Source organism: Lactuca sativa, chromosome 1 (genome assembly GCF_002870075.4).
Source record: "Lactuca sativa cultivar Salinas chromosome 1, Lsat_Salinas_v11, whole genome shotgun sequence".
NCBI classification, from domain to species: domain Eukaryota; kingdom Viridiplantae; phylum Streptophyta; class Magnoliopsida; order Asterales; family Asteraceae; genus Lactuca; species Lactuca sativa.
Window position 1 is genome coordinate 109680243 of NC_056623.2, and position 72089 is coordinate 109752331.

The window sequence follows — 72089 nt, forward strand, 5'->3', positions numbered from 1 at the left end:
GATCACCTGCGACAAGTTCTAGGAACCTTACGAGCGGAGAAGCTCTATGAGAAGTTCTCTAAATGTGAATTTTGGATCCGAAGAGTCGAATTCTTAGGACACGTGGTAAGCGAAGATGGAATCCACGTGGACCCATCCAAAATTAAAGCCATTGAGAACTGGTCAGCACCGAAGACGCCTACAGAAATTCATCAATTTGTAGGTCTCGCTGGCTACTACCGCAGGTTCATACAGAACTTCTCCCGAATAGCGAAACCCCTTACAACCTTGACCCAGAAAGGCGTGGCCTTTGACTGGGAAGAGAAACAAGAGAGAGCGTTCCAAACGCTCAAGCGAGCCTTATGCACCGCACCAATACTATCCCTCCCCGAAGGAATAGAAGACTTCGTAGTCTATTGCGATGCATCGAATCAAGGGCTCGGGTGTGTTCTGATGCAGAGAGGTAAGGTCATTGCCTACGCCTCGAGACAGTTGAAGACACACGAAGTTAACTACACGACCCACGATCTTGAACTAGGAGCAGTGGTGTTTGCTCTGAAGATCTGGAGACATTACTTGTACGGAACGAAAAGCACTATCTTTACCGACCACAAGAGTTTACAACACATTTTCGATCAGAAGGAGCTCAACATGAGACAACGACGGTGGGTCGAGCTACTCAGTGACTACGAATGCGATATTTGTTATCATCCGGGTAAAGCCAACATAGTAGCAGACGCCCTAAGTCGGAAGGAATATTCTGGTCACAGAGTCAAGTCATTGTCAATAACCATCCATTCACACTTGTCTAAGCAAATTCAGGCGGCCCAACTGGAAGCCATGAAACCTGAAAATGTGACGAGTGAATCCCTTAGAGGAATGGACAAGAATTTAGAAGCCAAGGGTGACGGAGCCTTATTTTTCATGAACCGGATCTGGACACCGAAACATGGTGGTTTTCGAGACTTGGTCATGACCAAGGCGCACAACACTCGGTATTCCGTCCACCCAGGTTCAGATAAGATGTATTTGGATCTTAAAAAGCTATACTGGTGGCCTAATATGAAAGCAGAGATTGCTACCTTCGTAAGTAAATGCCTTACTTGCGCAAAGGTTAAGGTCGAGTACCAGAAGCCCTCTGGTTTACTGCAACAACCAGAGATTCCAGAATGGAAGTGGGAGCGGATCACTATGGATTTCATAACCAAGTTGCCCAAGACAACGGGTGGACTTGATACCATATGGGTCATCGTCGATAGATTGACCAAGTCTGCACACTTCCTGCCTATCAAAGAAACTGACAAGATGGAGAAACTTACGAGAACATACATTAGGGAAATCGTACGGCTACATGGTGTACCTATGTCCATTATCTCCGATAGAGATAGTAGGTTCACCTCAAGATTCTGGCAATCACTACAACATTCCCTAGGAACAAGGCTGGACATGAGCACAGCCTACCACCCACAGACCGACGGACAGAGTGAGAGGACCATCCAAACACTGGAAGATATTTTGCGAGCCTATGTGATTGACTTTGGAAAGGCATGGGATACTCATTTACCCCTTGTCGAGTTTTTCTATAATAACAGTTATCACACGAGCATCAAGGCTGCTCCATTTGAAGCCCTCTACGGCCGTAAGTACAGATCCCCTCTATGCTGGGATAAGGTGGGTGATACCCATTTAGCCAGGGGGCAAGCTTCCAACAGTACTCTCACCGGTCCGGAGATCATTCGGGAAACGACAGAGAAAATCGTTCAGATTCGTGAACGATTGAAAGCCTCTAAAGACCGACAGAAGAGCTACGTTGACAAGCGAAGAAAACCTTTGGAATTTTAGGTGGGAGACCGAGTCCTTCTCAAAGTCTCACCCTGGAAGGGCTTGATACGCTTCGGAAAGCGTGGGAAGCTTAATCCGAGGTACATAGGGCCTTTCGAGATTCTTGCAAGATTCGGCCCCGTAGCTTACAAACTCGACCTACCCGACACACTTCGTAACGTACATTCTACATTCCACATATCTAGCTTGAAAAAGTGTCTGTCCGACGAGACTCTTGTAATCCCACTCGACGAGATCGAGATCAACGAGAGCCTCAACTTCGTGGAAGAACCGGTAGAGATCATGGACCGTGAGGTCAAGCAGACGAAGCAAAGCCGTATCCCTATCGTGAAGGTTCGCTGGAACGCCAGGCGAGGACTGGAATTCACTTGGGAACGTGAGGATAAGATGAAACTGAAATACCCTTGTCTTTTCGCTTAATTGTTTGTAACTTCTTAATTGCATAAATTCTAATTTCGGGACGAAATTCCTTGTAATGGGGGGATGATGTGACAACCCGAAATTTCCATTTTTGTACGAACATTATCTATTCAATAGAAGCTAGACCAGTTTCAATGAATTTCAGACTTTTCCGAATAAGTTTGTGTACAATAGGGTTTACGTTTAAGGAGATATCAGGAGAGTGGATGCTCATGGATTTGTGAAACTTGAGTATTTCAAAACTTCATAATATTAGATTTCAATTCCGGAATAAAAATATTTTCTGCCAAAAATATTTCTGGACTATAAATAGATTTCTGAACCAAATTCATTCATTATTCACATTTCCAACTAGAGAAAAGCCATTTTCTCTCTCACGGATCTTCGGGTTTTCATCCCAAATCATGAGTACACTTCTATAGTTGTGTTATAATGCTTGTTATATGCTTAATAACATAGATTACATGTCAAATATATATGAGATTCGGGAGTTTACCACCCAAGAACGTTCTTGGGGAGTAAACTCCAAAATGAAGCTTAAAGGCTATCTAGTCCCATTTCCTTGTTAAGTAACTAGCTTAGGATTATATGTATGTATATTTGAGACTATAAAACAATCAAAAACACCTAGCTTAGGGTGTTCACGGCCCAAGAACTTCTTGGACCGTGAACTCCAAATTCAAGGGCTAAAATGTGCCTTAATCACTCCTAAGGCTTTAGACATTAACCCTCATTTACTTCTAGCTAAGGACTTTAAAACATCAAAAGCACCACTTAAAGGGAGTTTACGGCAAAGGAAATACTCTTAGGCCGTAAACACCAAATGAGGGCACCAAAGTGTGCCTAGGGTCCTCATTAACCTTAGACAAATGCCTAGAAATTATCCTACTTGTGCTTGGGACTTGAAAGAATAAAAATACCCATCCCATGAGAGTTTACGGCCGTAAACTCTAAGGGATTTGTCCTTGGGGCCGTAAACTCCTCAAAGGAGTATTTCTATGCCCTAAACTACCCAAAGGATTAAACAACCAAGCAAGGCTTATTCTAGAAATCAAATAGCACTTCAAAACATCAATTACCACCAAGATTGGAGTTCACGGCCGTAAACTCAAGGGTTTACGACCGTAAACTCCTTGTGTGGGGTTTATTGAGGAGTAAACACTTATATAAGGCCCTTTGGTACATTAAACCCCATTAGCCTTGTCCCATAATACAACACTACAGTACTACAATGATTTACCCATTGCATATATTTAGTGATTATTTCACTTAAACATTAATGTACAAACTATATTTTGTTAAATGATAGTTACACTTGGGAAATTACACACTTTTACAACAAACGAGCATACAAAACAGTTAAGCCTTGGTAGAAGGCTACTTTAATAGAAAATATAGGTTTTTTCTGAGAGATTCAAACTTTTACAAACACTTACAAACATTTACTTACATTTTACAAACTTACACTCGAGACATGTTCAAACGTTTTGATAACAAACACTGACACTAAAATACTTATGAACTCACCAGCTTAATGCTGATAAACTCTTTCAAAATAACTTGTATTCTCAGGTCATCAGTAGACAGGTACCGAGGCCAGCTTTTGAGAAGTTGGAGCGCATCCAAGACTCATCTTATTATTTTGATTTACATTATATTTTTGGTGTCTAAAACTGTACAGAACACGCTTGTATTAAAATTATATATTTAATGCAATGGATGATGTTGTTTGCTTATTTACTTTTACTGTGTTGTGATACTTTACATGACGTCCTCCGCCCCAGAACGTTTCCGCCGTTCTTGGTTTTGGGGTGTGACATTAAATGAGTCAGTATGGCTTAAGGGCTGAAGGAAATTGGCGAGTCGCAAGGTTGACTCGGCGATTCGTATGAAGATGGCCTTGAACTCGACGAGTTGGATGAGCAACTCGGCGAGTCCGATGAAGATTGTCATAGACTCGGCGAGTTGTATGAACAACTCGACGAGTCGGATGAGTTTTCTCCAGGATATGTATGCATATGTATCTGTCGAGTTGCAAGAAGGAAACTCAACGGGTGGCTTAAAAGTGTGATCAATAATCGGAGGAACTCGACGAGTTGGATAGTGCTTCAAGGAACTCGGCGAGTAGCCGAGGGTGCTCGGCTAGTTAAGGTCAACATGGACTGTTGACCTTGACGGAGGACTTTAACCTTGGCCAGGGGTTTACTAGTGGGTTATGGAGTACCTTATAAGGTTAAGGACTTATGAGTATATTGTACTATGGTAATAGGTGGTGGAGCTTGTGTCAAGTGACCCGAGAGTTGGAGTTTATCTTCCGAGTCGACATCTGCAAGGTGAGTTATCCTCACTATATCGATAGGGTCTAAGGCACCACGGCCGACCCTTTAGTTGTTATCGTTATGGTATGCTACATGTGGATATGATCCGTTAGATCTGAATCAAGATAGACTATATGTTATGTTCTTATGATCCGTAGGGATTGATATGTTAGTGACCTGCTAGGTCAGTGCTCTAGTTATGAGAGATTGCTGTGTTTGGTAATAAGTGAGATAGATATGTTCGATGTTTTGTATATGCCAGTAAATGTTTGTTATGTACACATGGTTATTTGCTTGTTGCATGGGTTGAGGCGGTTCTGCTTTGTGCTGAAGGCCAACACACCCTAGGAGCGGTCCGGGAAGTCTACAGGCCCACGTGGCGGTCTAGTCATGCCAAAGGCTCGATGTAGATCCAGTTGGACTGTAGGCCCTGTAGGGCAGTCCAGTCAGGCTGATGGCCCAGTATGCATGTTGATTAATTGGTTATTACAGCTATGGTTTATTAGTGTGGTATTGGTATTTTGGGGGTAGCTCACTAAGCCCTCGGGCTTACAGTTTTTAGTTTATTGTTTTAGGTACCTCAAGCGTTCATGGCAAGGAGAAGGCGTGACCGTACTGCTCCTCATCCTTATGATCTGGCTATTGGGACACTCTGATTGAATACCGAATTGAAAACACTTTTGTAAACAATTACTATTTGGTTTTATTTATGCTTGAAAAGTTTAAAATTTGGCGTAAAATTTTCGGATGTTACAAGTTGGTATCAGAGCCTTGGTTTGTGTGAATTGGGGGAAATGCACGTGTGAACCTAGTCTCAAATCAAGGAAAATTTTGAAATAAATTCTAAAATGGTTTTCAAAATAAAGGACGGAGGATGTAGAGGGTACGATCAGCCGGAGCCTGTAAGTGAACCCCAAAATACCATATAGTTATTTGATATTTTGATATGTTAGAACATCATGCTAGTGCTAGGCTAGGGATCTTCAGGAATCGCATGGTAGATTTGACTGATTATATGATGCTTATTATCCTAGGGTTTCTTGTATATGGAATTGACATCATAACTGTAGATGTTTAGTGTATGCATCACGGTTGTGCATAATAAAGACCTTATTGCCTGAGAATGTTGATTCGGCCTTCGGGTAGGATTGGATATTTGAAAGTCTATTGGATCCATCGTTATGTCCAGCTAGCATACACTAGCGCTACAGGGGATGATGAAAGTTTCATGGATGTGTGTGTTGTGAGGAGCTGTAAGATCAGTTGGGGGATGGGCGATGTTTCCCTAGGAGTAAGGGTTGAGCGCATATTATGTTGATAATATTGTTAGGGCGTTGTGGTGATACTCGAGACAAATATGGGTAGGTGTGGAAGGTAGTACGGGCCTGTACTACTGAAAGCATAGGACCCATATGCGTAGCAAGGAAATCACAACCCCTAGGGTTTGTAGGAATTGGTCTCTTGATATTATGATTGTTTATCTGACGTCTTGGGTATATTTTCAGTATGGTGGTGACGAGACGTTTTGCTGTTGGATCCGGGTCGAGATTTGGGTCAGGATCGGGGTCGGGAGACAGAGGGTCGGAGGTGTCGATAGCACCTGAGCCCGTGGTTCAGATTGGGACAGAGGAGTTGGATGCCAGGATTCGGGAGATCCTGCACGATGAGATTGCTGCGGCGTTCTGAGCGCAGCTACCAGAGATGTTTGGGTCGATTAAGACCGTGATGGTTGAGTACTTTGATGAGCGATACACAGCTCTGGCAGAGACAGCGGCCGCTGCAGCCACATCGGCTGTAACGGTTGCAGGGGTTGGAGGAGGAGCCAACAGGGCTTTCTAGTACTAGGACTTCGATAATACGAAGCCCTCGATGTTTGATGGTACACAGGATGCGATCAGGGCTATGAGGTGGTTATCTAACGTGGAGGGTTGTTTCTTCACGTGTTCATGTCCTGCTGACCAGAAGGTCAGGTGTGCCCTGAACCTGCTGAGGCTTGGGGAAAAGGACTAGTGGAGATTAACGATAGGGTCGTACACGGATGATCAGCGAGTTGCTGTTACTTGGTAGCAGTTTCGGGATATGTTCTGCACTCGCTACGTTCCACGTGTTGAGCGGGAGTGGCTTGCTTTGGAGTTTTTGACATTGAGGTAGGATGGGGAGTCAGTGATGGAGATCACTCGTATGTTCACGGAGATGGCTATGTTCTGCCCGGAGTTTGCTTAAGAGCAGTCTCAGAGGACTCGTTATCTGAGTATGCTCAAGACTAATATTCGACAGTTTGTTGCTACGCAATGTTGTGAGACTCTTTTAGATCTTCAGGAAGCCGCGAGTTAGAGATAGTGCTGCAGTTGAAGGAGCAGCGTCAGGTTCCGGCACAGTCTCAGCCGGCACCTAAGCGGTCCAAGACCGTTGATACTCGAACCGGGGGTCAGCAGAGCCGCACTTGTGGAAAGTGTGGCAGGGGTCATTCATGGATTTGTCGAGCAGGAGGTGGGTGCCACAAATGTGGCAAGGAGGGGCACTTTGCCAGGAACTGTCGCTAGTCCTCCCCTCCAGCAGATATGAGGATATGTTATCATTGTCATCAAGTTGGTCATGTGAAGACCAATTGTCCGCAACTCGCCGCCAAGCCGACACAGGGTCCTGCGCCAGCTACTGTGAGGATTGGAGATGGGAGGCTAGTCAAGGTGGAGCCTCCGAAGGCTTAGGGTTGCGCCTTCCAGCTCACGGCCGAGGAGGCCAAGGCAGCATCGTATGTGGTTGCTGGTATGTTTCTGTTCTCTGTCTCAGTTATTGTATTTGTGATATGCTTATTGGTTGTACCTGTGATTAGGTACGTTTTTAGTGAATTCTTTGCCTGCTTTGGTTTTATTTGACTCGGGGGCTAGTCGGTCGTTCGTATCTCAGACTTTCAGTAGAGGGTTTAGTGTGCCGGTAGATGAGCTTGAGTTCCCATTGCGAGTTTCGATCGCCAACGAGCATGGGGTTTCTGCTTCTTCGGTCTACCGGGGATGCGAGTTGCAGATTTTCGGGGTACCCTTCCTGATAGATTTGATTCCTATTACCATAAGGGAAGTGTGTGTGATCGTAGGGATGGATTGGCTCGGTCGATTTGGCGCCAAGATCGACTACGAGGGGCAGCGAGTGGTAGTTCGAACCCCAAGTGGGGGACTGGTGGTATATGGCAAGGGCACCAGGATTGTAACACCCGGATTTCTAGGTATTATTTTTTATTCTTTTATTTTTGGGTGATGTGAGGAGACTCGGCGAGTTGGAGTCTAAACTCGCCGAGTAGGATCGTGGTTTTGCACGCGGGTTCGCGTCTGGACTCGGCGAGTCCAAAAGTGGACTCGGCGAGTCCATGCTGTTTAATGAAACCCTAATTTCCAGGGTTTGAGACGTATTTAAAGGGGCTTATGGCTGTCATTTGCGGCCACCAACCCCAGAGAGAATCCCTAAAGAGATCTTGAGTGTTTTGGGAGATAGAGGAGCCATTGTTAACCTTTGAAGCATTGTCTAGCAAGGCAAAGGAGATTCTAGCTAAGAGGAGGCAAGGGAGGTGGACATCCTTCAAATTTGGAGCTCAGAGCATCACTTTGGAGGTATATTTTGTCTCCCTTTTCTGTTGTTATGATAAACATGGGGGTTTAGTGTTTCTTGACCCCTTTGTTGGTTAGATTTGATGTCCATTTCGTCCCCATTTGTGATGAGGCTTGAAATGGGATCCATAGAGGTCCAGAGGAGCTTTATTCCTTAAGCTTTTTGAGGATTCATGGGAGTTTTGACCAAGGGTTATGAGATATGGGGCTAAAACATCATATAGGAGCAAATAGATGTTGTTTGAGCATCAAGGTTTGGACTTTACGTGATTATCATGCTTGGGGAGACCAGATCTATGATTGTATGGAACAGATCGGAACTCAGAAGTGGGTTTGAGTTTATGCATGGCATGAACTCGCCGAGTCTGAAGAACAGACTCGGCGAGTAGCATGAAGTTTGCCCGTAACCACTCAGTGAGTGGTCTTGTCGAGTTGAGGGAATGACTCAGTGAGTCAGGGTGAGTCGGGGGGACTGAGTCAAGCCGGAACTCGCCAAGTTGTTCTTGAGACTCGGCGAGTTGAGTCGTGGTGGCCCCACGATTCATGCCATGTGGAACTCGTCGAGTCAGAGAAGTACTCGGCGTGTCAAGAGAGGATCCAAGAGAGTCAGTGGACACGTATAGACTCGCCGAGTCCGGTCAAAGTTGACCATTGACCTTGTTGACTTTTAGGGTTGAGTGCAGTGGTATTTATGAGTGTATTACTTTGTGAGATTAGGCAAAGGCTAGATCACATTTATTCCGAGACAGATATTTACCGAGACATCGGGGTGAGTCTTCTCACTATACTTACCTAGAGTGGTATATTGTGTAGACCAGAGGGTCTTATGTGTTATGTATGAGATTATGTGCTATGTGTTATGTGTATGTTGTTATAGACCGGACCGAAGGGTCCAACGATACAGACCGGGCCGGAGGGCCCAACAAGCTATGACCGGACCAGAGGGTCCAACGAGCTACGGGACTGGAGGGTCCCGCTGAGACATATCGACCGAAGGGTCTTATTATAGCCTTGAGTGGCGTATGTGTTGTATGCGGTATATTTGGGGAACTCACTAAGCATTTATGCTTACAGTTGTTGTGTGATGTGTTTCAGGTACCAGTGATGAGCGCGGGAAGGCGCGACATGATCCGTACACACTTGAGGAGTTTTATGTTTTGGATTCTGGGGAGATGTCCTTGTGATAAATACAATTGAAACAATATGTTGATGTTATTTTGTGAAAAATGATTTTTTTGAAAATGAATTTTTTTTTTGAAAATTTACGTTGTTACAAGGATGGGATCAGGGTTTTGTTCGGCCGCCAGGGCTCGATAGTATATACAGCATGGGTGTGATGGTCATTTCGCGTACGTGGTGGATATGCGGGTTAGGGATCATCCCTCAGTTGCGGAGGTCCCTGTAGTTAAAGAGTTTGCTGATGTGTTTCCGGAGGAGTTACCCGGAGTGCCTCCGGAGAGGCAGGTTGAGTTCAGAATTGATCTAGTGCCAGGTGCGGCTCCTATCGCTAGGGCGCTATATTGTCTGGCACCGCTTGAGATGCAGGAGCTATCATATCAGTTGCAAGAGCTGCTGGGGAAGCAGTTTATTCGTCCAAGTGGTTCACCATGGGGAGCACCGATCCTTTTCGTCAGGAAGAAGGACGGTTCGCACAGGTTGTGAATTGACTATAGGGACCTGAACAAGTTAACGGTGAAGAACCGTTATCCACTCCCAAAGATAGATGATCTTTTCGATCAGCTGCAGGGTGCATCTTGGTTTTCCATTTTATCTCTATCAAAAATTTGACCTAATCTTCTTTATATGGTAACATAAACACAATTCAAATTTTACAAATAATTATTTTATCTTATAATATTATAATTATCTTAAAATTTGACCATTATCTTTTAATTAGATTAGGATATCAATTACCATATCATAAAATTGATTTTTGATAAGCGAAACAACTTATGGTAATAATCCAATTCTAATTTGCAGCAAAAATCAGAAATTCTGCTGTCAGACTGTATTCACTTCGTGAACAATACTGTGTTCACTTTGTGAGTCTGGTCAAAAGCGAAATTCTACTGTCAGACTGTATTCACTTCGTGAACAATACTGTGTTCACGTCGTGAGTCTGGTTCAATTCGAAAAAAAAAACAAAATTTTTCAGCTTTGAAAACTTAACTTTTGTATCATATAACAGAAAAACAACCCTAGGCTCTGATACCACTGATGGGTTTTGAGCATAAAATCATACATATGGTGTACATGCAACCCCAATGCTTTGGATCTAGGTTTTCCTCAAGTTAAACATGCAAACAAACTTCCAAAGCATAAACCCTAATCTAACATTTCTAAGAATCAAATTCATATGTAAATAAGGGTTTGGAATCTTACCTTACTTGTTATGTAGCAATAACAGGTCAATCCACGAAGTCCTTGATTCTTGAAAGCTTAGTGCCCCAAGTGTTGCACCTCTAATGGAGTCACAAACACCACTAGCAACAAGGAAGAATAAAGGAGAGAGGAGAGGCTTCAAAAACGTCTAGGACTCTTTTAGAATGACTAGCCATGTTTTTGGGGAGCCTTGGGGTTCCTTTTATAGTTGAGGCTTCTAGGGTTATCAACCTGAAAACCCTAATTCCCTTGTTTAGGCCCTAAGAAACATATGGACTCCTTAATGGGCAAGCCTTGGACGAAATCTTTATGGACTCTCATAGAGATTTCGTCCACCCTATACCAATAAGGTCCATGAGCCCAAACTATAAATATTACTGATTTACATAATCAGTCCCCGTTAATTTAATCAGTCTCTTTTGATCACCAAATTAATTCCAAATTAATTTCTAATCAATACTAATTAAATAACATGATTTCTCAATTAATATATTATACTTATTGATATTTGCATAGTTAGCTATATTTTTATGTTGTATTTTCATCATTTATTGGCTAATTAATTGCATATTATGGACAAAAGATATTTAATATTGTTCAAATTATATTTTCAGTCCAAAAAAGAAGCTCGGAAGCAAAAGGGAGCAGGAGATACGAACGGAAGCTCGGGAACGAAAGAAAGAAGAAAAGGGCTTAATTCTGAAGCTACTCGACAAGTAGGATCGTCTACTCGACGAGTAGATGTGAAGGTTCAATAAGTAACACGTGGAATCCTTGCCGTATACATATTTTAAGTGAAGAACTTGCCGAGTAGGTCACTGGACTCGACGAGTAGCCCTTGTTTTGAGAAAACTATAAATAGAACTCACAAACCCGAATTGAGGACTTTTTCTGGAACCCTAGGAGGCTGCTGAACGATTGGAGGTACTGCTAGGATGTGAGGAGCTGCAGAATCAACCCTATATTCAATTGTGAAGAGAATCAAGACAATTTTGGTTTTTTCTTAATAACCTTTTGATTTGAATCATGTCTACATACTTTGATTTCGTTTTTCAGTTTATGTTTATTGCAATCATGAGCTAAAACTCGTAACTTCTGTTTAGGGTAGATGAATTTGTGAACATGGATTGATTATTTGATTAGGATTAATTTTAATTGGTGATTATGTTTTATTAAGCTTGTTAAAGAACCTTATGTGTTAGCAATAACTATTCTTCTGTTAATAAATCAGTAATTAAGTTGTATGAGCATCTATTAGTTATTAATTTCATATAATTTATTGTGACCACATATTTGTATGTCTAGGAATAGCGAACGTGAAACTAGAATTACCCAGAAGATGGTAAGTTAATGTGTAATCTTGCTTGATGAACGTCAACAAGAGGTTAAATGAAGGGACAATTTAATTAACCATTACAAGTCTTATTTAACCCGAATCAATAACTCGAAAATCAGTTAATTTAGGTAACTGGCCACTGCTTGAGTTAATTTTTTTTCTAAGGATTAGTAATACGAACGTGAACCTAATCATCTAAATCGATAGCCAATAAAGAATTAATCCAATACATTGAAATCATCCATGGGAGCAAATGAGTCGAACCTAAACAAAATTCCTCCTGATTATTGAATTTAGTTGGTAATTTCGTGTTCTAGTTGTTAGTTAGTTAATTTGAGTGTTAGTTATTCTAATTAAGTTTCTAGTCTTGTAAAACTAGGGAAAACCCCTTCGTTTAATACCTGTTTTTAGATAATATTAGTTTTTAGTCTTAATTTTCCATTTTCTGTGTTCGATAGCCTACTTATTTAACCACAACACAATTGATAGGTTCACTGTCTTTGTGTGCCAATTTTATAATTAAAAATAGGATTAAAACTAGTTGAGTTAACACACATCACGTATAATATATTAATAAACCATAATTAATCATCTTTCTCCATAATTCATCCTATTAGTTGCTAAGGTGAAGGAAACCCAAAAGGACTATGCTCATAATCAGGTCAAGTACATACCAGAATAGTTATGGGATTAGACACCTAATCCAACACAAAAATGGGTCGTTGCAAATTCGATAGATATTCATCTTTTGCAACAAAATTTCAGCCTTTTGCAATAGATTTCTTCCCTAGTAATATTGACTTTTTATGGTAGTGATATGATCATGTTTTTATAATTGATAATGTGTTATTAAATAATACATACCTTGATTAAGACATATACAATTTTTACTTGTTTAATCACCTTGGTCAGAAGTTTCATGCTTACATATAACGTGTCATAAATTATGTGTAATTAAGGTAACTTTAAACCAAACTAATCATTGGAGGTGTAACTTAAGGAGTATTTCATTATTTATAATAGAGAGACATAGTGTTATACTACCAACATTACTATTTATAGTCTAAATTTAATGATAACTAGTAAGAAATGCTAACAAATTTATCATACCCCAAATATTGTGTCATTCACAAATTATTTACTATATATATATATATATATATATATATATATATATATATATATATATATATATATATGTATATATATATATATATATAAGTTAAATTGAGAAAAAAAATAAAAGGTTGAGAATGGGGGAATCATTCTCAGCCAATCATTTTTATATATGTAAAACACATTTAAATTAAGTCATGAAGGATATGTTGTTCTTCTAAATCGTTCATCTGTTCCTCATCAAAACCATCTGTTATTCATTCATCTAGATCATTCCTCTCTTCTTCATGAACATCATATGTTCTCCATCAACATCATATGTTCTTCATAACAAAACATCAACGTCGCCTGTTCATCATAAAAAAACATCGACACTTCATAAAAGATCAATTCTTCATAAAAAATCTTCGTTATTTCATCAAAATATTGTGGTTCATCAACAAAAACATTTATTCGTACTATTAAGTGTACTTCGTGATTTAATCTTGTTCGGTTTCATTGATGTCAAGCAATATCATTGAACATAATCCATATCTATCGATGTCACATCATTTAGCGAACACTAGTCATCAAAACTTCATCAATCGAACCTCCACCACTATCAAACATGATATACCAATCGAAAGTGCAACAACAAAACCATATATTTGAAGAATTTTTAAAACATCATTTTTCAGGCTTGAAAACTTCATTTTTTATACGTTTTTTCAAAATATTTGATCTAAACCTACTGATTATTGATCGATTTTGATATGATTTGATTTGTGTTGTAATTATCAGCTTCAATTGTTAATTTTTTTACTATAATTATATAAGTTAATTTATTTGAATGCCAACTATTTAATGAAATGTATAAATTAAATATATCACGTAATATTCACATGTGAATATGTCTTTACACAAGAATCAATGTATGTCTTTTAAAAACATAGAGCAACTATGTAATTCATATGTGAATAACATATAAAAATTATTTTCACATGCGGATACATGTAATATTCACAAATGAATATAGGTAATATTCATAAATGATAACGTATTTTTTTAGAAACTAAAAAAACACGTTGTTTTGAGGTCCTAAGCAACTTTGTAATTCATATGTGAATAACATATAAGAATTATATCCACATGTGAACATATGTAATATACACACATGAATATATATGTAATAATCAAATGTGAATATATATATATATATATATATATATATATATATATATATATATATATATATATATATATATCAGGGGCGGACGCATGATTTTACAGTAGAGGTTGCACGGGAGAGTAATCTTATAAGCATATTTTTTTTATTAATGTTATATTCATTTGTGAATAAATGATAACTTGTTTTTCGAAAATTATAAAAATAGAAAAACGTTATTTTGAGGCCCTAAATAGTTCCAAATAGCCGAAACACACCGTACGTCACAGCGAAACGATGAGTTTTGTAAATTGCATCATTTTACATCAAATATGCGAATGTCGTCCAATTCTGAGACTAAACTTCATTCCGGCAATTTTTTTGATGATGTCACTAAATTTCCATTCCTACTAGTGATGACATCATCATAACAAGTTATTTACTAATATATGAATAATGGGTAGAAATTATTACGACATATTTACTGATGATGTTATTAACTTCAAACTTCAATCCCACAAGTAAAAATAAAATTATAATATGTTATTTTTATTTATGTGAATAATCTGTATATGTTGATTTATTCATTTTGTGCATACAACCTTTGTATATAAAAATAAATAATACACTATAAGAATTGGTTTGTGAATAGTTTTTTGTATACTGTAACAATATTATTTTACATGTAAATTCAATATTATACTAAGTCAAATAACATTATATTGGTTAATAAATATCATTGGCATTTGAATTTAACATGATCAAAATGAAGAATATATTAAATTGTATAACATTTACACATGAATATAAAAATAGGTTGTCTTCATCAATGATTTCTTATCAATTACGCGAACCACTAGGATATAAACGAACAATTGATTGAAATGTTATTCATTTATTGAGTTATAACCATACCTGAAAAAACATGTGAATACACATCAAAAATTGTTAAAAATATATTGTTAGTTCATAATAATAGCGATTTACACAGTATATGCACAAATTAATATTATATAGTATATACACTTGTGAATATGATACAACAATATATTCATATTTATATATTAGACGATGCATAGTATATTCACTTGTGAATATTAGATGGTGTATTCACTTATTAATATTAGATGGTATTACATAATATTACATGGTATATCACATGTGAATATTACATAGTATATTCTCTTGTAAGTATTAGATAATATATTCACCTATGAATATTAGATAGTATATTCATATGTGAATGTTACACAATCTATTGACATATGAATATTACAATATGTATTCACAAATATATATAATTTTTATATGCTATTCAGATATGAATAACATACAGACTTGCATATTTGTTTTGTGTTTTAATAATCATATACTGATTCACGTGCGAAAACATATTCATATGTAAATATAACGTGATAATTCAGTTTATGTATGTCATCAAACAGTTGGAGTGCATACAAGTTAGCTTTTTTAAAAATGCTAAAAACATGATACTTTGACTATTTAAAACTTATAAAATAGTAGATTGATAGAGAATTATATGAAATTTTGCAAAAAAATGATTTGATGTTTTTCTAAAATTAATTTCAAAGTTTCGTCTGATGACCGATGTTGAATGAATGATATGAAGTGGAATTGTTGTTGATTATCGATGATGTTTATCTAAAGATGCTGGAAGTATAATTAATCGTAGATGTTAAAGATATGCTCATATTCAAGCAGAATTGAAGGTTGGATTAAAAGAACCAAAAACGAATTTTTGTTGTCTACTGTTGAATGGTGTTGATAAATGTGTTATTGATGAAGATCGATGATTGATTAATACTGGATGATGTTGATCGAGGATTTAATTGAAGAAATATGGATGATCATTGAAGGTTGGAGAAGAAATTTGGATGATGAACGATCAATTAGTAATAAATTTGAACTGTTATCTAATTATCCATAGTTATTTCTCTATGATTGAAGGATATTATATCATATTTATAAGTTTGTCATCGTGTATTTTATGTTAAGATGCTAACTAAATGATTGGCTGAGAATGATTCCCCCATTATCAACCAATTTTTTTTCTCAATTGAACCCTTATATATATATATATATATATATATATATATATATATATATATATATATATATATATATATATGTGTGTGTGTGTGTGTGTGTGTGTGTGTGTGTGTGTGCGTGTTTCGGTTTCGGGGAGCATTGCGTTGACAATTGTTCAGCACCAATTTCGTCAAGGGCACAAACGTCAAACCCAAATAATTCGCATGCGACCCATGTATGTGGTAATTAATACGAACTCGATGATTTAATCACGTGCGACGAACGTCAATGGAACGTCATTTAAGCGGGTTTTATTATTTATTTTCGTTTATTTTGTTTTTTCCTTTGTAATATTCTTTTTTTTTTTTTTTTTTACTTTTTGTTAAAAGAAATTCAAAAAAAATGTAAACATATATATTCTCGGTTTTAATGTTTTTTTTTTCATTTTTTTATTTTTATTTTTATTAATTATTACTTTTTGTTTTTTTTTCGTTTTTTTAAATATCTTTATTTCATACTTGAAGGTACTAATTTTTTTGAACAAATTACTAGAATCGTCCCTATGGTTTGCACAAATTAGGTGTTTAGTCCCTAACGTTTTTTTTGCACTCAGAGAGTCCCTAAAGTTTTATTTTGTTGCGTTCTTAGTCCATGACCAACGTAAAAAGAATATTTTTGCCCTTTTTGATTTATTTTCACTTAACTTTATTATTAGTTTTATGTTATTAATAATAAAAAGGTCCACATCACACCACCTTCCTCTCTCCTACTGTCACACCCCAAAACCGGAACGGCGGAAACGTTCTGGGGTGGATAACGTCATATCAAGTATCACAACACATGCATTATAGTAATCAGAGTATAACAACCATTGCATTAATAGTAATAGTTTTACATGGTTTACATTACAATACATCAAAGTAATACAAGTAATAGTATAAGTGCAGCTTGGTACTAAGCTATCTTCATCAAAAGCTCCGGGAATGTACCTGTCTGATATTGACCTGAGAATACAAGTTATTTGAAAAGTGAGTATCAGCATTTTTACAAATGCTGGTGAGTTCATAAGTTTTTAGTGTCATTTTATTCAAATAACTTTAATAAAAGTGGTGGTTTTAGAGTATCCATTAAATTAGTATCATTTCCAGAAAATCCTATATTTTCTTTAATAAAAGCAGTCTTCTACCAAGATTGGACGAAGTTATGTGGTAAAAAGTAGTTTTCCCTTAATTGCTATCATTATCAAAATACAGAATTTGATTATTAAAGAAAGCAAGAGAAATCAGGGAAAATAACATATGCCTCAGCAGTGAAGACTGCTGACTGAGGCAAAAGGAATCATAGACTCCAGGAGAGTATCGAACGAACGACACGCCTGGCTCAGTCCAACAAAGGGAGACATAGACACCAGGCGATACCAAATGAAAGGTACATCTGGCAAGGTCCAAACAGAGAATGCAGACCCCAGACAATATCAAATGAAAGATACAGCTAGTAAGGTCTAAAACAGAGAATACAGACCCAGACAGTATCAAATGAAAGATACAGCTTGTAAGGTCTAAAAACAATGTGACTCTGAGAGTGGGTTTCCAGCATATAATGTAAAATGCAGTGTAAAATACCGTTACCATAAGGCCATGCATTATAAGGTAACCCGGGATACTCGTAACCATACTAACCGACACTAGAGTACTTAACGCCCTGCAAGCGTCTATAAAATATGACATTTTTCACCCCTTGGCTTGGTAGGCCGTGGATTGTAGCTAGCAGTCAGGGTGCGGGGGTTTCAATCCCGTATAGATCTATACACACAATGTCCGCTCTCCCTACAGGAGACTCTGGTTACTAACTAGACGACGGAGAAGGCCGTGTCCCGAAGATGCATCCCAAATAGTGGATAGTGGGTTTCCAATATAATTTCTAAACTAGAAGTAGAGACTCATAACTGAACTGACTAATGTAAATCTATATGTCTATGCTTGTATACATAATATATAACTAATGAATCAAACGACCTTCGGACGACCATCCGATCCCACCAGACCACATCTCAATGAAGAAAAGGAAATAGGGCAGACAAACCCTCCTAAGTCCTTCAATCATTATTTATGTGCATCTATACAAGCACATGCATACATCTAACTACGTCTGAGTGTGTAACAAGTGGAAATGTATCGTGTGGTATAACCGAATCGTGATGTATAAGCAAATAGTAAGGTATAACCGAACAATGTGGAGTAACCGGATCGTGATGTATAAACGTACAGTGTGGAATAACCGAATCGTGATGTATAAACGTACAGTGTGGAATAACCGAATCGTGAAGTATAAGCGTTACCAAATATAAGTGTATCACGAAGTAAGAGTGTATCACGAAGTAAAAGTGGATCATGAAGTAGGAGCGTAAACGAGTATAAACGTATCTCGAAGTAGAAACGTTAATAAAGTAATAATATTTAACTAAGTGGAAGCATAACGAAGCGGTAGTATCAAACCAAGTAGAAGTATAAAAACATGGAAGAAAGCTTTGATGAAAACTTTGGAAAACCTTTACACTTAAGAAAATCATGACTTGGTATTCTTTTGTAAAATAAGTTTGAAAACCTTTAGAAATCCTTTAAAAGCTTTTCATAAACTAGTTTTGAATGAAACTTTGACAAAACCGAAATCCTTTGTTTAAAATGCTGCTGTAACTGAATCTGAAGTAAAACATACAGCGGGAGAGTCAATTTGATAAAAGACTTGAACAAGTAAAGACGTTTTGGAGAAACCATTTATAGTATCATACTTGGTAAAACAGTTGACAGTGTAATAAATCCTTGTGCATGCGGGTTAGCAATCACATGTGATTGATATGATAACTGGCATGTTTTACTTGTATTCCCCCCCCCCCCCCCCCCCCGCCCCCCATAAAAGCATGTAAAAACATTTAAAAGGTTAATTCAGGGGTATGAACTCACCTGTAGTGAGTGGTTCTGATGACAATATTGGATCTGTTGCTAAGTATCAAGTGGTGACTTGAGTACACACACGAATCCTATTTAGCACATATTGATACATATATGAATATAATTAGTGTTATGAACAACTAACTATTGAATTGGGACCACTTTAGGGACTAGTAAACACTTATATTGAAGTCTTACAACCATAAATGATTGTACGAAGGGTTAAAAGACTATACAAGAGAGTGTATGGCCTGAATACACACTATATGTGTGTGTGCGGCCATGTGTGCCGCCAAGTGTGCTGCCAGCACGTGTGTGCGGCCATGTGTGCAGCCAGGTGTGCTGCCAGAAAACATGGTGTTCTTGGTGTTCTTGGTGAAAGATGTTACCTTTCCGGATGATACTTGAGAGGATTTTTGAGTCCTAGCTTTTTAAGAGTGTAAGAAATGATCAAAATGACCAAGGATAGTATATATAGGAGGGTCTGGGCGGTTGGAGGTGTCTGTGGTTGGCCTGTGTGCGGCTGGCTGGCCGCACACACCTGGTTTGGTGTGTTTGGCCTGTTTTTCCAATGCTACACCCAAACTAACCCATCCTCCGACACGTATTTCAATTATACTAAGCCTTAAGCACTCTTTTAGAGTCGAGACTTCATTATAAAATAGCAATATGAAGCTAACTTTGATAAAAATAAAGAATGTAAACTAGAAATTTCGGGTTGTCACACCTACTTACGAGATTTCTTTTCTTCTCTTCTTCTCACCATAGAAACCTTAAATACTCTCTACCAACACCTCATCCACCTCTGTCGAACCACCCTTTTCTCCAAAGTTGCCTCGTTAGACCACTACCTTTACATCATCAATTAGTTTCCGCCTTCACCACCATCGATCCACCGGTTTACGAACCAAAATGAAAACGAAAATGAAAATGACAGCATTAAACCCTAGAAATGCAGGAGCAGACGAAATCCACCTAGTGCTGCCATTATAAGTGACCTTAGCGCAAACAGAGGCTCTAAAACCCTAGATCGTGATAGATGAGTCGTTGCAGACGAAGAAGATGAAGATATGGTGGGATATGCAAACTCCAACGACAAAATTAGATTAAGATACATGCTTCCGGCGGCGGCTGTAGACCCAGATTTATGGAAATCAAAACATCCATCTTCTTTTTCTATGTTTTTCAACTGTCGATCTAAAAGGAGATATGAGAGGGAGAGGAGAAGTTGATGATCGCGGATGTAGGGGGCTCACCGGAAAAATAACAAGGAAAGTGGGGTGACGGTTGTGGTAGTTGATTGTTCCATAAATCAATGGTTTTTTTTTGGTGATTTTATGTGCTCGTCGGCGATCCGATGAATGAAAGAGAAGGAGATGGGAAAGGGTGGTGGATGTGGTGTTTGATGGGAGTGGTAGTGGCAGGTTCTGGTTCATCGTTTGGATTTTCTTCTTTTTTGCTTCAAATATGTTTTTTGGTGGCTGGTGGTGGATGTTAGTGACTGGTGGTGGTTCTCAATGACTAGTGGTGGTTATCGATGATGACTGGTGGTGGTTGTCGTTGACTAGTTGTGGTTATCCCATATCTATAAATCATTTACTGGATTTCTTTAATTGATAAATGATAAAAAAAATAATAAAAAATGAAAAAGAAAATACAAATGGAAAAATAGTCTTTTTACTTCGGCTAGAGACAAAAAAACAAAATGAAAACAAACTATAGGGACGACCCGAGTGCAAAACAAAAGATAGGAATCAAACGCGAAATTTTTTGCAAACTATAAGGACGATTTCACTCAGTGATGGAGCTTAAAGTGTTGATTTGGGAGGCCAAAAATAGGATATGTATAAAAATTGAAGAATATGGGGGAGGGGGCAAAGTCAAATTTTTTAGTTTTAGACATAATATATAAATTTTTTTAATAGTTATGGTTAGTTATGGAAAAAAACAAGCAGGGCCACAACCCCTCTTGGCCCTATAGAAGCTCCGTCCCTGATTTCACTTATTTGTTCATGTTATTTATTTATTTATTTATTATTTTTTGATTTTTTAAACTAAATATCATTTTGAGTTATAAAATTTTGAATAAGAAGAGTATTAAGGATTATAATATTTTCCGTTCAAAATTTTTTTGAATCATATTTTTTTTATCATAAAATTTTGAATCAAATTAATTTAAATCATATGATTTTGGATCAATAATATATTCAATAAAATATAGTTTTCGTTCAAAAATTATGGATTGTTATATATATTAAATCATTTAATTTTTGAATCATAAAATATATATATTAAAGATTACAAAATATTTGAGTCTAATTATTTTTAGATCATAACAAATTTAGGATCATAAACAAATTGAATTAAAAGTTTTTTTTTAATCAGAAATATTTTGAATTATTACATTTTGGATCATATTATATTTAACATTTTTTCTAAAATTAATATTTTTTTAAAATTAAAAATAAAAATTTTGAAGACTTATTTTTGAATTCTCTTACAAATTTATTAATATATTGAGCAGAAGTATCTCTTAAGTTTTTATAATTTTTGGAGGAAAAAAAATTCCTGGGTTTTTGAATAAAAAATAAATATAAATTCAAGTTTTCATGATTGTGTTCATTTTGTAAAGAATTAAATTTTAAATAATTTAGTTATTTTAGATTTATTTTTTGAAAGAAAAAAAAACCGAATGAATTTATTATAGAAGGCATATTAAATCCAAGTATTTCATTTGCATCACAAATATCTACAACTTAAATGTTGTTTTTAATTTACTCAAAATGTAAATATGTAAATAAGAGTATAGTTTTCTTCTACAACAATATATATCTTTTAAGTAATCCCATAAATAAGACTATATTTTTCTTCTACAACAATATATTTTTTTTAATGTATAGGAGTTAAATTAATAAAATGTCAACCAAATTACATATAAACGAAAATCCGTCAGCACTTGCCAATTGCCATAAACTATGAACTATGATACCCACCGAAAATAAACAAATACCCGATTAAATTGCTACATATATAGATTAATCATTCATCATCCAAACCATATGGACTCTAAAAGTTGACGTGCTTCTAACACATATATTGGAGCAATAATGGCGTCAGCAGCATCCATGGGAGTGGCGGTGAGGGCGTTGATGATCGTATTGTTGTTTGTGATGGTCGCTGCGTTTGCTAACCTATTTGCTGTTGACGGTTATATTTCATGTTTTGACTTCAGCGCCAGGTAAATTACAAGCGTAATATTATGAACGGATTTCTCTATAACATTGTTTTCAATAATTATCTATCTCAATTAACCTTTTATTTTATTGGTATGAATTTTCAATCATATATACGAAGAGAAATTTAAGACTGAAGTAACGGTTGATGTTTTTGCTTCTTATTCAGTTTCCCGTGTAGTAATGTTTTTGTTAAATTTATTGCAGGTGGGGGGTGAAGATCCTGATGGAGTTTTCCGTATATACTGTTGTTATGGGCGTAAGCATGTTCTATCATTAGTATTGAGTTTTTCAGTCATTAGCTTTTTGCTCTTAAGAGTTGGTATAGAATTAATCAAAGGCAGCAACACAAAGAACACTAATAACCAACTTGATCATTGAAAAATAATTTCCTTTTACACTAAACAACATAAATATTCAAATTTAGTCCAAATATATTCGTTTTGAGACGGATTTGAATTTTTTATGTTTGGTTCTTGTATTTTCATTTTTATTCATATAAAATTTGAAATTACTATTTTATTTTTATCAAATTCTTTAATAAAATTTTGTTTTAAATTATGTTAATATCTATGTATCTATCTATTATAATAGATCTCAAAATATTCTAACCATATTCATTTCAAATTTCTAAAATTTTTAATATTTTCTTTTAGTTAATAAATTAAACTCCATCATTATTCTAATTTTAATGTTAAGTCTTCACTTTCTAACATAAATATTTAATTTATTTATTTAAATTAAATGTAAAATATTATCTTTAAAATGCTACCACGTATTAACTATTAATATAACATATATAATTTGTTAATTAATTAATATATAATGTTAAACTTAAACAATCTACTATCTATGATATATTGTAATACATGACATATTTTTTACTTCATATCCATTTTGGAACCTACATCACTGGTTAGAGGGGATGAAGATATCACTCATTTTGTGCTAAATGATATTCCTATACCACTCATTTTGTCTTGAACCCTCAGCATTTTAGGGGATGAAGATATATTCAACACCTTCCAACTAATTTACTATGGTCAATTTGTTTGTTTTTTTTTTTTTTTTTTTTTATTTTTTTTTATTTTTTTTTATATATATTAAACTCTTTTGTAATTTTAAATTTATGAATAACTCCTCAATTTTCCACCTAAAATATACTTAAATTATTGATTTTTTGCACCATAATGATTTAAAATATACACAACCATTCAACTTCCAAGTAGCTAATCATTATTAATTTGATTTTTAGTATGTTGAACTTATTTTTAATTTTAATTTTAGTATTAACTCTACCATTTAAACATAAAATATTTTTAAAAATTATTGATTTATGTCAAATAAATTTACAAAGGGTCCAAATACCTTTTTCAAATAGTTACAAAAATCAATATATAATTACATGTAAATGTCAAATTGATTAAAAGATTAACCAAAATATAAGAATTCTAAATCGACATCTATATGTTCTATGAATTAACTCGAAAAGAATGGATATATAAACCAAGGAAGTATTAAAACTCACAACCCTTAAAATCAAAAATTTAGACCTAACATGACCATACTAATGTCCTATTTTTCCGTACAAATATGGTGGCTTGTACGTGTGTAATTGAGCCGAGCTACTCGAGATCGACTTGTTAATAGCTCGACTCGAGATCGAATTAAACGAACTTGAGTCGAGCTCGAGCCTAAATATGATGCTCGTTTATTAAACGAACTCGAGCCGAGCTTCAATTAATTGACCCGCGAGCCTGAAAGAGAGCTTAAACGAGCATATATATATATATATATATATATATATATATATATATATATATATATATATATATATATATATATATATATATATATATATATATATATATATATATATATATATATATATATATATATATATATATATATATATATATATATATGCTTATTTAGGCTCGCGAGCACACTAAATTGATCATGATCCGAGTTCGAGCTTCATTTTAAGACTCGAATCGAGCTCGAGCCTGAGATTCCTCGAAATTAAACAAGTCGAGCTCGAGCTTGGTTAGGCTCGGGCTTGGCTCGTTTACAACCTAGTGGCTTGTAAAACACACAAAAGACCTATAAAAGTGTTCTAACATAGTATTTTGCTGGAATTATGTGAACAGTCCACCGACTGAGCTAATAAGTGTACTGTAGACAATCTCCAACCCATTTCCATTTTTTCTCCAAAAATAGAGTTAAAAATGGGGAAAATAGTTTTTCATCTCCAAACAAATTCTATTTTTTACCCCCAAAAAGTATATTCAATCCTTCTAACTTATATAAATTGTCAAACACACACCTTCTATTAATTTGGTTTTAACAAATATATAATCAATATTTTTTTTCATTACAATGATATTAAAGAAATAAGATTATATTTATAACACTTAATTATAAGCTTTTGTAAAATAGTTATCGTGTTTTAAACTTTCAATATGTATTTAAACTTTAATATGAATTTTGATAAACAAAAAAAAACTTTATATTTATAATTAATTAGTATAATTTAATATATAACACAATATTATAAGCATTAAATATCACATTTAAATTATAATTAGTAGATAAAATACCAAAAATGTATAAATATATAAAAATAGTGACTAAAATCGACAACTCAAAGTTCATCATCATTTTGGGGGAAATGAATAGTATAACAACATATTTAGTGTTATACTATTCATTTCCCCTAAAATGTGGGAATAAATGAAGTAGGGTTGGAGAGGAATGGGGGGAGGGGGGGGGGGGGAAATAATTGAAAATAGGAGTAGGTTGGAGATGCTCTTAATCCACTCTTAATGTTTGTTTTCACATTTATTTTGTTGGTTTATGATTTCCTACATCCAATTTGATATATATATATATATATATATATATATATATATATATATATATATATATATATATATATATATATATACACACACACAGAGGTTCTTTTGAGAACCCTAAGATTTGTGAGAACTTTCGAACTTATAATCAACTCATCATTTTTCAACATAAAAAACAACGATCTTCTCAAAAAGGTGCATTTAAGACATATATAAGCTAAAAAAAAGATTTAATGATTTTATTTTATTTTATTTTTTATTTTTTGTACGACTGTTGATGAGCACAATCAGCAATACATATGGCTGCGGATTGTGCTCATCAGTAGTCCGTACAACTGTTGATTGTGCATACATGCAAATTTTGAAAAAAAATTATCAAATATTTTTTTTAACCTGGATATCACTTAGATGCACCATATGGAGAAGATCGGTGCTTTTTGTGTTTAAAACTGATGAGTTGATTACGAGTTCGCAAATTTTTACAAATTTTTTAGTCCGCACAATAACTCTGTCCTATATATATATATATATATATATATATATATATATATATATATATATATATATATATATATATATATATATAGGGTTTGGTTCATGTGAGACAGCCTAATTTTGTGAGACCGTGAGACGCATTTATTTATTTATTTTTAATTTTTTTTAGTTAATTCAAGTTCCGAAAATAATATTTAAAAAAAGAATTTTTTGATTTTTCCATTTATTTTGCATTTTAAAATTATTTTTAGAACATGTACAGTGTAATATTCTATTTAGAATATTTCACGTATTTTTAAAAAAAAAATAGGATTTTTTTTATTTATTTTTATTTTTTTTAGTTAATTCAAGTTCCGAAAATAAAATGTAAAAAAAGAATTTTTAGATTTTTCCATTTATTTTGCATTTTAAAATTATTTTTTTAAAATATGTCAGTGTAATATTCCATTTAGAATATTTCACGTATTTTTCAAAAAAAAAAATGGGATTTTTTTTTTATTTTTTTTAGTTAATTCAAGTTCCGAAAATAATATTTAAAAAAAGAATTTTTGGATTTTTCCATTTAATTTGCATTTTAAAATTATTTTTAGATTTTATCTCACGGTCTCACAAAATTAGAATGGTCTCAAATGAACCCTCACACACACACACACACACACACACACACACATATATATATATATATATATATATATATATATATATATATATATATATATATATATATATATATAGGTGAGGGTTAACTTGATATTAAAAGAAAAGTAGAGATCTTGAGATTCAACTTCAGCCACATATTTCTCATTTGCCGCTCTAATGCTACAGCGTACTGGCAGCAACAACGTATGCCTAATCATAAATGATTATACAGTAGAGAAGTATAATCATATAGTATTATACATATTTATACGTATAAACCTAATCATAAATAATTATACATATATGTCTGTTTACAGATTGAGTAATCATAAATGATTATGACAGTGGTATAGAAGAGGTGGTTGTGGTATAAGTAACGGAAGTGACTATGGTGGGGTTGATTGGTGTTAGAGGTGGTGGTAATGACGGTGGCAGTGACGGTTATGGTGATGGGGATGGTGGCGGAGGACAAAGGAACGGACGGCTCTATATAATCATTTATGATTATACCAGGCTTGTCGTGTCGGTACTCCGGAGGGTTAGAGCGGCAAATGTGAAATACATGGCTGATGTTGAATATGAAGATCTCTATTTTATTTTAATCTCAATAGATCCAATATATATATATATATATATATATATATATATATATATATATATATATATATATATATATATATATATATATATATGTTTGGGTTCTATGGAAAACAAATAACTCTAAAAATCATAAAAATGCATAAAAAAATAATTACAGATCACAAAACTTTCTTTTTTAAATTTTTTTATGAAAAATTCGTATGTTTTTAAATAAATTCGTTCATTTTTTTTTTGAGATTTTTTTTTAAAATATTGAAAAAAAAATGATTTTTTTTCAGCGAGTTTATTAAAAAACCTGTGATTTTTTTTTATAAAAAATTTAAAAAAAAGTTATGTAATCTCTAAGTATTTGTTTTATGTATTTTTATGATTTTTAGGGTTTTTTTAGGTTTTTTTTCTTTGTTTTCCAAATAACCATTCCATATCTTCATATACTAATAAAAGAGTAGATCTTTTCCCATGTATCACCATATTAGATATTTTAATTAATGTGTTGCCACTTGTCAGTCTATTATTTCTTCATTTTAAATTTATTAAATCTACTTATTAATGTGATGCTATTTGTCAATATATTTATTCTTTATTTTAAATTTTAAGTTATATATTATTGTTTTCATTAATTCACAAATAAAAAAATGTCTAATATATTAAAAATTTATTTTAAATATTTATTTGAATCGACAATTATAATTTCACATAACTAATAAACATATCTTTTAATTAATAATTTATTTAAAATAATTGATTAATAATTTTGAGTTTTTATTATAAAAGTTTAGTTAATTTTATAACCGTGATTTTCACAGGTTATAAACTAGTATATATATATATATATATATATATATATATATATATATATATATATATATATATATATATATATATATATATTAAAAAAGGATACATCGAACATATGGACACTTGGATTTAGAAACTCATACTTTTTCGAATATTCGATTATTGATGCACATTGAGTAAAACTAGATCACTACTTTCATCGTGCATATTATATCTATCATTTGCATTACAACAGAATATATTTCTACACGAATTGTTTTAATCAAATATATAAACTACCATTTTGTTGTTTGTTGGTTATTTTTAGGCGTGGTTTTTCTACAAGGAATCAGGGTGGATCAAGACAATTATTTTCACTCTTTCGATGTATTTTCTCGGAAGGTAATCTTCTTTCCGTTTATTTTCTGTTTCAATTTTTTGGAATCATTTTTTGCATTTCACATCAAAAAATGGATATGCACTAAATTGGGTGATCAATTCGTTGTTTAGAGGACCTTTAGACAACTTATGGAGGTTGATTGTACGTCATTTTGAACATGATCATTTTGATTTGAACTTCTAAGAATTTATTGAATAAAGGCTAGCAAAAGGCTGTAATTATAAACATTTCATGCATTCCCAAAGTTGGTAATTACTCCCGTTGTTTTAGATAATGAGATCCCGTGATTTTGCTTTACTTAGGGCATCCACAATGCATTGAATTCTATAAAGTTCAAAGGAGTGTCACATCATCATTCACTATTCCATATAATTTTATTCATTTTTATCCCACAATCCATTAAACTCTCCAAGTTCAATTAAACATATTAAAAAAATATTTATTTAAAGATTTATAGACTTTCCTTTTCCCATTGAAGAGTTCAATGACCATTGAACTCCAAATCCATTGAATGCTAATGTGACATTTCACAATGGTGGATTTGTATCAATTAAATGACAAATAGGCATGACACCTCATTCAACACTTCCATTAAACTCCATATTGCGGATGCTCGTAGTCTAAATGAAATCGCTCCCTCCACTTGCCAATAAATTGTTATTAATTTATCATAGTGTTGTTGAAAATTCAATCATTTATGTACGCCTAAATTACTCATCATGAAAGGGAAATTAGAACTAACATAACAATAACCTGCCTTCGAAGGTCTCATGTTATTGTTATCCATTTTAAACATCAATTAAATCGAGCTTGTATAGTTAGAGTCTTACTCCACCATATGTTAAGCTTTGGCCAGACTTATTTGATAGTAGATTACTCAAAAAAGTAGCTGTCAATTTCAACTTTGTTGTTCACTACTACAAAATGTGTATAAGAACCCGGTTTTCAACTAGGTCTCTTATGGCCGAGTCATATGTAAAAAAAGTAATAAAATCCAGTTTAACAACCAGGTCTTATTAAATCTAGTATAGCACGGCTTCTACAAAAAAAAACTGGGTCCTTTCTTGGTAAACAGGAGCACTTTTGTGTGATCATGTAACCTGGTTCTCTAGCATACAACCGAGTCATTTTACTAATTTCCATATTTTCTGGTATTTTTATTGAATTTTAATCCCAATAAGTTATGGTTACAATTTAGACTAATATTATAAAAGTCCTAAATTTTTAACACGTAATTGGAAAAATTCTAATATTTTTTTTTTATTATTGCTATGACCACAACTTTCTTGTATAATTATAACTATAACCCACTTAACGAACTTTATGGTAAATTTGGTTAATTTTTTTTACAAAATCAGTTCTAAAAAGTTCAACTTTGGTACCTTGGGTTTGCAAAAAATTACACCACAAAGGTTTTTAACTTTATTTTTCGTTTTTTGTATACTTTATTTATTTTCGGTTTTGTTATAAATATATATACATTTTTTATTTTCTTTTTTTTATATACTTTATTTATTTTCATTTTTTAACTTTTTTTTTTTATATACTTTATTTATTTGCGGGATACCAAAAATTGAAGGCGGGACACCGAAAACTAATAGGCGGTGATTTTTTAAATATAACAATAACGTTGTTGTTAAATTTGATATAATAATTTGTATATACTAAATTGATATAATATATTGATTATTTTGAAATATATGATAATATATACATTTATTATAACTTCATAATCTCAATCGTTTGAATGACTTCTATCCGCGAGTTACACATGAATAAAATTAAATATAATATATGATTTGATGTTATTTATAGTTGTTTTATTGTTAATTAATTTTTTTAAAATTTATTTGCTTAATGTTTTAATTTCTATCATTATAATTATTTAAAATATCAAACATTGTTTTTTTATTTTAAAGCTAACAATATAATCATTTATATAGAGTTGTTTTTAACTATTGTTGTTGTAAGTTATTTTAAACTATCTATTTGGAAACTTTTAACGATTATAAAAATATATTTAAGAAATATTTTATTTAAATTGAAATTACAATTTAGTTTTTGCTTTTATCAGTACAATTTATCACTTTTAATTATTTACAAAATATTCTTTAGTTTTTTAAATGAAACTGAAATTTATATTTGAGTTGACATTGTATTGCGCAGAAACACCTATATAGTTGAAGTCTTTACGAATATATATTTTTTAAAATATAACACTAACGTTATTGTTAAATTTGATATAATAATTTGTATATTAATTTGATATAATATATTGATTATTTTGAATTATATGATAATATATAAATCTATTATAACGTCATGATCTCAATCGTTTGAATGATTTCTACTCGCGAGTTACACATCAATAAAATTAAATATTATATATGGTTTAATATTATTTATAGTTGTTATTTTTAACTAATTTTATAAAATTTATTTGCTTAGTATTTTAATTTATATCATTATAATTATTTAAAACATCAAATATTATTTTTTGATTTTAAAGGTAACAATATAATCATTTATATAAAGTTATTTTTAACTATTTTTATTATAAGTTATTTTAAGCTACTTATTTGAAAAATTTTAACGATTATATAAATATATTTAGGAAATATTTAAGTTAAACTGATATTACAATTTAGTTTTTGCATTTATCACTATAATTTATCACTTTTAACTATTTACAAAATATTATTTGGTTTTTTTTAGTGGAACTGAAATTTATCTTTAAGTTGACACTGTAATATTATATTTAAATTAACAATGTAAGTATTTTGTCCAAACTGTTCAAAAATTGTAGCTTTAAACTGATAATGGTTTACATGCAACAACATTTTAAATATAATAAATTAATTATAATATGTTAAAATTTAAAAACATAACTTTATAAATAGAAGTAAAAATATTATTTTAAAATTGAAATTTAGTCTATTTATGATTACATTTTAGGTTTGGGTTGTTTAAGTTAAATAAATTTATATTTAAGTTGATCATATAATGTTATATTTTAATTAATGATTTAAGTATTTTATACAAATTGTTCAAAAATTATACCTTTAAAATGATAATGGTTTACATCCAACAATATATTAAAAGTAATAAATTAAGTATAATATGTTAAAAGTTATAAAACATAATTTTATAAGTAGAATTAAAGATATTATTTTAATATTGAAATTTAGTTTATATATGAATACACTTTAGATTTGATATTTATTTAACCTAATTACCAAATTATAATTATTATTATAAAGAAATTGAAAAGTCATGAAAGTTTCAAATGAATGTAGTGAAAGGAAAAAAGAATGGGGGTTTCAAATGCATGAGATTCAAAAAGAAATGCTAGCTTTATAAGTATGTATGATGTGTGATTTTGTATTATTTATAAGGGGCGGTGGGGCACATAACCAAGTTAACTACAATCATATCTTGATTTTTGATAGTAAGAGTGCTGTATGTCTTGAAAAGAATCCGGTCAATGATAAGACAAAGCATATTGATGTGTGGTTCAATTTATAAAGGATGTTTTGGAAGAAAGTTTTCTATTAAAAAGATGGATACTAACGAGAATCTAATAGACATGTTGACAAAGCTATTAAAATATAGAATTTTATGCTTTTCTTGATCCCTTTGCAATGAAATTTTGAATCATTTTTTTCTTATTTCATGCACTATCTTCTAGATGTAATTAGTGGAAGCTTCTATTTGAAACTTTGCAAGCATTAATTAAGAATATTTTTTCTTATTTGCACTATAAATCTGCAACTAGCCTTGATATGTGAGCCAATAACCCTAATAAGCATGAAAATATTTTGTTTCTCTTTTCAAGCATACATGATAGAACTGTTACATATCATAGACGTAATTGTTAGAGTTAGTGTCATAGTCATATTTTTTTTACCTTCTACAGCCTTCTTAGCATCGGATACATCCTTGTTCAGTTCTTCAAGTTATCACGTGAAGAATCTTCGACAAATCCATTATACTTTGTGTTGGCGAGACATCATACAAGGTAAGAATAAAGGATATTCCATGACCATCAAAATGTATATTCTAACGTCCTCTAATTATTTCTTTCTCTATGTTCTCTTTTCAATTTAAAAATGTAAATCATCTCTTACTTGCTTTCTTACGTTAACGCTATACATATTGGGTTTGACTCGTTTTCTCTTTGATTTTTATAACTGATTGCATGAATCATATCAAACAAATTGTTAAGATAGTAATTACGTGTATTTTCAATATAATTTAATATTTTGCTTAGGGAACACACCTCGAGGATCCCTGTTGTAACTGTAAGAGCAATCTTTTCTGCACTAGCATTTTTGACGATGGGAGCTTTAATTTACACGCTTATTAAAGATATATCGGGCTCCTATGCTGATGCATTTACAAAGTACGTAAGCATCCTTTTATTTCAATCTTTATTTACTTTTTCCTTCACATACAATATAAAGTCACTTTAATAATTAATAAATGCAAACAGGTGCTTCTTAGCAAACATGATAGACCTCTATATCCATGCTGTGATGTTCGCGGTATGTCTACCTTCATGATATACTTGACTTTGATATCAAACGTTTATGCTTTAAGACAACTTTGAATTTTCCATTATATGGTCTTTGAAATTATTCGTTCAATATTTCTTTGATTCGATTTCAAGTTTTTCACTCTATTTTTCATCGACTGATAATTGTAATCTTGACATACACATTTAAGCTATTAAATTGTTGGCAATCAAGGCTTCTTTAATTAATAATTATTAATTCCTTATGTTCTGCTTGTCATATTCCTGAACCAACCTTATTCACATTATTCATATTTCTTATGTCAAATGTTGTCAATGATTAAGTTGGTTACACATATGTCTTGTATTTTTAATTTTTATTTTTTCACTTTGCAAAACTTAAGATGAAACCAGTATATTTATATTTTATGATCGTCCAACAATGGGTTTAGGTCAGATAAACCAGTGACTTTCATTCTGATGCGATTAAATTTTATAATCCATATATATTTCAGAATTTTCCTTTTACGGATTTTGATGCATTTAAAATGAACCTAGATTTCAGAATATAAGAACTAGTTACTCCTTTTACTACTTTTTCTCTATAACAAGAATAATGGAGTGTAGATTTTCAGGTGTGGATAGCATACAAAGAATCAAGTTGGATAAGAGCTTCCTTATGGATAATTTCACTTTTATTTTTTGGGAGGTGAGTATTTATTCGATCCAACACAATTTCTTATTTCTCACTTGCATTGATAAATAGGAAACTATATACATCTTATTTCTCCTTTTATTATACAAGTTCTTTTAAATTTACACACATACACATTACCTTACACACGTACACATTACTTCTAAATTTACACATTTCGTACAGTGAGACATAAACCCTCATCATCTGCCCGGCAAAGGAAATTTATCCGTCCATTTCGTATATACGTTAGGCCAAAAACCATTTTGGTCTTTTATTATATAAGTTATTCTCTCCCTATGTTATATATAGTCCACCTGCTATGAAGTAATATCTCGTAAATGTGACATAATACTTACTTCGCATATATATTTTTGTTTTCATAAGGGTTCTTAATATATTTCTTAATATATATTATATTATTGTATAAATAACTTCTTCATTCTTAAGTTGAACGACATATTATTTGATAAACCTATACATAATCAATATTTATAAAAACCAATATTATTTCCATTGGCGCTTCACTAGAAGTAAATAATGTGATCATAAATAAACCGAATTATATACCTATAAATTACCAAAATGTTCGTAAAACATGAAAAGAAAGTCTCACACTAGTACATAAATGATTTGTTGATGCGATTAAAATAATTATTTGATGCAGTTACTGAACCGTACTAACAAATATCGCATCAAAAAATACTCTCATTTAATAGTGCGGTTATAAAACCGCCTCAAAAAAATGTCAAAACCGCACAAAAAAATAATAGAGGAAAAATACAAACCACACCATAAAATGATGAAAACCGCCCCAAAAAATGCAAACATCGCCAAAAAAAAACCATCCCACCGGAAACGACCCTTAAACCACCATCATCTCTACCATCTGTTTGTTGCCAAGAACACAAGAATCACCAAGCCACACCATTTTTATAGCTATTAATCACCGTCGAATATCTCTACATTGACATCCTTTCCAACCGAGTATAAACCACCACCGGTTGACACCATCGCTATCTGCTATACCTTTGCCGAAAGCCACCATTACAGCCACGAAGAACACCCAACATCCCCAGTTACCATCGTCTTTTACAGCCCTTACCGTCTTTACTTCTTGAAAACAACTCCTAAATCTTCATGAGTTTGCTTCTCTTCTAGTTATACATCTCGCCACCTCATACCGCCCTTATACCACTTGCCATCTCCACCGAGAACCACCGAGAATACCGTCAATAGAGTACCACCATCTCCTACATATTTCTGATCCATCACCCTTATTTCACCTTAAACTAACCAAACGTAAATCAACAAAAGAAAAAAAAGGAAGAAGAATAAAAGTTAGTTTGTCTGCATACCTGCCATCTCCACCACTACCCATTGTGAACACCGGCCACAAATGTCGTGCCTTTACTAAGAACCATCGAAGGACCACCATTTCCTACATATTTCCGATCAACCAATTTCATGGCACACATACTTTTAGAGGGAAATGAAAATATAGGAGGAAAACGAAAATATGGGAGGGAAATGAAAATTTCGAAAGATCAACCAACTTGTAGCTTACTTTAACATGAAAATTTTAAACCAAATTTGGAAGGATCTCGTAAAGAATGAAAAATTCGAATGAAATTTTTAGACAAAAAATTAATGGTGTGGTTTAATGTTTTTTAGTGTGAATTGGTTTTTGGTCCGTTTCAGTGCTTTTTAGTGCGAATTATTTTTTGAGGCGGTTTTAATTGTTTTTTGGTGCGGTTTCCACATTATTTTTTGGCTTGGTTTTGGGAAACCACATCAAAAAATGCTTTAATTATGCGATTTTGGTAAACTGCACTAGTAAAGCTTTTTTATGGTGCAGTTCTCTTACTTTTTGACGATGTGGATGTTTGATAAGACGGCTTTTAGAAAGGACCGGTTCAAAAAATAAAAACCACTCGCATTATTAAATGACTTGTATAGTAGTATCATGATTTACATACAGATGTTTTTGTTCACCCTTTTTGATTCATTAATACTTAACAGAAAACTGTAAGTACTATTTTTTTTGGTCGCTAAAAGTGAATATTATAATCAGTATTAAAGTAGTCTAAGTGTATATTTTTTTATACATACATAGATTAAAAAAAAGGCATAGATATCTTATTAAAGATAATCCAGTAGGATTTCAAAAATTATAAGCAGCAACGAATTCTATCTTGATGAGCGTTATTAGAATATTTCATATTAATTGTGCAGTTTAGATCTTGTATGTCGTTATTTTCATTGCACATGTTTAATTATATGGTGGTTTTGATTTTTTTTCGCGGCCTCCTAGTTGTAGTTCTTATTTTTTGCCCCTGTAAACCATATCGTTTCTGTGATTACATTACCATTCACATCTTTCCAAGAAAAGTGGTGGATAAATAATTTATTTTCTTCTTTTAACGTTTTTAAACACTTTGCTAATGAAGGCTAATTAGGCGATATATGATAAATTAATTATCCTCGCTTTGTCTCATGCTTAGTGCATCACATATTATGCATCTTAAGGGCATGCAAAGTATGCAGTTCTTTATGAATGCTACAATAATTGCATATTGTTTTGCGAATGAAAATAATAATAGATTATATATTTGGCCTAAAGTTGTTGCAATCAATGATCTTATTTTTGATTTTACACGTTTTGATATAATCATAAATGTTAAATTCAATTGCATGGAGTGCGGTAAATTAATATATATATATATATATATATATATATATATATATATATATATATATATATATATATATATATATATATATATATATATATATATATATATATATATATGGCTAATGTTTAATTTGAACCTTTTCACAGTATTACCCTATGTGTATACATAGTTCGACAATTGTTCAGCATCTCACCCGAGAAACCTGCTTCATCTATCATTTTCAGTAGCAGTGACATGTAAGTCCTACAAGAAACTATGTTAAATATTCGTAGTCATGCATAAACAAATATAGTACATGTGTGATCACGAGAAGTTGATGTATATTAGGATGAATTAATTTGTATTTATATATCTATGAATTAATTGCATTTCTTCCTTAATTAGCTGCAACAAGAAACTGTTTCAGTCAAAGGTGTTTTAAAAATCTTTGCTAGTTTCAAATCTAGCTAGTTCTTTTGTTGTTCATGCTAGTTGAAAGGAATTAAAATCATTATCAAAAGGTTAATTTACTTCATAATCTAGTAAGATTGTATTTACTATGATTTTTTATTTATATAATTAATTCCCAATGTTATTGTGTTTGGGTAACATTCATATTGGGCTAGTCACTCAAGTGTCTATATGACTAGGTCATTTTTTGTTTGATTATTGACGAACACTAACATTGCATTATATCTTATTTATTTGTTTTCTCTTTTTGTAGCATCTTGAATCTAAATTTTTATGTTTTTATCTTGCAGATGTGAGCCACTACTCGCACCACATGCCAATGTATAAATATGACCCCCTACCTACAAGCTGTTTGTTTTTCTTAATTTGTTAATAATCTTAGGTCTTGTTATTTTCTTAATAATGATGTTATCTAATATTTTATCTACTATCAAAAAGATTGTTTCTTGAAACTTTTATAGCCATCAGGACTCACTTTCTCTTGTTATAAGAATTACCATCAGGATTTATATTCTCTTGTTATAAGAATTATCCCTAAAACAAAAGTCCTTATTAGTTACCAATATTTTTGACTTGAATTCTGGCCACTAACAATATCATTTGGTCACCATATATTAAGTGGTCACTGAATTTTAGAAACATCAAAAATTTATTGACCAATACTATAATTAATGAACATCACTCAGTAGTTACTAAACTATAGAATAAAATTTTAAAAATCTTTTTTAAGGCAAAAATAATGTTCACAACATCAAACGCTTAATGACAAAAATAATGGTTACTATATTAGAGACTTAGTGACTAAAAACAATAGTCATTAAATACTTTTCGTTTTTTGCACTTCACCAAAGGTCAAGTAGAAAGATTGTAAAGATATAATGTAGTCATTAAATTTGTATGAAAGAAATTTATTGATTATAAAAGGGAAAATGACACTGTAGCATATCAAATTTTTGCTTTTATAGCATAACAAAAATTTGCTTTTATCACAGACCGGTGTATATATATATATATATATATATATATATATATATATATATATATATATATATATATATATATATATATATATATATATATATATAGCGTATTTAGTCCTTAAAGTTTCAAATTAACTGTCAATTATGCCATTTTAAGCAAGGCAACTGGATGAGCCGGTTAGTTGGCCTACATGTTAATTCGAAATACGATTACAAATAAATTTGAAGGCCACGTTAGTAACGCCATGTAAGTATCAATGTAAATGAGTGAAACTTAAGGTAGTTGGTTTTTCATCGTCCCTTTTCATTACTCCAAACCTCGACAAATATCTAGGGTTTTCAAGTCCAATAGAGAATGAAGTGAAGTAGCAGGAAAATAGTAGCAATTAATGTCAACCTCGAACCCTACTAGGATGTGTTCTCTGACGAAACTCAACTTTATAGGGTGTTTATTCGCGGACCTTTCTCTTATAATAATCGTATCCATTCATCTTCACAGATCACAATTTTCTCGTACGACACACGCCAAGTGTATTAGTTTTCTCGAAACGTTTCATGCAATTAGATTGTAAGCAACTAATCTGAGCCAGGTGCTCCCCTTTTGACTGGCATTAGGCCTATTATGAATGATGTGAACTATGAAGCCTTCATTTTTATGCATATGGAACTGATTGTCAAATATCCATTTATGTACACCATGTTGATGATGGATTACAAGATTTGTATGGTTCTGAAAAAGAAGATGATGTCCATGATTCTTGTATTCTTGGTGGGAATGATGACATCGGTGACATTAGGGGTGTAAGAGTGGATTTTAATGAGGAAGCAGTGCTTATGAATAGACCATGTGATGGTGAATTCTTGACTAAATTGTGTGTCCAAGAAGAGGGGGAGCAGGAGGATACCAGCTATAATTTAAAATACGAGGATGAAAGTCACCACACAATTCAAGTTCATGCCATTTTTAACGAGACAACAAACTGGATGAAACAAAGCCCATACTTGGTATGAGATTTAAAGATCCAACTCAAGTAAAAACTATGTTGTAGCAGGAGGAAACCAATTGTGCATTGTTGAAAATGATAATAAAATTGTTGATACAATGTTGCAAGGTTAAGTGTACCTTTAGGTTATAGGCCCCATGGATGACTGATGAAGACAGCTTCAAGATAAAATCTTTAGGATCAGAACATAATTGTGTTAGGAACTTTAAGTTAGGTAATATGGTTTCATATTCATGGCTAGTAAGTTATTATACCAAACAAATCTTACATAGACAAAAGATGAGCAAGAGAAAAATTAAGGTTAGCAGTTATTATGAAGTTTGGCATTCATGTGAGTCTTAGGCAGTGCAGGAGGGCTCAGAAATATGCTTTGCAACTAATAAATAGAACTCCTGTGGAATATTATGTAACGTCCCAAAAACCATAGTACAAAATTTTCATTTTTCAAAAGACATTTTCATAAAAACCATATAGCAATCAATCATTTTTTCAAAACAAAACCATACAAATCGGAGAATCATATCATGTCTCAAACATAAATCTGCAGGAGGATGTCTACAATCATGTTTTCTCTATGCCCCGATCATCTGAAGTACCTGAAACATTTAAATCCATAATTGTAAGCCAAATCTTAGTGAGTTTCCCAAAATACCTCACACAACAATACACATATAATGCATGCATACATTAGCCTTCAGTCTGCCTGGACCGCTCTATCGAGCCTACGGTCTATTGGACCGCCTCGCAAGGCATATAATAGTTGGACCGCTCCTTTGGGCCTACAATCTGACTAGATCAGATCGCAAGGCCTACAGTACACTGGACTACCCGGGTATCTTGTTATAAGACTCAAAGATGGAGCACCTCAACCCTACCACAATATGTGGAGATATGCAAACAAACAAACAAACAAACAAAAAATAACCAACAATACATGTAATCATAATAGATCTAGTAATCTAACTATTACACCCCCGACTAAGGAGGAACATGCCGGGAGTGCGACTAAGTTCATAGATCAAAGATAAACTGAATATATAGCACAAGTACAACGATAAACAAAACAACATTTGTATTTCATCATTAACTTTGAATATAGGATTCTTACAAATAATAATAGTACAATAGTTGCCTTAAATAGGTAAGTAGATAATAAAAGCTAGATAGCTAGGTCGTATGTATTCCATGACCAATCTTCTGTCTGAACGCTTGTCTAATGATTTCCTAAGAATACATGTAAGTTTTAGGGTCAACATAAAGTTTAGTGAGGGTTACAGGTTTTCTGCTAACCACAGTAATACTTTTAAAAAGTCCAAAAAGTATTTTATTTGTATGTATAACAACATTTAAAACAATGTTTGCAATGAGTCTTTAAAAGCCAAAATGTATAGTTTGTATAAGTAAATCCATACATAAAACTGTGATTGTAATGAATCTTTGAAAGCCAAAATGTTATGATCCATAAGTAATTCCGTATCTAAAAACCGTTTTGAAAGCGAACAAGCCCATGGTTGTATGGATAATAGAAAAACATACATACGAATATATGGATAAATTTATCTATCAAGGTTGTACTTAACAATCGTAGATACGGATAAACGGATAAACGACAAGTATATTTGATAAGCGTACACGTAAAAGTGTACGATACTTGTTTAAACATTTGATAAAACTTAGGGTAGTGCACACAAGCTATAATGCCCAGTTCATGGTACATATTTTACTTATTTATTTATTATTTTGAAAGAAGGACTCAACGAGTTGGTGGCCCTAACTCATCGAGTAGAGGGAAGACTATGCACGGGGTTTAAACTACTTACTCGGCGAGTCAGGACCCCCGACTCGACGAGTAGCTCGTCCAGAGTGAAAGCCTAATTTCGGGGTTTTGCACCCTATTTAAGAATCATAACCCCCACCCCTTGGCCTCATTCACAGCCTCCTTGTCCTAAACCCTAATCTACGAAACCCTAGAGCTTTCCTTGAGTGTGTGATCCATTTTGAGTAATCTTTGTGCATATTGAAGCTTGTAGAAGAAGAAGACGATAGAGGACTCAAGAGGGAAGGAATAGATCCAAAAGCTACACTCCATTTGCTGCATTTTTTGGTAATCAAGTCTCTGACTTGATCATTCTTCTCTTAGATCTATTTACTTCCTTTTGATGAGGGTTTTGGTTCAAGAGCCTTGGTCTTTGGGTTTTGGACGCCTCAAGTGATTCATTTTCAGATCTGGGATCTAGGAGGGGTTCTTTGGCATAAAGGTGCAATCTTTATGACCATGGAATCCTTATGCAAGTTTTTAAGCATTTATATGGCTTTTTAGCCCTAAAAGGCCATGCATGGAAGCAAGCTCAAGACTTTAAGTGGTCAACTGATATCTAGGACCTAGATCTAGGTTTTCATGCTTTGGTTTGGAATGTTAAGGCTTTTTGGACAAGATCTATGTCCTAAAAGAATTAGAGTTTTAGCTAAACCCTTCAAGAAATGTTATCAATGGGTAAAGTTGGAAACTTTACCCTTAGAAAGATCATTTCCAGTGAACTAGTGATGTGTGGACGTTGGATCTAAAGAACAGAGAGTTAATGAGTTATCATGGCCAAACAGACAGAGGGACTCGTTGAGTCCATAGGGGAACTCGACGAGTCGATCGTGTTTTCCTGTTTCAGTTTAAGATAGAACTCAATGAGTCCTAGAGGGAATCGACGAGTTGATTCGCCAAGTCGCGACTATGAGCAGCTCGATAGGACTTGACAAGTTAGAGGAAAGACTCGGCAAGTTGATTCATGATTTCAGGATTTCAGAGTTTAAGAACTCGACGAGTTGAAAGGTTGACTTAGTGAGTCGGTCAACTCAGAATGTTGACTTTGACCAGAGCATTGACTTTGACCAGGGGTAAAATGGTTATTTTATCCTTAGACGGATTTTCAGTTTTTTGACTAAGTATTACTGTATAGAGTTAGTCGGGGAGTCGTGGGAGCAGCCAGCAGGGATTCCTCACGCACGAGTTCAACATCCATTTTGAGAGGTGAGTTTTCCTCCAGTAAGAACGGGACAAAGGCACCAATGTCGACCCTTTCATGTGTGTTTGTGTATACCATACTTATGTCAGATGTCAACGATAGCCCGATGCAGCTTATATGTTCCGAACTTCGGTCCGATGCCAGGGTAAGCCCGAGGAATGTTGTATGCTTGATGTCTTTGTGATTCTTGCATGTTTCTGTTTGTATGTTCCGGACCTTTATCCGATGCCGAGGCAATCCCAATGAAGATTCAATTTATATGTTATATGTTTATGTGTTATGTGTTTGTTGTTATGCGATATGTATACCGAAATTCGTTCCGATGCCGGGTGGGGCCCGATACTAGACTTTGATTCGATGTCGGGCAGGGCTCGATGCCGGATTCGTCCGATGTCGGGCGGGGCCCCGATGCAGTGGGCAAGGCCCAATATATGCTATTATGTGTATATTGTATGGTATGTGAAAGTTTGAGGGATCTCACTGAGCTTCGTGATTACCGCTTTCAGTTTGGTTTCAGGTACTTCAGCTAGCAAAGGGAAGGGCTCAGGATGATCGCATGACACACACCACAATTTTCTACCATGGGATATTTACTCTGTTATTTGATATGAGATTTTGATATGTTGATAGATTTATGATATTTTGAGATACATGGTTTATGATTTTATATGATGATGATGATATTTATGGTTTTATTAATGATTTAAAAATAAAATTTTTGGACCGTATTTTTGGGATGTTTCATAAGCACATATAAGAGACTAAGATACAAGTTCTATAACTTGTATAAATATATAAATCTATATATTTTTGTGTATGTATGAGGTATATTGAAACTACCAAGTTGATAACTATCTATACAGTCATATCACATTTTTAGACGGAACATATAAGTTATTTTAATTAGTTGTATTATTTTAACAACATAACATATGTAAATATTGATGTTTAAAACAATTTTTTTTACTTATTACATTTAAGTATTTAAACAAATATTTCACATGCTAGAAATGTGTTTACACAAAATAAGATAATTCATGTGTATTTTGTATGATAAATATTACTTAGTACACGTACTACCATGTACAACCGAGGGCCAGACATGAAACACCGGAGGGTAGGACAATTTTAGCATTTAAGCCGTTCTGAAATCCAACAACCCTATGCAACCATTCAAACCAGAATTACATTAAGAAACCGGTGGCGATTTTGGATCGCACGATGAAGGAGCTGAGGAACAAGAGGGTCAAGCTAGTGAAGGTGCAGTGGTAGCACCATAAGGGTTCACGTGGACATGGGATCCCGAGGAAGAGATGAGGGAGCACTACCCGGAGTTGTTTCCAGATGCAGTAGACTTCGAGGACGAAGTCTAAGACATGTGGGGGAGAACTATAATGCCCAGTTCTTGGTACGCATTTAACTCATTTATTTATTATTTTGAAAGAAGGACTCGACGAGTTGGTGGCCCTAACTCATCGAGTAGAGGGCAGTCTATGTGTGGGGTTTAAGCTACCTACTCGGCGATTCGGGACCCCCGACTCAACGAGTAGCTCGTCCAGCGTGAAACCCTAATTTCGGGTTTTTGCACCCCTTGGCCTCATTCACAGCCTCCTTGTCCCAAACCCTAATCCAAAAAACCCTAGAGCTTTCCTTGAGTGTGTGATCCATTTTGAGTGATCTTTGTGCATTTTGAAGCTTGTAGAAGAAGAAGAAGAAGATAGAGGGCTCAAAAGGGAAGGAATAGATCCAGAAGCTACACTCTATTTGCTGCATTTTCTGGTAATCAAGTCTCTAACTTGATCATTCTTCTCTTAGATCTATTTACTTCCTTTTTATGAGGGTTTTGGTTAAAGAGCCTTGGTCTTTGGGTTTTGGATGCCTCAAGTGATTCATGTTTCAGATCTCGGATCCAGGAGGGGTTCCTTGGCATAAAGGTGCAAACTTTATGACCATGGAATCCCCATGCAAGTTTTTAAGCATTTATATGGCCTTTTTAGCCCTAATAGGCTATGTATGGAAGCAAGCTCAAGAATTTAAGTGGTCAATTGATATCTAGGCCCTAGATCTAGGTTTTCATGCTTTGGTTTGGAATGTTAAGGCTTTTTGGACAAGATCTATTTCCTAAAAGAATTAGGGTTTTAGATAATCCTTTCAAGAAAGGTTATCATTGGGTAAATTTGAAAACTTGACTCTTAGAAAGATCATTTCCAGGGAACTAGTGAAGTGTGGACGTTGGATCTAGAGAATAGGGACTCAATCAGTTTAGATGGCCAAACAGAAAGAGGGACTCGTCGACTCCATAGGGGAACTCGACGAGTGGGGTCGTGTTGACCCGTTTCATTTTAAGATAGAACTCGACGAGTCTGTAGAGGGACTCGACAAGTTGATTCACCAAGTCACGACTATGAGCAGCTTGATAGGACTCGACGAGTCGAAGGAATGACTCGGCGAATGGATTCATGTTTTCAGGATTTCAGAGTTTAAGAACTCGAAGAGTTGAAAGGTTGACTCGGCGAGTTGGTTAACTTAGAATGTTGACATTGACGAGAGCATTGACTTTGACCAGGGGTAAAATGGTCATTTTTCCCTTAGACATATTTTCAGTTTTCTGACAAAGTATTATTGTATAGATTTAGTTGGGGAGTCGTCGGAGTAGCTAGCAGGGATTCCTCATGCACGAGTTCAACATCCAGTTCGAGACGTGAGTTTTCCTCCAGTAGGAATGGGTCGAAGGCACCAATGCCGGCCCTTTCATGTGTGTTAGTGTATGTCGGACTTAGGTCCGATGCCGGGGATAGCCCGATGCAGCTTATATGTTCCGGACATCGGTCTGATGCCATGAAAAGCCCAAGGAATGTTGTATGCTTGATGTCTTTTTGATTCTTTCATGTGTCTGTTTATATGTTCCGGACCTCGGTCCGATGTCGGGGCAAGGCCGATGAAGATTTAGTTTATATGTAATGTGTTATGTGTTCTGGATTTCAGTCTAATGTCGGGGGCGAGCCCGAGGAATCTTTACATGTTATACGTTATATGTTTATGTGTTGTGTGTTTGTTTTTTTGCGATATGTACACCGGACTTTGGTCTGATGCTGGGAGGGGCCTGATGTTGAGCGGGGGCCGATACCGGACTTTAGTATGATGCTAGGTGGGGTCCGTTGCCAGATCCTTATGATGTCGGACGGGGCCCAATGCAGTTGGCAAGGCCCAACATATGCTATTATGTGTACATTGTATTGTGTGTGGTAGTTTGTGGGAGCTCACTAAGCTTCGTGCATACAGTTTTCAGTTTGGTTTCAGATACTTCATCTAGCAAAGGGAAGGGATCGGGAAGATCGCAAGGCACACACCACAGTTTTCTAGCTTGGGAGATTTACTCTGATATTTGATATGAGATTTTGATATGTTGACAGATATTATGATATTTTGAGATACATGGTTTATGATTTTATATGATGATGATGATGATATTTATGGTTTTATTAATGATTTAAAAACAAAATTTTTTGACCATATCTTTGGGATGTTTCAAGTTGGTATCAGAGCCTTGGTTTGAGGGATTCCGGCACACTTTGGGGTGTGTATGAACTCAAACTAAGGAATTGTTAAAGAATTTTTCAAAAGAAAATCATTTTTATAAAAGGATTTTGAGAAAAGAAGAGAGTTTTAGTAAAAGCAAAAAGAATTTTGAAAAAGAGAAAAGAGTGTGGTGCATGTAATCAGCCGAGCTCAAGTAAGTACTCCCAAATTACCCATAGAAGTTTCTGTTATGATATGATTATCAGCTTTATGAAAACTTCATGCTAGATTAGGACTAAGGATCTAGGAAGGATGTTTTATGTGCATGTTATATGTGTATCAACTTTACGAACTGCATGCTAGTACAAATTAGTCAGTATGATGGCCTGATTAGAATATGCTTGATTACCTGTACTCAATGCTCGAATGCTGCTTTCTTTGTGGTTTTAGGAGTTCTAGTAGTCTTTTACTAACTAGTAAACGAATATGTTAATTTAAATATTGCGAGGACTAAATAATTTAAATAGGTTAGGTCTAGATCTATTTCACATCTCTTGTTTGAGTCCAACCGTTGTAGGGTAGGATCTCTCATTCGAAGAATTATCTAGTCAGAGTGATATGTAATAGTATTCTCGAGCTAGTTAGGGGAAGATAGCAAGGACTCCTTATGCAAGCTTAGGATGAGATTAGCGTGTGAAGTAGTAGTAGAAGGGACTTGGTGGAGTCAAGGTAGTTCTTGAGGAAAGTACGGATAGATGTGGACGGTAGTATGGGCCTGTACTACTGAAAGCAGAAGATTCGCACTCGAGTCAAGGAAGGCTGAGATGAATCCAAGGAACTTGTAGTGTATGTGATCCCTCGAGAATTGATTAGTATTCTGATGTTGTTATGATGTGTTTTTAGAATACCGATTTTATGCAACAGGCAGTCGGCAGTTTAGGCACCGGTGAGGGATCAAGCTCAGGCTCAGGAGCTGGGCAGCTAGACGATCAGACTAAGGAGTTCATCTCCTCTGAGATCACACACAATATCCTGAATCAGAATCCTATGATCTTTGGCACGATCAAGGAGGGTATTCTAGAGGTTTCGGATGAGAGATTAAATGCTTTCCGCACTGAGGTGGCAACCATGATGGGGTCGCGCACGCTGACTTTCAGGGAGTTCAGGGCTTGTAGAGCTTCTGAATACCATGGGACTCAGGACCCCATTGCGAGCACCAGATGGTTGGCGTATGTCACTAAGGCATTCTATCACACCCCCAAACCTGAACAGCTGAAAGGTCCGGGGGTGGGTGACTTCATGTCAAGTATCACAACACATGCATCATAGTAATGAAAGTACAACAACCTTTGCATTAATAATGTATAATTTTTTACATAAGTGTTCAAACATTGAATATTTGACAATTAAAAGTAGATATGGTAAAAGTCAAAGGACGCAACACGATACCATGCCGTCTTCTTAAAAGATCTGGAGGTGTAACTGGCTGCTGGTTCCCTGAGAAAACAAGTTATTTTGAAAGAGAGTATCAACATTTAAGTTGGTGAGTTCATAAGCATTAGTTTCTTTTATGGTTGTCTTAGTTTTATGAAAACGTTAGAATGCCTTTCAAAAAATTCCATAAGTGTTAGTTCACAATAAAATTGTAAGAAGAATGTTTTTCATTTTGTTTATGGAAAATAATTGTTGCAGTAGTATTGTTTAAAATACACAAATGATGCATTAACTACCCCATAATTAAACTGGTTAATTAGGGTTAAAATGTGATTGAGATTATTACCATACTTGATCGACTAGTATATAACACGACGTTCTTCAGGCGTCGATAATGGTATGACATTTGTCACTCGTAGACCTGCAGGCCCACTGTAGCTAGCAACAAGGTGTGGAATGGTCAATCCCGTATAGATCTATACAAAAACTCACGTTCTCCCTCCTAGAGACTCTAGTTACAAAACATGACTTAGCAAGTATATTGCTATGCCGTGAAATAGTATCTCACATTTTAGTTTCACTTGTTTATGTAAAGATTTAAATTATATCCTTGTCTTAGCAAGTAGTTTAACCTTGTGTACTTATATAGAAAAATAGATTTCTTGTTTTTTTCATAAATTATACCTATTATAACTTATCTTCAATTTGTTTAGCTTGATTGTTCATGAATGTACCCCTTTGCTCGGCGTGATACAAATGTAATAATACTTATTGAAGTAACCTTTTATATTCATATATATATATATATATATATATATATATATATATATATATATATATATATATATATATATATATATATATATATATATATATATATATATAATTAAAATGGAAACGCCCTTCGGACAAAGAACTCCGCCTTAAGCCCACATCCAAACAAGGAAAAGGAAGTAAGGCAAATCATGAGTCCTAAGTGCATTAAATCTTATTTATATACATATACATATATAAATATGATTTTGAAAAATATATATTTTAAGAGTTTATAAAACATTTAAAAGAGTTTAATAGTATTTAAAAGAGTTTAACTGACTTAAAGTCATTTTGGAATTATTTGGTAATCTTTTATTGTAAACACAATATTTATAAGATTAAGAAAGCCTTTTGTTTGGTTGTTTTCACATATAAATATTAACAAAAATAAATTGTGTTCAACTTGTATTGTCCCCCTAAAAAGAATTTAAAAACTTTTAAAAAGGTAGATTGTAGGGGTATCAACTCACCTTTTTGTGAAGGATTCGGTTGGAGGTTCGATTTAGGATGTTAGTTCCACCAGTGAAGTTTCGTTAACAAAACAAGTCCTAAACACAATGCATGTAATATATATGCATACTATTAGTGAAAATAATCATAAGTACGAAAAGAAATTGGACTAATTTGTAAGTTTAACTTACAAATAAGGGTGTTAGAAGCAAAGATGGACGCCTGCAAGGTGTTCACGACCAACCTGGGGGTTTTCAGCTCTAGAAGAACTTGAATTTCTTGAGTTTACGGCCCAAGGATCTTGATGAATGAAGAATACTTGAAGATCCTAAGAAGATTAAAGGAGGAAGGATGATATTTGAGATGGAATGAGGGTTTTCGGTTGAAGAATTTGAGAGAGAAAGGGTGTGTTTTTGGCCAGAGGTGGAGAAGTGAGGATAAAATCAGTCACACACACACACACACACACACATATATATATATATATATATATATATATATATATACACACACACACACACACACATATTGTAAAGACGTAAAATCTCAAAACACTTTTTCATTTCCAATCATAATAAATTTCATAAAAACAATTTCAAAGCTCATTGTATCACATGTTATCTCAAATTAACAACCCCATAATCTCAAGTACATAAATATCCATCAGTGTGTATAGATCATGCCGACGCCTTCCTGCGATCATCGCTGGTACCTGAAACACATATCACACAGCACGGTAAGCATAAATGCTTAGTGAGTTCCCCAAAATACCACATACAACACATATGCCACTCAAGGCCATAGTTCCATGGGACCTTCCGGTCCATGTGTCTTAGGGGACTTCCTTCCCAACCTTGGTAGAACTTCCGGCTCTAGCTGTAATGACCTTCCGGTCCTCCTCATCATAACCTTCCGGTCCATACACTGTTGACCTTCCGGTCCATATCATAATGACCTTCCGGTCCATACCATACTACTCATAACATAACATAGCACATACATATCATATAACAGCATACATCACATTCTACACATAGCACATAAGACCTTCCGGTCACACATAATTACCACTCTAGGTAAAGTATAGTGAGAAGACTCAGCTCACATGATGTCTAGTAAACCTTCTGGCTTGATAACCTCGATCGAGCCTCCGCCTAACACATAAGGCAAATATTTCAAAATAATACTTCCTATTGTCCTCATCTTTATAGAATGGGTAGAAGACCATTCTACCCCTCCCCGACCTCCCTTGAATCAGTTTGACCAAAACCCTAAGGTCAACCAAAGTCAACTCTAGTCAACAGTCAAAATTTGACTCCGTGAGTCCATGCGTGTCCTTTGAATCCTCCTAAGGCCTCACTCGAATCGTCAAGTTGACCTTTCACTCAACGGGTTACCACTGGTCACGAATCGCAGGGAAACCCAACTCGACTCATCGAGTCCTCTCATGGACTCGGCGAGTTCCCTCCATGGCAACACTCAAATGAACTTTTGAGGTCAGATCTATTTCTCTAACTTATAGGTCTAACTTTCTAACCCCCAATAATCACGTAAAGGTCTAGACTTTATACTCATGCAGCACATATCTGGCTCCATATGGTGAAATAGCTCTAAAAATGGCATCCTAGATTCATAACTCCAATCGATCTGCAAAAAGCTGGAAGGCTGGGAATCTCTGGACCTCTTAAGGTCCAGATCTAATACTTTTTCCACATTGGGACCTCATACGCATCATATAATGTCTGCTGGTCCAGTCACGTCGACTGTTGTTACAATAATTCCTATAACCAAACCAGTACAGAAAGGTGTTGTTTTTGGTGAGGCAGCTGGAAGTGCATCAAAATCTAAGGTAGTGGTGGGAGAGTTTGGTTCAAAAGACAAAGGTAAAGGCATACTCATTGAAAAATCTAAGGAAGAAAAGAAGGCTGAGGTCAATACTGAGTTGGAAAAGATGAGGATGGTTCAAAGTGTAATGGATTTTCGTGTGCAAGATCCTCCAGGCTTAGAGAAAGGAGATCCAACAAAGCAATACAACTATGAAACAATTGAAGCTAAGGTGTCATTTGACCACATATATTCTTTTGAAAATATGCCAAAACAAAGTTATGTGGTTACGAACACTGATGCAAGCCAGGTTGACTTTCCAGTGAATGAAATGATGTTCCTAATGCCTCAGTTTAAAGCTGAAATAATTTGTAAAGATAAGAATGATGGGAAGCAGATGAAAATTCGGTTTCATGCTGTGTTAGCAAAAGATCCAGAAGATGTTTGGTCACTGTTGAAAATCAAGAAGGCGATAAGCATAAAAAGAGATATGATTTTCGAAGGCATTATTCAAAATCTCAAATATACGGTGATCAGGTCGAATGGAAAATTTAGTGAATTTACTATTGCTGATTTTCCTATAATGAACTTGTATGATCTTATAAAAGTTGCATTTATTTTGAAACATAAATCAATTTCTCATCTTCAAGAAACAGAGCCTGACGTATTCCAGCTTGGAGTTAAGCACATCAAGATTTTCATTGAAAATTATTTTGAGTGTTTGGCACAAATTGGTGTGGAGTTAGCTACTGCAAAGGGAATTGATATCACTGCTCCAATGGCTCCTACAAAGAAGCAAGAAGAATTGAAAAAGTATGATGATGGAGAAATTTGTTTGAAGCCATTCGGAATAGTCTTTGCTGGAAAGGATAAAGCTGGAAGAGCTAAACGGTTTTTGTTCCAAACATGCGAAGTGGAAAGATATGCCACTTCATAGTATATGAATTTAATTGTTCGTATGAATAAGTGCCGGAAGAATAATGAAGGAGACAAAAAGGAAATCAGGAAGGTTATTGCTTGGTACACTGAGATACGAAGAGTGATGATGTACTCAATCCAACTGCTTACAAACTGAAGACTTCGACTATGATTACAAAAGGGGAGATTGTAAGGGCTAAACTGGTTGTAATTAGTCCAAGAGTCATAGGTCTTTGTATATAGTACAACCTTCGTATTCTCTGTAATCTATTTTACTAGGGCACATTATTCGAAGCTTTATTGTCTAGCCCTTAGTATATTTTTTTGTACGCTTTTCTTCTCCTATAAATAGGAGTCTTTACTAGAGTTAGATAAGGTTTTTTACAGTCTTGTCTATTTTGCACTCTGTAAACATAAAAGCGTAATATTGAGCTGAAACAAGACCTTATTTACATTGGTGTTCAATCTTATATACATTTTACATTTCAAACTCTGATTAATATTCATACTCGATTCTTTGATTCTTCAAGGGCCGTATAGGTTGGAAGATGCCTAGAGGAAAAGAACTTAAGCCAAATGGAGACATTGAGTGGTTTTTCTAGACCACCACACGAGACATAGTTCATGGACACTAAGGTATTTGAGGACTGGAATGATATTTGTGTAGTAATGGCATTGGATGCGCATCGTGATGGGAAACAATGACAAGTACCACTCTCGAACAAAAATGCACGTACTTGTATGTGCATTGTGAGAGTAGTGAACAACAGCACACTAGGAGCAATGTTACGAGTGTGAATCACACATCACTTAGTGCATTGGGTCAAGCAAGTCACGTTAGTACTGGACCTAGTAGGGTAGGTTTGGCCCGATCACTTAGTAGTGAACAGGTTTGGCCTTCAGGTTAATGATGGACCTACATGTGGGGTATCTACCTTACGGGTTAGTGGTGGAACTGTTGGATAAGGTGTCTAAGTCCATAACTATTTCTGGCATGTACTTGGCCCGGTTTGGCATGGTTCATTTGGGTTGCATGGCATCATGCATTTGGATAAACTAAAATAAGAGAAATAACACTTATGGTTTAATATATTATAAGTTCTAATATATTAATAATATTATTTAATTAGTATTGATCAAGAATTAATCTAGAATTAATTAAGTGATCAAAAGGTGACTAATTAAATATATGTGTTTATTGTGTAAATCACTCATACTTATATAGTGGGCTAAATGCTCCATGGATTATCATGTTGGGCCAAGGCTCATAGGATGCTTCATGGATGCTCCATGGTGTTTATAGGACCCATGGGTCATGGAAATGAAAGGTCATGACAACTAGGTTTTACATGGTGTAACCCTTATTGTAACACACTATATAAGCTTCGTGTTACACACCAAAATCGGTACCTAGGTGATCAAGTGAGGGAAAACCGATTTCTAAGTGTTCTACATATCTCTCAAGTTCATTCCATGTCCATTTGGTGTTGTGTGAAACATTTGAGGCATCACACTTGGGGTGCTAGGCTCACAAGGTTTCAAAGGAATCCAAATCACTACAAGGTATGTATTTCTAGCAAACTTTTATGATTAAAGTTCCCCATGCATGCTAGATAGGATTATGAACCTTGGAAACCAAAATTTGCATGGATTTTAGACAAACATAGATCCAAGGTTCCTAGGGTTGCATGTACACCTTAGGAGTGTTAGAATGCTCAAAACTCTGTAGTGGTATCAGAGCCTATGCTTGTTTGTTTGATACTTGATGCAAAATAGTGAAAAAAGTCTAATTTCTTGTTGTCTGTATAGGGGACTCGTCGAGTCCAAGCTAATATTCAACAAACTCGGCGAGTTGTTTCATGCACTCGACAAGTTGGACATGCAAAGTGCAGATTTTCAATTTTTGCTACTGAAAATGGACTAGAAACATTACCCTAAACTGTTTTGGTGTTTTAAAACTTGTTTTAGATGGTGTAATGGTTGTTCTAATCCATTTACAATGGCTAATATCAAAATTCCATGTTTATATGTGTTCATACGTTCTTGAAATTTTGATATGTATATTCATGTTCTTATGAGTACTTTTAGAATAGATCATAGGAATTACTTGTTTATTGCTTAATTCATGATCTTTATGTGTTTTAATGGAGTCCATAACTTGTCCTCAAGTTATGGATAACCAAAAGTCACTTTGTATTAAATCCATTAAAAGAACACATAAGTTACAAAAATGAAGAGTCTTCATTTTTAACAACTCATAAGTTATGAATTGAAAGGTTTTGTAAAGTTACAAAACTTTCCGTTAAGTTTTGGAACATGTAAGTTATCTAATAAACTTTAGTTCCAACCCCTAGAATTTTAAAAGTTAAAAATTCAACCCTTATACTTTATAATATTATAAGTTAATAATATATATATATATATATATATATATATATATATATATATATATGTATAAGATCAAGTCATTTTACCGTTAGTAGGCCTCACTCACGAAGTCGATCTATAAGTGTGGTATAAGGTTGTTGCTTATAAAGTGGCAGCTTAATGGGTGTCCACTCTCACCCACCACATCCTTGACTCGTGGAGGGTCGTTAGCCAAACGGGTAGGACAATGACTTTAAAATTCTCATTAAAAATATAATGATTATTATAAAGTAACTAAATGTTTTTATAAATTCCCAATCTTAGTTACTTTACGAATGTGAATAAGGTGCTAACCCATGAAATTACACTTTGCACTTTAATTACGTCATTAGTGAAACGTGTGTGGTTAACTGGCACAGTAACTTAGACTTAACAAGGTAGGCAAAGGGTGACTTAATGCTTTTCATAGGTCGGTGGAGCGCGTGTGGTTAACCGGCACATCGATTGAGTGAAAAACATTATGGGTACCAAGTAATTTGCATGGTTACTTCACACCTTGTTTTGTGATCCTCGGTATCCCAGTCACAAAACATGAAGGGCGCAATCAAGATTGAAACATGCCATTGAGAAGTTCAATGGATCTCAAAAGAATCTAGGAGTTTCTCTAAATACCAATTAAAACCTAATAACTTATATTTCGTTTTCTGGTGGAAATTGGTGAATCGCCATTCACCTACCTTTAAAATATGTTATAACTTAGATTAAAGCATCCCTCTTCTAAGTTATAATATATTGTGATTGGGTCCTAGCCTTAATATTACATTTGGGTGATTTATTAAGGACTATCTTTATATCTAATCTAAACTTGTTCTTCTTTCAGATGTCTTCAAACAATGTTACTTTGGCCTCAAACCCTACCGGCTCCTTCTCTCTCATGAACCTTTGTGGGAGAGTCATCTTTGATGGTTCCAACTTAATGGATTGGATCCGGAACATTAGGATGGTCACTCGCTACGAGGACAAGGAATGTGTCCTTGATAAGGAGCTGAAGGAGATTGATGAGTCCACTGCTATCCCTCAGGAGATCGCTGACTTTCAGACTCATGAAAGAGATGCCACCAAAGTGGCATGTATCATGATGGCTACCTTGATAGTTGAACTCCAAAAGTACTATGAGGACTATTACCCTTTTGAAATGCACCAACACTTGATGGACCGCTACCATCAGAGTGCTCGACAAGAGAAGTATGACATCATCTGCTCCATGATAACAACCTGAATGAAGGATGGTGAACCCATCACCGTCCACTTGCAGAAAATGCAAAGGTATGTGGACCAGTTGCTAAAGCTTAATGTGAACTTCCCCGAGGAGTTGGAAATAGATGTCATTTTTCACTCCTTACCCTCGTGTTATGATCAATTCCGCATGACATACCACATGAACAAGGAGGAAGTTAGTCTCAGCAAGCTTCAAGGACTCCTTAAGACATTTGAAACTAGTCTTCAATGTAAGTCGGTTGTTACCAGTCCTACTCCTACTCCAAACTCCGCCCCTGTCCAGGCAATCGGGAAATAAAGAGGGAAAAAGAGGAAGAACCCTTCGAAGGGTACCAAGGGTAAGACCCTTGAAGGCTCCTCTTCAAGTGGAACCAAAAAAGGTTTCGTCACTCCTTCTTCTGACCCAAAAGAGGCTGAATGCTTCTATTGCAATGAAAAGTCACATTGGAAGCGGCACTGCCCAATGTACCAGCAAGATATTAAGGATAGGAAAGTAAAACCCACCCATGCAGGTATTTACACAATATTTTCTATTAACTCACCCTATTCTAACTCTTGGTTCCTTGATACAGGTTGTGGAATTCACATATGTTCTGATTTGCAGGGACTAAGAAGATGTGAGAATGTGGAGCATGGAAAGGTAAACTTGATCATGGGGAATAGGAAAGCTTCACCTGTCACGAAGATTGGAGTTTATTCTTTGATGCTAAGTAGTGGGTTTACATTAGATTTGAATAAATGTTGTTACTCACCTGATATGGCAAGAAATATTATTTCCTTTCTTGTTGTGTACAAACTAGGTTTTACCTTTTCTTTTGATAATGAAGTTGGTGGAATAAATGCTTTCTTTAATAATGTTCTTTATTTTAAAGCATTACATTGTGATGGTGTGTATGAAGTTGTGTCTGTTGTAGATAACCTAGGAAATAATGTGTTGTGTATTGATTCTTGTAATGATAATAACTTGGATAAAGCATCATTACGACATTGTCGTGTTGGACATGTAAGCAAGAAACGCAAGGCCAACTCCAAAAGGATGGAGTCTTGGAGTCATTTGACCTAAAGTCAAATGATAGTTGTGAATCATGTTTACTTGGAAAAAATGACAAAGTCACCCTTTACTGGTTCTTGTGCAAGGGGTGAAAGTTTGTTGGATCTAGTGCACACAGATGTGTGTGGAACCTTCAAAACTGCCACAAGGGATGCTAATCGTTATTATGTGACTTTTACAGATGATTATAGTAGATATGGTTATGTCTACTTAATCAAGCATAAGTCAGAGAATTTTGAAAGGTTTAAAGAGTTTAATCAAGAAGTCGAGAATCAATTGGGCAGGAACATTAAGATGCTTTGACCCGATCGTGGTGGTGAGAGGCATAATTGAACCTTGTGGGATAGTCTCACAATTGACACCTATCAGGACACAACAGTTGAATGGTGTGGCTGAGAGGCATAATTGAACCTTGTGGGATATGGTTTGTTCCATGATGAGTCGAGCTACGCTACCAATCTCATTTTGGGGGTATACCTTAGAGACTGCCGCCCATATCCTTAATCTAGTCCCAACAAAGAAGGTTGCCAAAACACCTCACGAGATGTGGATTAGAAAAGTTTCCTAATCTAGCCCACATCAATATTTGGGGTTGCGAGGCATTCGTGAGATGCGAGACTCATAATAAACTCAAACCTCAAAGTGAGAGGTGTATTTTCATCGGCTACCCACTGAAATCCTTTGGTTACCTTTTCTACAGACCTAGTGAGAATGTCGTCTTTGTAGCAAGAAGGGTGTCTTTCGAGAAAGAGAGTTCATAAGACAAGGAAATAATGGGAAGCAGATTGACCTTGAAGAAATTCATGTGTCAAGTGGTGAAGGAACCTCAAACCCTAGTAGTCAACTGGAGGAGGAAACTCCTGTTGATCCAATTGACGAGTCTGTACCTCTGAGGTGTTCCACAAGGGTTAGGAATGCAACAAAGCACTACTATGGTTTCCATATTACTGCAGAAGGTGAGACACATATCAATGATGAGACACTGGTAAGTCTAGATGAACCTAACAACTATGCAGAAGCTATGGCAGGCCCCGAGTCTGCTAAATGGAAAGAGGCTATGGACAGTGAGATACAGTCCATGTGTGACAATCAAGTTTGGAACTTGGTTGATAATGTACCAGGTCGTAAGACAGTTGGGTGCAAATGGATCTTCAAGAAGAAGACCGACATGGATGGGAATGTACACACTTATAAGGCTTAACTGGTTGTAAAGGGCTATTCTCAAACTCTAGGAGTTGATTATGATGAGACCTTTTCACCAGTAGTAAAGATTAAGTCTATTAGGGTCTTGTTAGCCATTACTGCATTTCATGATTATGAAATATGGCAAATGGATGTCAAAACCTTCTTCCTTAATAGAAGTTTGGCTGAAGATGTTTACATGTGTCAGCCAGAGGGTTTTGTTAGTACATAATTCCCTAAGAGAAGCTGCCTATATTCCAGGGATAAGGATCTTGAGAGACCGGAGTAAAATACTAATTGGACTTAGTCGGAGTACCTACTTGGATAAGGTGCTGAAGAGCTACAACATGCAAGATTCCAAGAAAGGAGAGTTACCTATCCATAGTAACGCCAGATTGAGTAAGACTCAAAGCCCGAGTAACGAGGCTGAGATAGCAGAAATGAGTCGAGAACCTTATGCTTCCGCTATAGGCTCAATCATGTATGCTATGACTTGTACTTGTCCTGATGTGGCCTTTGCGTTGAGCATGGTTAGAAGATATCATGGGAACCCTGGCAAGGCTCACTAGACTGCGATAAAGAATATTCTCAAGTACCTTCAGAGGACTAAGGACTGGGTCCTTACCCTCGGTGGGAGTGATGACTTGAGAGTTGTAGGGTATAGTGATCTAGCTTCTAGACTGATAAGGATAATTTCCGCTCTCAATCAGGCTGGGTCTTTACCTTAAACGGAGGAGCAATTACATGGAAATGTTCCAAGCAGGAGACAGTGGCCGATTCAACTTGCAAATCAGAGTATATAGCAGCAAGCGAGGCAACAAAGGAGGCGATATAGCTGAAGAACTTCATTGGAGACGTTGTAGTAGTACCATCTATAAAGGAGCCTATGGAAATTTTCTGTGATATTGAAAGTGCAGTTACCTTAACGAAATAACCAAGGGAACATGGATGATCCAGACACATCGACAAAAAAATACCATTTCATCAGACATCGAATAGAAGGACTCCTCGTTGCAAAGAGGGTATCATCGGATGAGAACCCAGCAGATCCCCTCACGAAGGGAATGGGTAGGGTTAAGCATCTCCAGCATGCGAGGTGCATAGGGCTGAAGGATGATATTAGTTTTTAGTAGTTACATAAATCTGAAATTTGTAAAGTGTAATTGACATTTGATGATGAATAAAAGTTGTGTTTATTTGTGAGTAAAGTGTTTCTATCTTTTTCCAATCGTTTACTATAATTTCTTTTGCATGTTTTGACTTCCAGAATATTTATGTTATGTATTACATATTATTCAAATTCTCCACAATCGATCTGTAAAGACCCAATTTTCAAGGCCAAAAATTTCATTTTTGAATTAACAAATTTAATAAACAATTTGCCAAAACATTGTCAATAAAACATCCCATTACAAAATCATATTGTTGTGTCTCAAACCATAACATCAAAAGTAATGAAAATCAGAGTACGGTCCCAAGAACTCCTTGCGGAAACCATGTGTGTGTGATGCGCTGCTACACCGTCGGCTCCTTCCCCTTCGACGAAGAGGTACCTGAAACCAAAACCAAAACTATAAGCACAAAGCTTAGTGAGTTCCCCCATCATACCACATACCATACAATATCGTCGGTATCTTTCAACCGGTAACCTTCATCGATATCTTTCAACCGGTAACCTCCATCGGTATCTTTCAACCGGTAACCATCATCGGTATCTTTCAGCCAGTAATCAACATTGATACCTTTCAACCGGTATCCTTCATCGGTATCTTTCAACCGGTAACTGGGGATTATTTCACCCCCTACCACTAGCATACAATCAACAGATATAAGCTTACCGTCCAGTATATCCGGGTACTGACCTACCCTTGGGTCCTAAGGACCACTGTCAGGGAAACTAATCCCCACTATACACATAACGTATCATCTAGATAAATCTCATAACCAACACATAACCAGACCAAGAAAATTATCACAAAGACCATTATCTTCTAAATACCCCTTTTTGGTGGGCCGACATTGTGGCCTTAGACCCACCCCTACTGGAAGGTAACTCACCTCAATGTCGTGCAATATTTAAATTATCCTCGGCGCACAAGTCGACTCCCTACGACTCCTCGATCCCTACATGACAACCTTCAAGTCAACACAGAGCACGTACAACCCTATACAGGATCAGTCCAAGTCCTATCAAAGTCAACAGTTGACCCGAATCTCCGAGTTGGGCCGTCAAATCGCCAAGTCCCTCACCCTTTACTCGTCCTTATCAACGTCTCAACTCATCTAGTTTAGCATCGACTTGACGAGTTCCTATTTTATATAAACATCGCATGAAACTCATCCGACTCGCTGAGTTGTATGAACACTCGTCGAGTCCTCCTTCATCTGATGAACAAGTCCTGTCCTCGACTCACCGAGTTGTATGAACAACTCATCGAGTCCATCTTCAATCTTAAGAAGATTGCCTTGGACTCGCCGAGTCTGTTCTAGTACTCATCGAGTCCCATCAACTCCAGGTCTAAAATCACATCCAATGTGTTGGGTCACTCTTTATGTTCGGTTATGTAACGCCTGTGTTTCCGAGCTTTCCATTTTTAGCAATGTAATAGTCTAGGTTAACCTTTGTAACCTGTTTTGAAATAATAAGATTGTATTATTTGAGTATTATGTGTTTTGTGCTTAATTGCTTAATTATGTGGTTTGATTAATTAAGAATAAAAATAAGCATCGAAATTTAAGTGTAAAATAAACTTGATATCTTTGGTTAATGTTGTAGTAGTTGAAACGAGGTTTCCGAATATATATAGAACTCCGAAATCTGACTTCGTATGAGGAAGTTATGATTTATCGAAGTTTCGGCTTAGCGATATGCAACCTGAAATACTCAATTTGAGATCGAGCGGTTTTTAGCCGAAGCAATCTAAACGAGGATCGAAGGTCTCGTTGTTGGTATCGAAGCGATAAAAAGTTAGACGAGAACGGACGTCAAACGAAGGAGTTATGAATTTATAACAAAGTTTTTCCGTCCCGGCCTATTAAAAATAAATAATAAAAATAAAGTTAAAATTAGCCGACAGAGTCTAAACGAAACTTGTAGAGCGTAGTCTCACCTTCGCGTGGATATAAAGAACGTCGAAAACGGAGTTTGTATGAAGAAGATATGAATTTCCGAAGTTTATTAAATAATTTGTATTTAAATTTAATTGGAAAATCCGGCATTATCCGAAGAGGAGTCATCGGACTCATCCGAAGTACGCCCCGCGTACACCGAGGAATGTCGACACTCGCACTCGAGCACTTCGGATACGTAAGCGATGACGATTTCGGAGCAGTACGGTTCGCGTACTCCGAGGCTCCAGCCTCCTATAAATAGGATGCGAGGGCAGCCGAGTTCTTTTGCTCTTTTCTCTCTTCTCTCTCCCGTTTTACCTCGATTTGCGTGCCAGAAATACCCCGAAGCCCCGGTATTATTCTCAAGCCCCGAAGCAAGTCCCGAGATCCCAAAGATCCCGAGAAGTGCGATTCCCGAGCCGAAGCTCTGCCCGAGAGATGTTCGATTTTTGTGAAGATCTTCCAGATCTGCTGAGGATTACTACTTCTGCAAGTCGTAGTGTTGTCCGATCATCTTCTGATCAAGTGAGTGTATACTACCTTTCATAAACACGATAATAATACAAGTATGGTTTGAGTGTATTAAGTATATTGTTGTTTATAGGTGTGAGTGTGTGGTCAGTTTCTTCTAACGCATAATTATAAAGTATTTTATACAAAATACGTGTTATGTGTATATTTTGTGTTATATGTGTGAATGTATATTCACTCTCTTCTATCTCATGGATCTGAATTGTTTTCTATGAAATACGTGTTATGTGTGTGTGCCTCATCTGTTATGTGGAATATGTGTTGATTAAAGCATGCTATACAGGTTTTTAAACTATGTATAAAAATGTATATTTTTATCTACTAATATGTTGGGTAGAACATGGGTAGATAGTTGGTGTGTAATAAACATATGAGAGGCCTCGTTGTTGTTTGATTTAGTCATCTAGCGGAGTTTAGATGACGACCACAGACTTTTCTAGATAGTCTTGTGGAAACATTAGCAGGTTCGCCACCTGTAGGTGTTAATGAACTTGGGTGTTCATTCGCTGTACTCCATCCCCCTCATGGTTGCCTTATTTGACTTATATTGCTGAGGAATTCCCAAGCCTGACCCACTCAATTTTATTTGTATTACAGGAAGTGGTGCAAGGGCATAAGATGGATGAACCATCAAGTTGTTTTGTTTACAAGTCTGTATATGTATATATTTGTTGAATGACTTGTAATGTTATCGTTTATGCTTATTGGTCTGTATCGGAACATGACACCCCGAGTTTTGATTATATAATGAAAATACATTTCTTTTTTGAAATGCTTTGGTAAACATTGTTTTATCATGTTTTGTTTTTGGGAACAAATTCCGCAACTCTTTCAAATCAAAAGGATTTACTCTGAAATTATTTTAAAAGCATAAATGAAAATCGGTCTTTTCTAGCCGAGATTTTGGGGATATCACAGGTTACAACCTTTCTAACACTCAATTGGGTTCCTTTGACCCTCAACAGATATGGGACTCTAAGCCTCGGACTGGTCGAGTCCCAGGAATGGACTCGCCGAGTCGGTCACGTCCACACTCTAAATCCTTGATTTCTGATGTACAACCTTTGATCGAAAGATGGATCCAAGCTTCTACAATCGATCTAGCACATAAAGTTACAAACTTTACGTGCTTGCATGGGTCTTTGAGCTCAAAAAGACATAAAACAAGCTCCTATGATGCATGGGACCTTTCATGGGTGCAAAAGCAACCCAAATCTGCCTAGTGACCCCTATATTGACGTGACTCAGAAGCTTTAACCCCCAACCATGTTTGCAAACATGGTTGGCCACAAAAATGGCTTATAAAAGCCCTAAATCTCCCCAAAGAGGGATCTAACAAATGAGTGAGCAAGTTAACAAGTTTTTACCTTCAATGAACTGCAAATGAAGAACCAAATTCGAATCCTTCAGTCCCCTCTTGATCCTTCTATGCTCTTCCTCCTTCCTTGAGGACAAAACCCACAACAATCACTCAAAAGCTTTAGATCTTGCACCAAACGTTTAGGGTTTGCTATGGAGGGTTCCTGGGAGCAATAGGGATGAGTGGTGGCTGAAAGAGATGATTAAATAGGGTGCAAACCCTCAGATTAGGCTTTTTGTCCAGACAACGTCTACTCGTCGAGTCTATCGCTTAAATCGCGAGTTGGCCCTTCAATTCTCCGAGTCTAAGGCCAAAATACATGATTTAATATAATTAATAAAAAGAAATACATACCAAGAACAAGGTGCTACACGGTTATATGTCGGAAGTAGATATGAATCAAGACTATCATGAGGTTGGCTTGTAGATGTCTAAGTTGTTGGACATAGCAAAGTGGTGCTACAACAATTCTTGAGTACTCATAAGTTCTGAGTATTGGACACAACCCACGCTCACTGGTATCACTTCATGTTATTTATCTCGAGTGATCGTGAGACGGTAATATCATATAAGTCTTCAAACCTAGAGATATGTGTTGTTGCCTATGAGTTGGTTATGCATTGATCGTACGAAACCACATTGGTAACTCGATGTTATAAAATATACTTTTATGTGTGATTCAACAAGTAGTAGAACAAGCATATGAGTCAAAGTTTATCTATTCCTTCTTGGATTAGAAGTGATATCTAGGCCCCTGGGCCCGATCAGAACTAAATTGATGTGTTTGATTAAGTTCTTTCTCAAACAAATCGGAAATCGGGAAACAAACTGCTGGACAATAACAAAGATATTGTTCCATGTATTTGTCCGGCTGATATCTAGAACAGAGGGTTATATGATCACTTATCTTAATTGGTGTATCATCATTATCATCTCAGTTCTGAGAGACCTTGAAAGAACTACGATTGCTGGTCGGTTCCTGAAGTCATACTTGCTGTTATAGTCATTAGACTTCTCCAAGTGGGAGGCTGTTGAATAAGGTGTCTAAGTCCATAACTATTTCTAGTATGTACTTGATCTGGTTTGGCATGGTCCATTTGGGTTGCATGGCATCATGCATTTGGATAAACTAGAATGAGAGAAATAACACTTATGGTTTATTAATATATTATAAGTTCTAATATATTAATAATATTATTTAATTAGTATTCATCAAGAATTAATCTAAAATTAATTAAGTGATCAAAAGGTGACTAATCAAATATATGGGTTGATTGTGTAAATCACTCATACTTATAGAGTGGGCTAAATGCTCCATGGATTATCATGTTGGGCCAAGGCTCATAGGATGCTCCATGGTGTTTATAGGACCCATGGTTCATGGAAATGAAAGGTCTTGACAAATAGCGTTTACAAGATGTAACCCTAATTGTAACACGCTATATAAGCTTCATGTTACACACCAGAATTGGTACCTAGGTGATCAAGTTAGGGCAAACCGATTTCTAAGTGTTCTACATATCTCTCAAGTTTATTCCAAGTGCATTTGGTGTTGTGTGAAACATTTGAGGCATCACACTTGGGGTGCTAGGCTCACAAGGTTTCAAAGGAATCCAAATCACTACAAGGTATGTATTTCTAGCCAACTTTTATGAGTAAAGTTCCCCATGCATGCTAGATAGGATTATGAACCTTGGAAACCAAATTTTGCATGTATTTTAGACAAACATAGATCCAAGGTCTCTAGGGTTGCATGTGACGATATGCTATAGGTTAGTGATGGACCTATACATTGGGAATCTTCCTTGAGGATTAGTGATGGACTGTCACACCCAAAATAGGAACGGCAGAAACGTTTGGGGGCGGAGGACGTCATGTTAAGTATCACGAGATATGTATATGGTAAGCAAGTAATAAACAACCATTTCATTTCAAAAGAAAGTGTTTACAATTTGTGTTCACAAAACATAGAATTCATACATAAATAACAAAACAAGACTTGAAGTTGTAATGCTTCATGTTCTAAATCCCTAGCACGAGCACATGTCTAATAGCCTCCTGAGAATACAAGTTATTTGAAAGAGTTGATCAGCAATTAAGCTGGTGAGTTCATAAGATTTTATTGATGTTAGTAAGTTGTAAAGTGTTGTTGAAAATGTATATGTAAAAGTGATGTAAGCAGTAAAGTGTTGTTGAAAAAGTATATGAAAAAGTGATATAAGCTGTAAAATGTTGTTGAAAAATGTATACGTAAAAGCGATGTAAGCTGTAAGTTCTATTTTGACAAGTTCGCCTGTTCCTCTAGAAAATCATATATTTCCAATTGAATGAAAGTTAAGTAAAATGACACTACAAACCTTTCTATGGGTACTAAGTGGTTATAAGTTATATAAAAGTCAGAGTAAACAAACAATCGATTGTGCGTATCTGCCCTAAGCTTACAACCCAACGGGGAACAGAAAGTAAGGCGGATAGCACACATTCCATTGGTTGTTAGATCGTTGTCATATATAACTCCGGTGTATTCACTTGTTAATCGTGGAGTTATTTGTAATGGTTCCTTTATATCTAATGAAAAGTTCTTTTAAGAAAACCTATATTTCTTATAGTAAAATAGTGACCATAGTGACAACTTTTATAATAACTTAGCTTATACTGCTATATATAATCTGATATCGGATAAAAAGTTAATTGGGTGAATCTGCTATAAGTCCACAACCCAACGGGGAATAGGAAGTAAGGCGGAAAACACACATTTAACTACCTATTGGGTATTAGTTTTATATATAAACATGGTGTATAAATTAAGGTATTATAGAGTTGCTCACCTAAAGTCTTTTAAAATTGTACTGACTTAATAAAATGGATTAAGCCCTTATCTGGGAAATCTCTAGTTTTGTATACCAAATATACTAACTTTAAAAAATATGTTTTGTACTTGAAAAACTGTGCTTCTACTCTGTGTCCTATAACCTGATCCATACTTGGTACCCTTATGATGACTTAATGTATACTAAGCATAAATATATATAGATTCGGGTAGATAATAGATTGGCTGAACTCGTTCCAAGCCCACAACCCAACGAAGATAGGAAATGATGCAAAGAGCACACATCCTATTAGATGTCGGAATCTATTAGTATATGTGTATCCTATAGTGTATACATTAAGGAATCATAAGATTAGCATTATGGTCCTAACTTTTAAAAGTAGCCTTCTACCAAGACTCGACTGTTTTGAAAGTAGCCTTCTACCAAGACCTGACTGTTCTTAAAGTAGCCTTCTACCAAGACCCAACTGTTCTGAAAGTAGCCTTCTACCAAGACCCGACTGAACGACTATTATTAATTAAATCTAATCTACCTTATCGATTATGTGAATATGACACATGGTAAAGGTATTAATAATATTGAAACTGGAATTTTATATCCTTCTGTAATTATCGTATTGACAGTGTAAGTACTGTAGTATTTGTAATAAGTGACTACTTTTAGTACTATTTTGCCTTAATTGAGAGTTAAGACATAATGCGATTGCTAGATCCTATGCTAAACGCTCCCTTGTCAAGAGATTCTAGGAACTACACGCGACCCCTGCATGAGTGCAAGCCGCGAACATCCACATTACTATGATCATGTATACCCAATATAACTATCACAATGTAGAAGTGGTTCATTGGTATAGTTAGATCCTAAAAACGTTCCATGCTATAGCACCTTATTATGTTCTGTTCTGTTATCGTGTATTGTTATCATATTTATGTAAATGTATTCATGTAAGCGTATCTATGTAAAAGTATTTATGTAAACGTAATTCATTTCTGTAGACTCGTGAACTAAACTGACTCTTTGTGTGCTTCATTATACTAGAAGTAATGAAGAATATTCTCCTAAACTACACCTATTATAGTTTACTAATGTTCTACTTGGACCGTTAATGAAAAGACTCATTTGTCTACTAAGTTATGCTCGTACTTTAAAAACATAGTTTTGTATAACTATAAAGTAACATAACCTTTAAAAAGAGTTTTGAAATGTTTTGACAACTTATAAATAACATAAGCAACATTTTGAAAGATGTTTATAACAAACATTTACACAACCACCATTGTGTTCAATTTGTATGCCCCCCCCCCTTAAGACAGTTAAAATAGTTAAAAGATTCATTTTGGGGTATAAACTTACCTGATGTGGTTGATTCAAATGGGTATGCGCGTACGGATGAGAAGTTCCACGAATGAAGTCCCGAGACACAACAAGTCCGAAATGATATAAAAGGACACATATTGACATGAATGTAGTGTTTAACAACAACTATATGAAAGAAAGCACCTTCTGGGACTAGGAAACACCTTGGTTAAGTGTTGGAATCACATGTGATTCATCAATGGGAAGTGAAATGGCATCTAAGGGTGTTTACGGTTTTGTAACCAACTCCACTTGAATTTACGGTCGTAAACCCATGAGTTTACGGCTGTAAACTCATGGTACTTTGACCATTTTGTGATTTGAAGTCTTACAAGTTATACTAAGCATTCCTACTTCATGGTTAAGCCTTAGGAAGTGATTTAGGGCAACATATCACTCCCAAATGGAGTTTATGGTCCATGGACCATTTCTCCATGTGTTTGCTGCCGTAAACTCCTATGGACCATGGTATTTTGATGTTTTCAAGTCCTAAACACTTCAAGGTAGACGTCTAGGCTAGTTTCTAGGCATAAGGAAGGAATATAGGGCATCATAACCTACTTTGGGGTGTTTACGGTTTTGGGGGCTCCCCAAACTGTAAACAGATATAAATGGGATATTTTGGTGGTTTTTATGTGCTAAACACATGAAAGGAAGTTTCTAGGTTTGTTTCCAAGGTTTGGCAAGAGAATAGGGACACTTTAGCACCCTTTTTAGGGTTTACGGTCCAAGAGAATCTTGGACCGTAAAAACCTTTGATCATGGCTTTCTTAGGTGTTTTCTTGGTGTTTAGAAGTGTAACAAAGCTTATAAGACTCTAGGATAGAAGTACTTACAAGGTAGAAGCTTCAAAAGGTGCTAAAAGTCCAAGAACACTAGTGTGTGTTCTTGGTGTTCTTGGTGAAACTTGAAGAGCTACACTTTTGGAATGATTTCACGAATGAAATCATGTTATATCACTAGATTAAGGTAGATATTAACTTATTAGGGCTTAGAAATACTTACAAGTTGAAGATCTTGAAGAAAAATAGGATGATATTTGAGAGAGAAATGGCTCTAGTGTTGGAAATGTGAAAAAGTGATAAAAATATCTAAGTCTCACTTATATAGTCTTTAGGGTTTACGATCCCAATACCATTTTGGACCGTAAACTCCAAAATCTTGTAGTTTTGGGCACTTATTGTTACATAATAAACCCTAGGGTATCCTTTCTCCTAATATCTCTTGATGTACTATCCTTAAAATACTCAAACTTATTCCAAAAAGCTTGAAAGTTAGCAGAAACAGTTTTGACTTAAATTGAAGTTCATGGTTGTACAAAATGGATTTTTTTGGGTTGTCACGTCATCCCCCCGTTAGAATGAATTTCGTCATGAAATTAGATTTCTTAACATTACTACTGGGGTTGAGCTCTTCTGCTTTGTAGAATACTCACACATAGACCTGATAGCTTTGCCCTAGTGTTCCTGATAGGATTCATACTTGGTCCATCTATCGTTACCTCGTGTATACAAGCCGTATATAATTAGGATTAGTAGGACTGTTGGATGTGCGACTCTGCCCCAGCTCCACAACCCAACGAGGATAGGAAATAGGGCGGAAACACACATACTAGATCTGCGTAATCATAATCATACACCACCCTTGCGTATACACTAAATAATAATAGGTGGGCTGTATTCATCCATAGTCTCTGTGCTCAAACTTAGTCTGCTGGACGAGTGGTATTTAGTGACAGTCTGTGGACATCTGGCGATAAGGCTTCGGAGGACAAAGTACTCTTCACACGAGTACTTCGAGGATTTAGAATGAGAAAGATAAAATTTTTGGTTTAGGTCGGACTTTCGATACGAATGACGAAAGTTTTGAGCACTTGCCGATCAAGGCGATAGAAACATGTGAACTCAGTATGGTGAGGACCATGCCAACTCATGACGAAAGAAAACAAAGGACTCTATACTGAACAAATTTTTGGTCAAATGAAAGAAACGTCTGATAAACGACGATGTATCCCTGGTATGCCCGGTACTGAACTCCTAGTATGATCAACAATGTACTCCTTGTAACTGTTCTCGTGTTTCCTGTCTTCTATTTGAAGTTAACACTCCTATGTATCGTATCGCTATGTGTGCATACATACAAATAAAAGTGCTTTATTAACTGTAGGGATACTTTTATATCATAATCCTTCCTGGTACCACTACCATCGCCCGTCATATACAAGTTATGAATACTTAAGATGAGCCAGGCAGTCGACTGAGCATCTCTGCCTCAAATCCTCAACCATTTAAGGAAAGGGGACCTAAGCGGAGTCACTCACTCTAAGTCTGCAACCTCTTAGTTACGCACAACCCTGATGTATATGGTGAGCCATAATAGCTTCTCTAAAGGATCTTTTAGTTCTCTTGAATATTACGACCTATTTCAACATGTGAGTTGTTATAGTTACTTTTAAGTGTCATCCCCAAATTTTAAATCTTATATGAATATAAATTAATTTTAAAAGTAATTACTATTTTGAAAAGATAATACTACTCGTCGACGACTCCGGGGTAGATTCTCCTGTGGTGATCATCAAAATACGTCCATCTGCTTCTAAGTTCTTTATTATTGGGTAGTCCCTCTGATGGTGTCCAGTCTCGCCATAGCCGTAGCATGCTTGGTTTTCTTCAGCTCCAAGGACTTGGGAGATCGGTTGTGTCGGTGCCCTGAAGTAACAAACTGTGTGTCCCTTTCTGTGGTAGTTCAGACACTGCATTTCCCAGCATCCTCCGGTGTGGTGAAAGTTGCACTTTCCACACCTCGGAAGGTTTCTAGCATATCAACTGGCAGGTGTTGAAGCAGTATGCGTCGTAGTGGCGTACATAGTACTTGCTTGTTGCTCTTTCGGGGTGTCTTGTGTTGTTCGCTTCTTCTTCCTCTTGTTCCCCGACTTCTGATTATTGTCCTCTTCCCTCGATGGTTCAGGAATCAGAACTTTTACATTATGGCGAACTCCATGATCGATGAGTCGCTGAGCCAGGCGTTTAGCACTATCAAACGTGGCTGGGTTAGAAGATAACACATTTCCTTGGGTCGGAGCAGTCAGACCCCAAGTGTATCTCTCTATCTTCTTCTTCTCCGAGGTAATCATTCCGGGGCATATAGCTGCTAGTTTGCTGAACCGGTCAGTGTAGGTTACTATGTCTGAGCCGACCATAGTGAGATCCCACAGTTTTTGTTCCAATTTTTGAATCTCGCCCAACGGGCAATATTCCTCCCGCATTAACTCTTTTAGGTTTTCCCAACCTATGGATTTAGCCATTGGTAGGGTCAGTGACTTAACATGGCAGTTCCACCATGTTAGGGCCTTGCCAAAGAAGGTGTAGGCAGCAAACTTTACTTTGCTTCCATCTGGGCATAAACAGATTTTTAAGATCGACTCTGTCTTCTCGAACCATTGCATGAGGGCAATGACTCCTTCAGTCCCATTAAAGGACAATGGCTGGCATCTAGTGAAATCCTTGTAGGAGAACTCTCTCGGGCGCACAGGGACCTCACCTTGAGTAGAATTAGTAGGTGTTTCACCTCCACCTGTACTGGTGGGGTTATACTGAGCCATGGTTGTTGCCATAGCCACGGCTACTGCAGCGTCTATAGTTTCCATATCGATTTGCGAAGGAGGCAGTACTAGAGTTATCGGAGTAATGTGTCTGGGTGATCTACGAGGAGGCATCTTTGCTAAAAGAAAACAAAGATGAAGCGGAATAAGTTTATAGCAATGGACACAAGCCGAAAGCGAAAAAGACAAGGTTATCCTAGTTCTGGATGTATCGGGTCCTGAATTCCATAGGGTTCTAGAAACAATTCATAAATGAGTCTATACCTAATAAACTCTATGAATTTGAATTAACTATCCTCGAATGAATATCTGTTTCCTGAATAACTGTTACCAGCTGCATGTAAGAAAATAACTCTAACACATGTAATGTGAGCAGTGCTTCCACTCGCTCGATAAATTAACCTAATTAATATTTATTAGCGTGACGCGTAAGACATTTTGGTTACTTCGGCTGAGCTTTCCTTGAAAACTTCTCATGAACTTGTCCTTGTTCCTCCTGGACTCTTCTGTTTTATACTCTGAGGATGTGGTTACAATTATCTGAGTTTGTCGTGCGAGAAGGAAAATGACTAAAGAACCTATGAGCTTTAAGGTAACTCTATGGGGTGATCCTTACGAAATCCTCCTATAATTGTACAAGGTACACAAGTTTGTATATGATTGAAGATCAAATAGACCTTTGAATAGTTGGTCCCACCTCAACACTACACCTATAAGAGGAATGGATAGCGAAGCATAGGCCATAAATTCTATGTCTATAAAATCCCGATTATATATAACACTTAAGGAATATACCTTGCAAGATTATAGACTTATCTGTAAGAGTCTTTTAAAATCTCACATAAGTTATTTATCTGAACTAAAGTATCCCTATAGTATTTTTAACGTAATGTACTGGTTCTGGCGTTCTCTTGACTGGTGTTCAGGTAAGTTTTATCCCTGTTGCAACACCACATCATTCCCAAACACATGTTGGTCACATCTCGAATGAATATAGTTGATCAGGCTATATTGATCCTAGCTATGATTACATAACTGTTCGGGTGACGACAGTGCCCAACCTTTAAATACTTTTAGTTTTGTTCTCCTCGTGACACTAGTTCTATTATGTACACGTATAAGCAAGTAGGTATATTTTTATAACTTGTAGTTATACTCTAAAATATATCATTATCCAGAGCACTTAAGCCCTATTGTATTTATAGAAGTATATCTTTTATCGGTTGATATACTTAGTTCACTATAAACAATGCTCTGATACCAATCTTTCACACCCCAAAACCAAAACGGCGGAAACGTTCGGGGGTGGAGGATGTCATGTTAAGTATCACGAGATATGTATATGGTAAGCAAGTAATAAACAACCATTTCATTTCAAAAGAAAGTTTTTACAATTTGTGTTCACAAAACATAGAATTCACACATAAATAACAAAACAAGACTTGAAGCTGTAATGCTTCATCTTCTAAATCCCCAACACGAGCACCTGTCTAATAGCCTCCTGAGAATCCAAGTTATTTGAAAGAGTTGATCAGCAATTAAGCTGGTGAGTTCATAAGATTTTAGTGATGTTAGTAAGCTGTAAAGTGTTGTTGAAAATGTATATGTAAAAGTGATGTAAGTTGTACAATGTTGTTGACAAAGTATATGTAAAAGTGATGTAAGCTGTAAAATGTTGCTGAAAAATGTATACGTAAAACCGATGTAAGCTGTAAGTTCTATTTTGACAAGTTCGCCTGTTCCTCTAGAAAATCATATATTTCCAACTTGAATGAAAGCTAAGTAAAATGACACTACAAGCCTTTCTATGGGTACTAAGTGGTTACTAGTTATATAAAACTCAGAGTAAACAAACAATCGATTGTGCGCATCTGCCCTAAGCTCACAACCCAACGGGGAACAGAAAGTAAGGCGGATAGCACACATTCCATTGGTTGTTAGATCATTGTCATATATAACTCCGGTGTATTCACTTGTTACTCATCGAGTTATTTTTAATGGTTCCTTTATATCTAATGAAAAGATCTTTTAAGAAAACCTATATTTCTTATTGTAAAATAGTGACCACAGTGACTACATTTATAATAGCTTAGTTTGTACTCCTATATATAATATGATATCGGATAGAAAGTTAATTGGGTGAATCTGATCTAAGTCAACAACCCAATGGGGAACAAGAAGTAAGGCGGAAAACACACATTTAACTGCTTATTGGGTATTATTTTTATATATAAACATGGTGTATAAACTAAGGTATTATAGATTTACTCACCTAAAGTCTTTTAAAATTGTACTGACTTAATAAAATGGATTAAGCCCTTATCTGGGAAATCTCTAGTTTTGTATACCAAAAATACTGACTTTGAAAGTATGTTTTGTACTTGAAAAACTGTGCTTCTACTCTGTGTCCTATAACCTGATCCATACTTGGTACCCTTATGATGACTTAATGTATACTTAGCATAAATATATATAGATTCGGGTAGATAATAGATTGGGTGAACTCGTTCCAAGCCCACAACCCAACGAAGATAGGAAATGATGCAAAGAGCACACATCCTATTAGCTGTCGGAATCTATTAGTATATGTGTATCCTATAGTGTATACATTAAGGAATCATAAGATTAGCATTATGGTCCTAACTTTTAAAAGTAGCCTTCTACCAAGACTCGACTGTTTTGAAAGTAGCCTTCTACCAAGACCTGACTGTTCTTAAAGTAGCCTTCTACCAAGACCCAACTGTTCTGAAAGTAGCCTTCTACCAAGACCCGACTGAACGACTATTATTAATTAAATCTAATCTACCTTATCGATTATGTGAATATGACACATGGTAAAGGTATTAATAATATTGAAACTGGAATTTTATATCCTTCTATAATTGTCGTATTGACAGTGTAAGTACTGTAGTATTTGTAATAAGTGACTACTTTTAGTACTATTTTGCCTTAATTGAGGGTTAAGGCATAA

General features: G+C 35.2%; 1 protein-coding gene across 1 annotated transcript; it reads left to right on the forward strand.

The window, feature by feature from the left end:
• The first annotated feature begins 22160 nt into the window (after nucleotides 1-22160).
• On the forward strand, nucleotides 22161-37035 carry LOC111921475 (uncharacterized). Its single transcript, XM_023917056.3, has 9 exons — nucleotides 22161-22371; nucleotides 22574-22625; nucleotides 28064-28137; nucleotides 32052-32153; nucleotides 32406-32537; nucleotides 32628-32679; nucleotides 33284-33357; nucleotides 36185-36274; nucleotides 36779-37035. The coding sequence occupies exons 1-9, from the start codon at nucleotides 22241-22243 to the stop codon at nucleotides 36813-36815; spliced, it is 744 nt and encodes a 247-aa protein (XP_023772824.1). The 5' UTR covers nucleotides 22161-22240; the 3' UTR covers nucleotides 36816-37035.
• The last annotated feature ends 35054 nt before the right edge of the window (nucleotides 37036-72089 follow it).

Excerpts from the sequence above, each read along its gene's own strand:
- LOC111921475 (XM_023917056.3), top strand. The coding sequence starts at position 22,241 with ATGGCGTCAGCAGCATCCATGGGAGTGGCGGTGAGGGCGTTGATGATC. Across the intron at positions 32,538-32,627 it reads TATGCTGATGCATTTACAAA|GTGCTTCTTAGCAAACATGA; the intron begins GTACGTAAGCAT and ends AAATGCAAACAG. Across the intron at positions 36,275-36,778 it reads ATTTTCAGTAGCAGTGACAT|ATGTGAGCCACTACTCGCAC; the intron begins GTAAGTCCTACA and ends TTTATCTTGCAG.